Consider the following 51,835-nt stretch of genomic DNA (forward strand, 5'->3'; position numbering starts at 1 on the left):
TGTGATGGAAATCAGCTTACAAGAGTAAGGGGATTTCTTCATCTTAACTTTTTATGATGGAAAGGTGTCTTTTTATGATGGAAATCAGCTTACAAGAGTAAGGGGATTTCTTCATCTTAACTTTTTATGATGGAAAGGTGTCTTTTTTAAGACAGCACTGGAATATATAAAGGAACATTCATGCTAAATAACAAAAACCTATGAATACATGTATATACTTGTTTAGGGCTGGACATAGTTGCCATTGAGTATATTTTATATAAGTTCGGCACTTTCTTCATCTTACCTTTTTGTGATGGAAGTGCTTATAAAAAGGCTCTTACCTTTTTTTTTATGAAAACATATCTTTTGTAAGATGGCATTGGAATATATAAAGTGGCCTTACTTTGCTAAATAGGGGAAGTCTACGACTTTGTGACCTTATTTTGAGAGGAACCATGAGGAGAAGATCTGAGGATGACCTTATTTTGACGAAAACCATGAGGAGAAGATCTAGCATGAGGATGACCTTATTTTAATGGAAACCATGAGGAGAAGATCTAGCACATATGAAGGAGATGTTGAGTTCAAAGTTTAAAATGACAGACCTTAGGCATTTTTATTTCAGGATAGAGGCCTGATAGATTGCATCATCATTTCTCAGTAAAAGTATACAGCATGAGAAAACTAAAGGAATTTGGTACGAGCAAGTGCAAATGAGTTGGGACCCGGTGTTAATAACCACTATGATTTTGCCCTTAAAAAATAAGGTGTTTTCTTCATCTTACCTTACAAAAGTATAACGCTTTCTTCATCTTATCTTTTTGTGATGGAAATCACCTTACAGGATTAAGGATATTTCTTTATCTTACCTTTTTATGATGGAAAAGTATCAAAACTATGTGAATCTAAAAATTTGAACCTCCCCAATAATTATTCACCCAACTCAAACATGTGTGAATCTAAAACCACTCAATGAGCTCAAAAAGTTGATTAGATCAAGCCAAACATTAAATGCAACTTCAAAACGGGAAAATCATTAAAAATAATAATCCAGTCAATTATAGTGCATTAAGCTATTCCTCCTCAAACCTACCAAGCCTTTAGTCCCATCAATTACCCCACACTCATCAAAGTGCTTCCTAGATTTAAAAAAGGTAAGCTTCCATTGAGTCTACCTTAAGAAAGGATTCTTGGGGGAAAGAAATAAGCCAAATGATCATAGAGTTGGGTGGAGGATTGGGTGAACACCTAGAAATGGGAGTTGCCACGGTCCAAGAAAGATCCAACTTCACCAATAGTGATGTAAACTTTGTGAAAAAGGCATTCAATCATCCTATCTTTGGATTGGAGCGAGAGAAGGGACCATCAAGGTCTTGGAGCTAGTGTTGGAGAGCGGGAGCTTTGGACTATCAATGGTCCTATCTTTGGATTGGAGTGAGAGAAGCGACTATCAAGGTCTTTGAAAGCCAGTGTTGGAGTGGAAGCTTTGGACTATTAAGGTCCGAAGCTCCACTTTTGGAGCTAGATTTGGACAAAGTAGACAACCCTTTATTTCATTAGCATGTGATTTAGTTATAGAGTGAAACTTCGTTAAAATCAACACTTGATGAAAAGAAGCTAAATTCTTTGATGTTTTGTGCTAGAATGACTATTTCTTTCTCAACTAAGAACTCAATCAAGTTTGTTAGGTTCAAGATACCTTCTACATTTTCCTTAAAGTAGACAATGTGTCTCCAAGACTTTGCCCTTGAAATTGACATGTTGTTTCATAAATCATGGCACTTAGACTTGCGAAAAAGGTCAAATACACAAATAAAGCACTACAAAAAGGGTCCTAGTCGTCTTATATATCTAACTCCTTATTTAGGAAGGACAGAATGTCTTGATGAACATGTGCCACATTCATTCTTCTTCTTTTTAAAGAGAAGCACTACACTTGTTTCTTGTTTTTTAAGCTACTTAGGAAGGATAGAGTGTATTGATGAATTTGTGCCACACTCGTTCTTCTTTTAAGAGAAGCACTACACTTGTTTCTTGTTTTTTTAAAACTACTTTCTTTCACAATTTTCGGTGCATGTCATAAATGCTGACAAATTCTTTTCAGGAGAGGATGTTTAGGTTAGTTCCATATGCATGGAAAAGTTATTCTTTTCAGGAGAGGATGTTTAGGTTAGGTCCATATGCATGGAAAAGTTATTTTCTTAAAGAAGTGATAGCAAACTAAGTGGACCATGTGTGAGAATGATCAAGAAAAAGGTTGGTCTTGTGGGGATGGAGGAAGAAGATGGAATGTGACATTAAATGTTTTTTTGAAGCCATGATTCAAACCAATAATACCCATTTTTGGAGATGTCACACCTAAGAAGCAGATGAAGAATGAAAAAGGCTAGCATATTATGCTCTACATAATATGTGAAAGGATAGAGTATTTCGCTCTTAAATATACTAACTTTAAAAATATCAAGGTCTTGTTGTTGGTAAACTTTTTCTTCTTCTCTTCACAAGCAGAAGTGTAAGTATGATAGGTTTCTAATCACACAAGAATGCTTGAGTTGAACTAAGGCATTCCTTCGAGAAGTAGTCACATGAGAGACAAAGTTATGTGTTGGAAAGAGAGGAGATCTAGTGTAGTGCACTCTTATCTTTCTACTTTACTTTTTCCACACTCTTAACATGGGAGTGGTTTTCAATTTTGAGACAAGTAACATTTAGGCATAATGTAAAAGCCTTTTGGCATTTGCTCCTTTGAAAGGGATGCTAAAGTCACCTTAACATGGGAGTGGTTTTCAATTTTGAGACAAGTAACATTTAGGCATATAATTGAAAAGCCTTTTGGCATTTGCTCCTTTGAAAGGGATGCTAAAGTCACCTTTGTCTCAATGACACTCCATCATCCAACATTCTACTGTTTTACATACATTCAACAGTCCTACCACAACCATAACATTATCTATAGTAAGCAACAACTAGTACCTACTACTACTTTCTGCTCAACTAGGCCTTGCATTGAGGCTTTGTTGTTTTGCTATGGCTGATGCTCGTGCTTTAATGTCTCGCGCCCTCATCTCCCATGTCCTTTTTCTCAATTTCATTATATGCTTAATTGTTATTGGGATTGCAAGCTGGGCTTTGAATGGCTTGATGGATGGAATGGGTAAGCTTTTTGTGAATTTTGCTGTGCTATGAAGAGTTGGATGAGTTGGAGGTGGATAGCAATGGTAAAGTTTGTTATGAGAAAATGAAAGAAGAAGGGGAGTGAAGGCAACAAGGCAATGAAGAAATGAAATCATGGTTGAGATGGGTGGCAAGCATGGTAATACTGCAGCATTTTGATTGTGTGTGTGTGTGTGTGTGTGTGTGTGTGTGTGTGTGCAGATATCTATAGCAATGCAGCAACGCCCAACTTTGCAATCTTCTCTCTGTTGGCTGGAGCGGTGGGCGTTGCGTCCATTCTGAGTGGCCTTCACCTCGTGAGGTGGTATGAGAGAGAGAGTGTTGCAGCCAGCAGATCATCTGCATTCATCGCTTGGTTTTTGCTGCTAATCGCTTTTGGGTAAGAAGCATTCAAACATCCCCCTTTTCTTTATGAACTCCCATTGACATCCAAATACTCAGTAGTCTGTTCATGTCTCTCTCTCTCTCTCTCTCTCACACACACACACACAGGTTGGCTTGCAAGGAGATCAGCTTCAATGATAGTGGCACTAAGCTGGTGGGTCCTCTCACGCCTCAATCTCTTTTTTATAAATAGAGCTTTGCTTATCAACAAACGCTGGGCTTAAATCTGTGTACCTAATTCAGAGGAGTCTCCTATGTGGCTACCCAGTTGATTCATGCCTTTCTGAGCACTTTAGCCAAAAATGTTTGAAACATGGAATCACTTTTCTGCTTAAAACATCTTAATGTATGTAAGAAACATCGGTCAAAGAATGACCTTAGAGTGAGTCCATCTAATGGCATTTTTCCTCGATATATATTCAAACACACACATACCCACGTTGAGTAGCGGTATATTTGAACACACACACATACCCATGTTGAGTAGCCGTATATTTGAACACACACACATACCCACGCGTAGTTCTTATGGCATCGAACCCGGGTCCAATCGCTGGAACCCAACGGTTCTACCAACTCAACTACACATCCGTGAGCTTGTTCTTTTTTTTTTTTTAACTTCTACCTATGCATATATAACGTGTGTAACCATCGTGTTCTCAAGCTAGACACACATAAATGCTTGTTTTGGGATGAGCTTTAAGCCTTACAAACACTCATGAGTCATGATGAGTCTCTCCTATCATTATGGCTATGTATGTTCTAAGGCTAGATTCTTTTAAATTCTCACCAATGGAGCCAAGCCACGGCAAGATTGCATGTCCAAGCAATGCTCCAAAAAAACTATTTTCTCAAAAATTGGAAAACTTTCATATATAAAATTAACAAATTATCAATGAAGAGTTTTTTTTTATTTTTTAGGTATTTGTACTATATTCCCTCAAATTTTGCAAATCTTGGCACCTTCAAGCTATAAATTTGCAAGTATTTTTTAAAATATGAATGTGATATTACACTAAACCCGATTTTTTTCAAGCACTTCGTCCAAGCCTTTCAAGGAATTGTGATGGCTCCCCCCACAAGTATGCCCCTTTCAAGGAATTATAATGTCCAAGCCTTTCAAGGAATTATGATGGCTCCCCCTACAAGCTTGCCCCTCCCCACACGTGTGCATGTAACATATTATAGAGTTTATGTATATTGTCTCCACAATGTAGCCCAACTAGTTAAAATGTTGTAGTTGCAACTGGGTTTAACTCATGATGCCTGCTAAAAAGAAAAACATTTAAAAAAAGTTTGTTAAAGATCTGCATTTATTGTGGAATTTTGTTTGCTCTGTACATAATACAATTTGTTTCATTAATGGATTATAATGTAATTTTCTCTGTGTGATGCAGAAATTTTTGGAGGCCTTTGTGATGATTCTCACTGCTACACAAGCATATTACTTGCTATTGCTACACATGGCAGAGGACTAGACTATTACACAAACACAAATAATACAATGACTACCCACCATTGCCACTCATGGATGCCTAAATGCCTTGCATATTTACGTTTATTGCTCATTAGCCTTTCATTACTTATAATCCTTCCATTTTTTCTTTAGCTCTCTTGTGAGATTTCAAAACTTTATAGCCTCTTATTTATGAAATATGCTCTTTGGGAAAAAGCTTTCATGTGTTGAACTCAAAATTAGTTTTCTCTCCTCCCATTTACGACTTTCTCTTGACAAGGTGTTCACTCAAAGTGTCAAAAGTCAAGCAGTCAAAGTACAGAGTCAATAGTCCAAGAGGAAGGATAACAAGTTTCCAACCCATCATCAAGTTTAGCAAGAGGTAATGTCGCATGCACACAAGTGGACATGGCTAATCCCATAGCTAATCCCTAATTAGTGGGCAGTTGAGAAAACATAACAAGTCCCAACAGGTACGATAGGAGTCCCCAAAGGTACCCTTGAATCGGCCAAGTCAAAAGCATCAAACAGACAAAGTCAACAGCATTTAGTGATATTTAATGATTTTAGTACTCATTTCTGCTGGGCCACAGCGGCCAGTTTGCTACAAGGGCTGCCTAGGAGCTATAAACAGCAAGTCCTAGCAAGTCATTAGTACCTCTAATCCCCACCTAAGGGGCAGGTCATAGTCAATCTTGATAGGGTGTCTTTGTTTACCATTTTCAGAAGGCCAAAGGCCACACAACAGTTGTCCAACCATATACATCTTTTTTGTACCACAGTAATATACTGAAAATACAGTTCATCTCTTTTCTCTCTCTATCTACTCATTGCATGTTCCTAATCAATAGGCTTCTGGCTGGGTCAAGTACGGCAAGGCTTACGCACGTGCAACAAGCCTTCTACCCCTGCTATGTGGCAAATAGCACAAGGGTGTGAAGAATAATAACATGAAAGAGAATGGGCTTTTAAACACAATCCAAGATGGTGTGATGAAGTTTATGCCAATCTAGGGTAGAGCTTCAAATAACTTAAGGCAAACACGAGCTAGCTTTTTCACCATTTCTTGCATGCCCCATAACCTCCACCATAGAACCTTAAAACCTCTACTTTCCAGAGTCATGCATGACCCGCACCCACCATCTACTGAGACAGACCCTTCTATGGCAGTTCCACTCTTGACCATGCCTTCGCTACACATGTACACACAAACATAAAAGCTATGCTGCAAGTTAAATAATCTATACTCACCATAGAACCTTAAAACCTCTATTTCCAGAGTCATGCATGCCCCACACCCACCATCTACTCAGACACACCCTTCTATTATATGGCAGTTCCACTCTTGACCATGCCTTCTCTACACATGTACAAACAAACATAGAAGCTATGCTGCAAGTCAAATAATCTGTACTCACCCAATAAAGGGCATCAAATTGAAAAAGTACCAAACACACAATAAAAGGATCGTGTACAAGTTTCCCCACCCAAACACAGTCAACAGATGATCCTCTTGAGTATAATACACACTAGTGGAGGGAAAAGTTGCATTAGTCACACATTGCTGTAACCTCATGGAATAGGTAGCTTTTTCTGCACCATTCCATCACTAGGACAACCTTACATCAAAACCACCTCTTTAAGACTTCACCCATAGAAACTTCAGAAAAGCATATTTGCAACACTATGCAGGGAAACCTATGAAAGCACATGGACACATTCTTCAAGCTTTTAACGCTACCAAGGGTAGGTAAGACACCTCAGCATGTACTTTACATCCCAACAGCTTGGGCAAATTAATCCACCACCCAAATAAATCAAATAAGTGCAAGACAATTAATTCCTCCAAAAGCATGTTTAGGCGAAACAACTAATCTTCATGGACTTGAATATATCAATGAGGTTTCGAGTCACAAAATCTCAATTCTACATCAATTAAAACCTACAGCCTCAAAGTAGGAAATTTTCAGTTGACACGCACACCAGATAGAGATGCATTATTGACTTTTCAAGTACTCCTGGACAACATTCAATCCCTCGGTTTCTTCTCCATAATCCTGAGACATAATTACAAACAAAAAAGGCATTTTCTTAAGCCATATCACAATAGGACTAGGAAAATTAAGGCACATGAGACTTCACAAATCTCCAGAAGTCATGCAAAGTGTACACCACAGGAGGTATGAGATAAATTTAACCAAACATTCATCAAAGGGCAGGCCAAATCCCCCTGTGTCAATAAAGGCAGCTAGAAACAGAGTATATACCTTAACAACGACACAAGAGCAGCCGACAACCTTGCGTGCCTTTCCTTCAGAATCTATTTTGCAGAGCTGCATACAAATAGAGGTGTTAGTACACTCGACTCTTGTTAGCATATCCTTAAAAAAAACATACTCATTAGAGAGAAAAACTCACCCCAGCCCATTCACCAAGCTTCTTAGCACTTGGCACAGAGATCAAGTTGACATTGTGCTCAGAGCACAAGGCTTGCACAAGTTTACTATAATCCGGCTGATTGCAGTCTTCCGCCAAGACACATAGCTGCGCTGCATGCTTCTCGATGGCTTTGGCAGCCTCGTGGAGTCCTCTGGCCAAGCCATCATGAGCAAGAGCCTTTTTAAGCACGAGTTGCAAGCCAGTCAGGATGTCCATGGGTTCGCCAAGTGCTGGCCCCGAGGAAGACGGCTTCTCAGCAAGAACATCTTCCTCTCTGATAAATCATACTCTACAATTAGGTTTCTACACTCATACTCTACAATTAGGTTTCTTCTTACCATCATTAATACTTATAAGTCTACTACACTCATACTCTACCAGTGGGTTTCTTCTAACCATCATGATTAATACTTGTAAGTCCACTACACAGGGCCATGTCTACGACCACTTGTCCTCATTGATCAAGAGAGGGTCCTCGCTGTGGCATGAAACCAGTAGTAGCGATAATGGGTCGATAGCTTTGTCTTGAGAATCATGGAACATCTAGATCTCGTGATCACACTTACTAATTTTCTTTTTTCACTTGTGATTAGTTCAATTATATCAAACATGCTATTCAGTCTATAGGTAAAATGCATAAAACATACTACTAAGCCTGTCTCTCTCTGTTCTTATGATCATCATTGAATTAACGAATTACTGTATCGAACGCATACCACATAATCTAATAGCTCATGAACATACCCGTCAGCCATTTCTTTCGAGAAGGAGAAGAACACTCCGCACAGCAGGGGACAAAAGAGCTACCTTTGCTCAGGCGAAAGATGTAAATACACGGCCCATTAGGGTTTATGGTGTTTGTGTACACACTTGGACGTCGGTTAAGACGTCGACACGATAACTCAGGCCCATTAGGGTTTATAGTGCTTGTGTACACACTTGGACGTGGTTTTTGAGGTACCACGGTGGGCGCATGTTGGAAGCACAAGTATTCAACTTTGGGTCATGGATGAGGACAATAGCCGAGTGGTTAAGACGGCACCCTTCTCCTCCCAAGAAGGGGATTCGATTCTAGCCTGTCCGCCCCGCTTCGCCCTCGCACTCCGCCCTCGCACTCCCCTAAGGGGTGAGAGTGTGTGTGTTTCTCCTTCAAGGTTTGGGTCATGGTACAAGACTAGCTTTAGTCAGTATAGCCTCCTTTTGTATGGTCAAGCTACAAGCCTCCTAGAGCCTAAATGAAATCAATGGGCATAACATTCCTTCAATAGCAATGGGAGATCACCCTTGGCGAAGGGGCATTACTTAAGTAACCTTGTTCCAACTTGTCCCTCGTGTAAGAAGCATGCAAACACAAAGAGCCGAAACTCATGAAGTGCCTATACAATGCACCCACCTAATGATAAATTACCTTGCTTGAACCCTTGTACTTGCTACCCTCGATAATTCCACAAGACCAATTCACTAGATGTGAGGGCATTGCACTCAAGTTAACACTACAATTGTTGGCACCCTTGTAAGTGAAGGGTTACAAAGGAAGTCAGTAATGGAGGGGCAAAATCAAAGGTATGTACACAATGGTTAGCACCCTTGTAAGTGAAGGGTTACAAAGGAAGTCAGTAATGGAGGGGCAAAATCAAAGGTATGTACACAAGTAAAGATGAAGATTTGAAGTTCTAATCTTCTCCAGCTCACCAAGGTTCTCAAAGTTTCAAGAATGCAATATGCTAATGCATGTTTCAAGCACACACATATGCTTATGATGTTTAGTTCCTTCATATAATAAGAGAAAACATGTTTTATTGATGGGTTGGTGTTCTAGTTATATTAATGCAAATATGAGTTACGAATCCTCTTCTCACAGATCTCTCTTTAGTTCCTTCATATAATATGTTATATTGATGGGGTGTTGTTATAGTCGTATTCATGAAAATATGAGTGACCAATCCTCTTCTCATCTCACAAGTCTCTCTTTAGCCACTTCTTAGTTCTTGTTCAAGAACTTAAAGTTCTTGAAAAATGACAAGGCACAAAGGTTGGGTGGAATCCTTAGAGTAGTTAAGAGGAAAGAAATAATGACATTTCAAATTGAATAAAGTTTCATTATTGTTGTTATTTGATATTTAATGGAGCCTTATTGATGCAATGTTCTCTCATGTGCTCATGCATTACTAAGTGATACATAGTTTGACATACATTCACTAAATCCCACTACCATATGCATGTGCTATCTTGTCTTCTTCTTCTTCTTCTTAGAACCTAAAAAACATTTTGGTAGCATTTTGGCAATACTTGGGCAAAGTGAGTGTACTCTTAAGGAGTTGATTATCTCAATAATGAAGTGATTGATCCTCTTTGATATATCATATTGAATTGGATGCCTTTTAAGGAACTTAAATGCCTTCAACCCTCACTTCCCAAGTGACCCATGACCATGCATGCATGCATATTTGAACCAAGAACAAGGTACACATCAAAACTATCTCTAACATGCCTTTTAAGGAACTTAAATGCCTTCAACCCTCACTTCCCAAGTGACCCATGACCACGCATGCATATTTGAACCAAGAACAAGGTACACATCAAAACTATCTCTAGCATGTGTTGAATGATTAGATTTTATATATTTTATCCTCTTATTAAGACAAACATTTTACTCAAGATGTTGGTATTTGGTCTTTGAGATCTTGACAAGTAGAAATAGTAGCAAGGGGTTATTATATGTTGGCAAGTTTGTGCCAAGGTAATATGTGGTTATGACATAGTGAAAAGGGGGGATTACCATGGTGGCATTATTGATATGACAAGGAAGAAAAATTATGCTACGGTGGCATAGTTAACTTGCCACACATGCACATTTTTGTAAATTGGGTTATTCCTAACACTCTTCCTTGATTGAGGCCTTGATTGAGGAAGAGAGGCACACATGAACAAAATGGTTAAAAACATGCTCATATTGTATAAAGCATGCTATACATGTGTTGATTTAGGGGAGGCAAGATGTTATGTCATGTGCTTGGGCATAATGAGTCTAGTGTTTAAAGGCCAATCAGACATTTCTTATTATAGCAATCTGGTCATTAGGCTATATAGTTGGGTTTGTGCCTCATTTGTGAGTGACTTCATTTGTGAGTGACTACCTTGAGAGAGTTTCTTCATATAATGAGAGAAAACATGTTTTATTTTGCTGGGGTGTTGTTATATTTGTATTAATGCAAATATGAGTGGCTAGTCCTCTTCTCACATCTCTCTCTTTAGTTCCTTCATATAATATGGTTGTATTGATGGGGTGTTATTATAGTTGTATTAATGAAAATATGAGTGACCAATGTTGGAATTAGGGTTTGGGTTGTAACAATGCACACACACAAGATAGAGAAGCTTGAGAGCACACAAACTCAATAGATTAGAATGAACAAATGTGTGCCAGATACAAAAGATAAGTACACACCCCAAAATGAGTAGATAAGAGAGTGTACATATGCACGGGAAAAAAACCTCCTAGTAGTGAGGGAACAAGTGCCCCGGTGGTCCTAAGTGTGTTCACACACATCACTACCATATAATGCTACAATCCCCCCTGGAGTGATGATGTGAACATGTATAGGATATGGCCGATCAATCCTGAAAAGGCAGTCAGCCCAAAGCTTTACGAAAAGCTTCGAACTTTTCACAAGGAAGAGCCTTCATGAATAAATATGCCATGTTGTCATATGTAGGCACATAGACTAAGCTGATTTCTGCTGCTGCAGAGAGTCTTTCCCTGACATAGTGGTAATGCACCTCAATGTGCTTAGTGCGAGCATGAAACACTGGGTTTCTCGCAACTGCTAATGTGCTATGGCTGTCAGTGAAAATTGTAGTGCTCGACGACTATCCAACACCCAAATCACCCATAAGACGTCTGAGCCACACACACTCAACCGTCTGAGCCCTGTACTCAGCTTCACAGCTGGATGTGGCCACTGTAGGCTGCTTCTTGCTAAGCCATGATGTACTGAATCACCAAGGCGAGAGCAAAACCCACTAGTGGACACTCATGTGTCATAACATCCAGCCCAATCTGAATCACTAAAAGCATGCAGCTGTGACTCACCCCCTTTTGGATAAAACAATTCAAAATACTGAGTGCCCTAAATAGCGAAAAACCCACTTAACAGCTGCCAATGCTTCGTACCTGGGCTATGCATAAATATGCTCAACTGTGAGACCGCATACTGTATATATGGCCTCGTGTTGCTACATAAAGAAGGGATCCAACAGCTTGGTGATACAAACTAGCATCAAAAGAGTCTCCTGTATCTTGAAGACTTAGTCGAGTACCTGTCTCCATAGGTGTAGCCACACAGGTTTACAGTCTTCAAGATTAAACCTCTTCAATAGCTTCTATATATATTTAGACTGCAGCATAACAATGCCATCATTGCTTTGCATAAACTGAATCCCCAAATAGTAATGCAACGGTCCCAAATATGACATTGCAAATCAGCTTATTGGGTCCCGTGAGCAACATGTTATCAACGTATAGAACGATGACCCAAAATGTGTCCTTACTCCTCTTCACATAGAGGGTACTCTCTGTTGGACTATTGCAAAAATCATTTGCAACCAAGTATGTATGAATCTTCTCATACCATGCTCTAGGAGCCTGCTTAAGGCCATAAAGAGCCTTTTTCAACCTGCATACTTTAGACACTTCTCCTTTCACAACAAAACCAGCAGGCTGCGATACATACACCTCCTCGTGTAAATCACCATTCAAGAATGCAGTCTTAATGTCTAACTGATGTACATTCCACCCATGATGTGCTGCCAAAGCAATGAGACACCTAATGGTAGTCATATGAGATGTGGGTGCAAAGGTCTCACCATAATCAATGCCCTTTTGCTGGGCATACCCCTTTGCAACAAGTCTGGCCTTGTAGCGATCAATGCTACCATCTGCTTTGCGTTTTAACTTGTAAACCCACTTAGTACCAATAGCCTTCTTGCCATGAGGTAGATCTGTCAAGTACCAGGTGTCATTCTTGAGTATAGAGTTATACTCATCCTGCATAGCATGCATCCAATGATCATCATCATCATGTGCTTCCTCAAAGGAAACAGGTTCCTCCTCATTACATAAAGTAGAAATGAGAACATGATCCACATGAGAATAATCTGCATAATGAGAACCTGCACGAGTTTTGCTAGGTAAAGGAGCTGCCAACTTGCTATCCCTCAATGTCTACACAAGCCATTTTGGCATACGCCTAGATTCTTCTATGGCTGCTCTCTCCTCATCCACTACATCCTCAATAATTGCCTCATCAAAAGGCTGATTTTGCACCTACAAAGGCTGAATTTCAGCACTTGGTTGAGCATTCAATTGCTCTACATATGGTTGCCCTCCATTAAACAAAGGTAGGAGCGAATCAAACATGTCCTGTGAGCATACATTCTGTTGTTTTTTTGCATGAAAGCATGGGCTGAACTGAGTTTTAGACAAAAACAACATCTCTACTTACCAAAACCGCTTTGAGGCCGGATGGTAGAGTCTATATCCCTTGCTTTTTGAACTGTATCCCACAAATATGCATTTAATTGCCTTATCATCAAGCTTACTGCATTGTTGCTCAGGCACAAGAGCATAAGCAAGACAACCAAAAACACACAAATGAGCCCTAGAAGGCTTCCTGCCATGCCAAGCTTCATAAGGAGTTTTAGACTACAAGGCCTTGGTAGGGCATTTGTTTAACACATAGTTTGTGCATATAATTGCCTCTAACCAAAAACCATGAGGTAAATCTTGGGCTTTCACCATACATCGTGCCATCTCCATGAGAGACATGTTCTTCCTCTCAGCCACACCATTTTGCTGAGGTGTGTATGGCACTGTTCATTGATGTCTTATGTCTTTTTCAGCCATATATATGCACTGTTCATTGATGTCTTATGTCTTTTTCAGCCATATATGCATGAAATTCCTTGGACATATACTCCCCCCCTTGATCTAAACGAAGGGTGCTAGCTTTACATTCACATACATTTTCAGCCATGGATACAAAGTGCCTAAAGCACATAAAAACCTCTGATTCTTTCTTTAATGGATACACCCAGCTATATCTAGAGTAATCATCAATAAAAGTGACAAAGGAGAGATATCCCCCAATAGATGGTGTCCTCATAGGACCACATACACTGTAACTTCTTAGCAGCTCTCACAGATCCATCCTTTGGAAATGATGCTTGATGCATTTTACCAAGAATACACCCCTCACATACATCTCTAGTAGGGGTCTCAAGAGTTGGCAACTCAGACACCATATCATGCCTTTGAAGGCGTAACAAACTGCCATAATTCAGATGTCCAAATCATGCATGCCATAATTCTGCATCACTCATAGCATGACTCATAGAGACTGAGCAAGCATCATGCTGCAACTTCTCAAATACATCCATATTGTATAGGCCATGAAACAAGGTATGATAGAATAACCATCATTTCTATCCTGAACTGTACATCTATCCTAAACTGTACATCTATCATCCACAAATTTCACCGTCAAGCCTGACAAGGCTAAGGCTAAAATTGACAGCAAGCTATTCTTAATGCCTGGCACATATAAAACTTTAGAGAGAGTAAATGCACCCCCATTTGCAGCAGTGATCACAACTCTACCAACTCTTTTGACAAGATATGAGGAACCATTTGCACATGTGACGGTTCCTACACTTGGGACAGATTCTAGAGATGAGAACAATTTGTTTGGTGAAGTTATGTGCTTACTAGCACCACTATCAAAGTACCAAGCATCTGATTCTACCACTGACATGCATACACCATGAACAAAAGGGTCATAGCTGCAATGTACTGTCCATATGCCAAATCATCTTGAGCAAAACTTGCACATTCCTTCTTCTCTGCACTTGGTGCAGATGCATCAACCACCACAGCCATGCTCGATTCTTTCTTTTTCTCATTCTTTAGCCTTTTCTTGCACTCATTTATGTAGTGCCTTGGTTTCCTGCAATAGTGACACTTGCCCTTCTTTTTAGGCTTATCGCCTTCTTTCTCTACATCCTTACCTGAGGATTCTGATTTTGGCTTATAGCCACCATGCAAAGAAGCTTTACCTTTGCCTTTCTGATTGGCAACAAAAGCTTGGTCACCAACTCGCATAACAGATCTATTTTGCCTAGACTACTCTTCTTGCAAGAGTAATGAAACCAACTCATCAAATGTAACCTTCATCATGAGTCTAAGGGTAAAGGCAAAACTCTGATAAGAATCCAGCAATACATTGAAAACTGTGGGCACCAATGTACTATCAGGATATATCTCATCCATACTAGCAAGCTGCTCCTTAAAATCTTTGATCTTGGTCAAGAAGCTGTCCATTAAGTCTCCCTCATTCATGTGCTCAGACTCTAATTGTTTGCGCAGATATGCAACACGTGCTTCATTGCGCACCTGGTATAATGCAGCAAGTGCATCCCATGCCTGTTTTGAAGTCTTGATTGACCGAATATGAGGAATAATGCTTTGCTTCACAGAAAGTGCAAGCAATGCATGTGCTTGTGCATCTCTTCCATCCCATCTTGTTTGAGCACCAGTGGGAGGTACTGTTGGTGCATGTAGAGGAGCCACATCTGTATAAGATTCTACTTTAGATGTACCTGTAGTACTTGATTGCACTGGTAGTTTGTGAAACAGGACGAGTTTCACTACCACTGACCACATTCCAAAGGCCTTTAGCAACCAATACATGCCTCATCATATAGGACCACAATGAGTAGTTAGTACCATCAAGTTTGTCCTCAGAAGACAAAATGTTGAATACATCACTACTGCCAACGATGAATTTCTACCAAATGCAAAATCTTTCAACACACTACAAGTACTAAATGCAACCCTAGATGGCTGCCAGCTGACTCAATCACCTGCAAAGTGTATGAAAAATAACACAGAGTAGAGAATAGAGTGTTACTGGATGAAAGTATGATGGTCGATGTTGTTGAAGACATTGTAGATGTTGTTGCACACCAAATCTTTGCCGCTACACAGCCCAAACACCCAAAATCAAGCAGAACCGATCCGAATGACACCTCTCCATAACGTCTGCCGAAACCTTGCGGTGCCCAAAACACGCCCGAATCGCATCGCAGACCCCGAAAATGTTGTATACCTTGTATTCAGCATATTATAATATATACCTTCTTCTCCTAAGAGGATATCTCAATCGGAGACATAAAAATAGGGTCGTGAAGAGGGAGGCAGACTACTAGATCGTGTCAAGGACGCTAGCTCTGATACCAATTGTTGGAATTAGGGTTGTAACAATGCACACACACAAGATAGAGAAGCTTGAGAGCACACAAACTCACTAGATTAGAATGAACAAATGAGTGCCAGATACAAAAGATAAGTACACACCCTAAAATGAGTAGATAAGAGGGTGTACATATGCACGAGGGGAAAAAACCTCATAGTAAGGGAAAAAGTGCCCCAGCGGTCCTAAGTGTGTTCACACACATCACTACCATATAATACTACAACCAATCCTATACTCAATGGATCTCTATTTAGCCACTTCCTAGTTCTTGTTCAAGAGCTTAAAGTTCTTAGAGGATGACAAGGAATAGAGGTTGGGTGGAACCCTTAGAGAAGTTAAGAGGAAAGATATAATGATAATTCAAAATGAATAAAGTTTCATTGTAGTTGTTATTTGATACATCCTATGCTTGCAATTATTTAATGGAGCCTTGTTGATGCAATGTTCTCTCATGTGCTCATGCTTTACTAAAAATACATAGCTTGGCATACATTCATTACATCCCACTGCCATATGCATGTGCTATAGCTTGTCTTCCTCTTAGAATGTAGAAAATATTTTGGTAGCATTTTGGCAATACTTGGGCAAAGTGAGTGTACTATTAAGGAGTTGGTTACATACATACATACATATGTATGTATGTATATATGTATACCCATATAGATAACACACACACACACATACATACATTGCACCGACCTAATGATAAATTAGCTTGATTGACAACTTGTACTTGTTGCTACCATCAATAATTCCACAAAACTGATTCAATATATGTGAGGGCATTGCACTCAAGTTAATAGTATGATGGTTACAAGTTAGCACCCTTGTAAGTGAAGGGTTACTAAGAAGTCAATAATGGAGGGGCAAAGTCAAAGGTATGTGCACGAGTAAAGATGAAGGTTTGAAGTTCTAATCTTCTATAGCACACTAGGATTTTTAGAGCTTCGACAATGTAACATGCTAATGCATGTTACAAGCACACTAGGGTTTTTAGAGCTTTGACAATGTAACATGCTAATGCATGTTACAAGCACACTAGGGTTTTCAGAGCTTTGAGAATGCATGTTGCAAGTACACACATATGCGTACAATGTTAGTTCCTTCATATAATAAGAGAAAGCATGTTTTATTGATGATGGAGTGTTGTTATAGTTGTATTAATGCAAATATGAGTGATCAATCCTCTTCTTACACATCTCTCTTTTTCGTGTCTTCATATAATATGTTTTATTGATGGGGTGTTGCTATAGTAAAATATGAGTGACCAATTGTCTTCTCACAGATCTCTCTTTAGCCACTTCCGAGTTCTTGTTCAAGAGCTTAAAGTTCTTGAAGGATGATAAGGCATAGAGGTTGGGTGGAACCCTTGGAACTGTTAAGATGAAAGAAATAATGACATTTCAAAATGAATAAAGTTTCATTGTTCTTGTTATTTGATACATCCTAGCCTTGCAATTATTTAATGGAGCCTTATTTAATGCAATGTTCTCTCATGTGCTCATGCATTACTAAAAATACATAGCTTGACATACATTCATTACATCCAGTGGCATATGCATGTGCTATCTTGTCTTCTTCTTAGAATCTAGAAAACATTTTGGTACCATTTTTGGCAATACTTGGGCAAAGCAAGTGTTCTATTAAGGAGTTGGTTATCTTAATAATGAAGTGATTCATCCTCTTTGATATATCATCTTGAATTTAATGTCTTTTAAGGCTCCTAAATGCCTTCAACCCTCACTTCCCAAGTGACCCCTGAGCATGCATGCGTGCATATTGAACCATCAATATGCATGCATGCATATTGAACCATCAATATGCATGCATGCATATTGAACCATCAACAAGGTACATATCAAAACTATCTCTAACATGTGTTGACTAATTATATTTTATATACTCTATCCTCTTATTAAGCCAAAAACATTTTGCTCAAGTTGCTACTAAGGAGTGTCCACTGAGTTATGTCAAGTGAGGATCCAAATTTTTTATTTGGATTCTCACTTAACATAAGAAGAGTAGTTATGGAAGGTACTTCTAGCTTTCATCCAAATGGAACATTGTTCAATTTGGATTTTATCAAAGATAAGAATGTGCTCCTAAGGAGTGTCCACTATGTTGTGGCATGCTTTAGTGGCCCTCTGTGTCTTGCTTAAAGGAAGGTGCTTCTAGGTGTCCTCTCCTCAAATAGAAAGCGATTGATGAGGAGTGGTAGATTCCTCCCACTGTGAGTGGTGATAACCTATAGTGGCCCTCTATCTTGCATGATCGAAAGTGATTTTAGTTCTCAGCTAAATTGAACAATGTTCAATTTGCATCCTCACATGAGATAAGGATTAGCTCTAAAAGGTTCTTCTAGATTTCACCCAAATCGAATGATGCTCAATTTAGATCCTCCCTTGAGACGAGAAGCAACTTCATCGGAGTGTCCCACTGAGTTTTCATAAGGTCTATGTGTGCGTGCATACAAAGTGGAGATTGGGAGAGAATCCATGACTACCCAAATCGAACAACGTTTTATTCCAGTCCTCTTTTGAAAGAAGAAGAGGAGATTCATGTTGAAGATTCACTTAACCTGCATAGGTGGGCTTGGGGGAGAATCCTTGATTGCCCAAATAGAACAATGTTCAATTTCAATCCTCTTGTAAAAATAAGAGATTCTATTTGAAGATTCACATAAATTGTAGAGGGGGATTTGGGGGAGAATTCTTAACTACCCAAATCAAACAATCTTCCATTTGACTTCTCTCTTAACATAAGATCAGATGCGTATATATAAATGAATCTTTACATTGTGTGTGTGTGTGTACATATATATATATATATACAAACACACACATAAATATACATACATGTATGTATGTATATATATTTATGTGTGTGTGTATACACACACACACATATATAATGCATATGTAGATATAGAGGGGGCTTTAGAGGAGAATGCTTAACTACTCAAATCGAATAATCTTTGATTTGACTTCTCGCTTGAGACAAGCCAAGATATAATTTAAAGATATATATATATATATATGTATGTATGTATGTATGTTAAGGCTCACCCTAACCCCCCTTGAAACACATCCAACAAGAGATTACCTGCTGGTGGTGAACCGTAACTATCGTGAGGATCTTTCTAATGGCCGAGCTCATAACCCTTGAGGTCTCCAAGCTCTAAAACTCCTTGAGAAGCAATTCCACCACGCCTCCCGTGCGACGAGCGTTGTCACACCATCACGTTGCACTACAGGTACTCGTCCCTCCTCTCAGCTCACTTCACTCACACTCACTAGAATGCATTAGGGAGAAATATTAGCAAGAGATTAGAAAGAGCAAGACTCAATTGCACAATGGGAGAGTATGTTATATTATGAGAGATATTCACTTATATACATGGCCATAATTGTTCACACTCACTTAAACTATGGTCAGGCGGGCACTTTAGGCTCATAAGAGGCCTAATGCTATTACAATGACTACTCTCATAATATATCCATGAAGTACATCACTCAAGACTTCATCCTAACTTGCTACCACATGCTCTTCAAGTAGGAATCATCATAATTACTCTGTCACACCATTACGGGCGCCCGTCCAAGTTGTAGCTTTGGACACTATTGCTTCATATCTTGAATGTATAACCCTTTGGTGTATCTGTCACGACTCCTTGATGTTAGATAATGGCGGTAGATCTTGTTAACCCTAGGAATGGGTTAACATCCCTCCCTTCCTGATGGCGACCGTGTCCTCGTGATCACGTTAAAGACCTTTATGTGGGGAGAATGGACAAGCTTTGTCAATGGCTTTGATGTTGAGTGACGCTCAATGTTTTTTGTCCCTCCGAAAGGCATGAGAAAGGTTAGTTAGTGAATGAAAAGGTTAGTGGTTTATTGGGAATTCCTAACGAGGTGGGGGATGGGGTTTTTTGCAAATGATTGCAAAAAATGATTGCATTTTTATATTTGTGTGAGCATTTTTTAAAAAGGTTTTGTTGCTCACATTGTTTTGGGCAATCATAATAAGCAATGTTACATGTGATTTGTGACCCCGTGAAGTTGTAGGTTTTGACCCGTGAGATAGCAAGGTTTTGACCACGATGGTTTTGCTATTTGAAATTATTCTATGGGTCAGCTAGGGCATGACATGCGAGCAACAGGTTCTTGTGCACTTATGCTTCGCATCTAGAGGGGTGACAAGAGTATTGTTATTTTGTCCTTGATGCGCTCATAAGTCTCCGTTTTGCAGATGTGGGTATTGATTCTTGAATGTGTTGCTTAAATGTTATCGAGGTGGTAGGTAAGACTACTGGTTGGTTGTTTGAACACACAAGCTCTTGTATAGGTGCTGAATGCACGAGAGTGGTTGAGTGACTTGCTTGGTGTTGCTTGGGCCTCCATTCTTGTCGAACTTTAGGTGAAGTTGTTGGGGTTGAAGTCGGTTGTGAGGTTTTCTTTATGTTGTTCGATTTTGGCAACCATATGATGGAATTACCATCATAGTATCCTTGATATTGATGCACATGCATAGGCACCCATCTTTGATGAACATTATAAATTGGTAGGCTGATGCGTTTGGTGCTGAGGTTTCCTTCTATGTGCAAGATTAGGGGGCTTTGTGAAGCACTTAGGAATCCAAGATTTGGTATTATCTTGGTAGTAACATTGTGCTTGCAGTAATCCTTTTGGTACCCACACTTGTTGACTTGGTGGAGTTCTTTGAGGAACTTGGATAGGCTTTTATGGACGGGGTTGTGCTTGTTGTCATCTATGTAGATGACCTGATCATTATGGGGGATCATGATGCAGAGATCTTTGATGTAAAGATCTTGCTTAGACAAAAGTTTGAGATAAAGGATCTGGGGGAGCTCAAATATTTCTTGGGAATTAAGGTGATTAGGTCACCACAGGGTATTGGATTACTGCAGAGATAGTATGGCTTGGACATGTTGTCCAAGTATGGTATGACAGGCTGTAAGCCTATCTCAGTGCCATTGGATCAGAATGGCAAGTTGAGTGCAGATTCAGGAGAGATTTTGGAGGATCCTACTATGTATAGGTGCATAGTAGGAAGCTTGATCTACATGACGATCACCAGGCCAGATTTGAGCTATGCTGTTGGGTTGGTGAGTCAGTTTATGCAGGTTCCTCGGAAGCCGCATTTGGATGCATTGAGACACATACTGAGGTATGTGAGGTCTACTTTGTATTGTGGACTATTTTATGAAACTGGGATAGAGATATGTGTACATGGGTACACAGATGCTGATTGGGCTAGTAGTATCTCAGATAGAAGATCTACTAGTGGCTTCATGTTTTCTTTAGGGAGTACTGTTGTGACTTGGAGCAGCAAGAAGTAGCCTACGGTTGCTCTATCCACCAGTACACAGAGGCTGAGTAAAGAGGTGCTGTTATGGCAGCATGTGAGGTAGCTTGGTTGAGAAAGCTACTTGCAGATTTGGGTCTATCAGTGGATAGACAAGTTGTCATTTTCTGTGACAACATTAGCAGTATACAGTTGGCCCCCAGAAACCCAATTTTTCATGCTCGCATAAAGCATATAGAGGTCCACTACCATTTTGTCAGAGAGGAGACGTTGACCTTGTTTATGTCAGCACACAGGATCAGGTCGCTGACATCTTCACCAAAGCATTGGGTACAGAGAAGCTCCGCAGATTCAGGGCTTCCCTTGGTGTACATGAGATGGAGTTGAGCTCGAGGGGGAGTGTTGAGATATTGAGCTCATCTAGTGAGGCGGTGGACACTGATGACCCGCCGCCTGGGGGATAGGCCCCACACTTACACCACTGGCATGGTTGGTGAGATCATGGGTGATATGTGGCCAGTGGGATGACAGGCTGTGTGACATCCATTTCTAGAGACTGCTGGCATAGTTATAGTGCCAGCTCATTTAGTTGGGTTCACACTATAGAGAACCCTAGTATGTATTTGATTGAGTACCTTTCCATATTGTGTGTACTCTTATCTTTGTATATGGTGTGTTGAGTGTTGTGTGTTGTGTGAAGAAGAAGATGATTTTTAGCCTCTCACCTTGTGTGTTCTCTTTTAGGGTTTTGTGAGTGTGTGTGTGCTTGCAAGAGCTCAAGCTCTCTTCTCCCCTACATCTTTTCAGTTTTGAGTCAATTGTGGATGAATTGGGACACTTTGTAGTATCATGATAAAAGGATTTACAATATATGCAGTACCGAAAAATAAGTGCCTTGTATACACAATGGAGATTGGGATGGTCATAGTGATTGCACTGAACATAAGGCATTTTGTTCCTCACTTGTAGAGGCATGAAGGATGATTGGTTTTGAAGGATTTCATCTTCTCTTAGAGATATCGATTGAAAGCTTTTAAGCAAGGCTGCATAGAATTCAGGGAATGACAATTTTGAGATCGATCTTTCTTTTGCTATTGCTTCACTTGGTTTAGATGAGAAACACCTCGTAGCATGATCATCTTCTTCCATCATGCTATTATCTAAACGCATTGCTTCTTTACAACATTGATCGAATGTTTTCAGATTGGATACCATGATCAAGTTATGTAAGTTATTTTTCCTTAAGCCCATCATGAAACATCGCTTCAATTAAGAATCGTTTAATTTTTCCCATGACTCACATTGTGAGTCCAAGAGTTTTATTTGAAGGATAAAGTCTCTAATGGTTTCATTTAGGTTACACTCAATTGAATAGAGTTCTTTTGTTACACTCCACCGATCACCTTATCTTGAAAAACCGTGGATAAAGGCTATTTTCAAGGATGGTTTTGAATATCGATTGAAAGCTTTTAAGCAAGGCTACATAGAATTCAGGGAATGACAATTTCGAGATTGATCTTTGTTTTGCCATTGCTTCACTTGATTTAGATGAGAAACACCTCGTAGCATGATCATCTTCTAGCATGCTATTATCTAAATGTACTGCTTCTTTACAACATTGATCGAATGTTTTGGGATTGGATACAGTGATCAAGTTGTGTAAGATATTTTTCCTTAAGCCCATAATGAAACATCACTTCAATTGAGAATCATTTAATTTTTCCCATGACTCACATCATGAGTCCAAGTGTTTATCCGAAGGATAAAGTCTCTAATGGTTTCATTTAGGTTACACTCAATTGAATAGAGTTCTTTTGTTGCACTCCACCGATCACCTTATCTTGAAAAATCGTGGATAAAGGCTATTTTTAAGGTTCTGAAGTTGGTCTTGATAGCTGGCATCAATGTGATAAACCATCGACTAGCTTTTCCCTCTAAGCATAAGTTTAACGCATGTACCTTGGTGGGGCAGTTTAGGTTTCTAAAGGCTTCACATCTCTGTTCAAACATTTGTATAAATTGAACAAGATCAGTTGTGCCATCGTATCTGCCCATAATTTTAGAAATTTGTATGGCTGTATTTCTGTATGAGTCACTGAGGCCGTATGTGAGTGCTCTTGTTGGGAGAGACTCACTGAGTCCTTGGGCTACCCCCCTTCCTAAATAAGGCAGAAACGGGTTGGTACCTATAGGATTTGTGGAGATGTTAGGTAAGGGACTAAAGCCTGGTGGGATCGAAGAAGTGACAGGGGATGTAAAACCCGATGACACGCTTGTTTTATAGGCATGGCTAATGGCATTGGGAGGTTCATTTGGGGCATAGGTCTCAATAGCTAAAAGATGTCAGCCAATTGGGTTCAGTCCTTATGTGATCCCTGGCAATCCCTCTATCATTGCCATGTCTGATTTGTAAATGCTCCTTAATGAGCAAGCACACATTTTTTTTTTGCTTTTTATATTTTCTCATAGCCCGTTTTACAGCCTCAAGAGACTTGGTGTTCTCTTTGTTGGGTCAAACGAGTCTCTGTTCGCCCTTATTAGCTTAGGCGCTATATGCACGTGAACCTGAGATAATTTTTTTGGAAAAAGTGCATGCTAGTAACTTCCCAAATGGAAGAGGAGGTCCTAAAACCTATTTTCCATCATTGTCTCAAGGGGGATTTTTTTTTTGCGAGCTTTTTTTGCTGAGCTTTTTGGAGCAATGAACAAGTAGTAGTTCGAGCTTTGCAAAGGACCAAGAACTTACTATGAGCTTTGTAAAGGACCAAGAACTTACTTACATATAAATAACAAGCTTTGAAAGATCAACAATATAAATTTCAGTCTTTTAAAGATCTAGTCCATAAAAATATTAATTACAAAGTCTTTTGATCCACATCATACTTATTGATATAATTACATATATACATATACCTATCTAAATTCATGCACCTCATACATATACACATATAAAATATACATATATATACATACATGCAAGAGCTACCTACATACTAACATATATACATACATACATACATACATACTTTCTTACTTACTTAAATATAAAAAACAATCCTTTAAAGAGATAAAAAATGTATATACCGATCTTTAAAGTTCCAAACCATGAAAATCTCGATTACAAAGTCTTTTGATCCACATCATACTTATTGATATAATTATATATATACATATATCTACCTAAATTCATACACCTCATACATATACATATACATATACATACATACATACAAGAGCTACCTACGCACTAATATATATACATACATACATAATTTCTTACTTACTTAAATATAAAACACAATCTTTTAAAGATCAAAAATGTATATACCGATCTTTAAAGTTCCAAACCATGACAATCTCGATTACAAAGTTCCAAACCATGACAATCTCAATTACAAAGTCTTTTGATCCACAAATTATAGCATTCTTCTACGTGTCATCTCGACCTATCCTCTAATGAGAAATCTCCCAGACATGCTTTGGCTACCTCCATGTCATTCTCTATCCCCATATAGTGCCTTTTTAACTCTTGGCATGCACGTCCCAAGCCTCCACATCCCACAAAGATGTCCAAGACACCATCTCCTTCACTTGAGAAGGTCTCCACTAGCCACCTACAATGAAATGCAATCATAAACGTGCATCTAAGTATTTTGAAAAAGTAGCTATGAAAATGAACAGAATGAAAATTCTCACCTAAAGAACATAGGAGATCTTTCTGCACCACCTCGAATGTAGCGCTCCAAGACCATCGTGCATTGGAATGAATGCTTCTTATTCTTCTCAAAAATGAAATTTCGTTGAGCGTTGAATAACGTCTTTGAAACATTTTGCCCAGCCTCGCGATCAATAATAGGGACATGGCAATTTACTCGATAGAACATACTAAGCGCCAATGTATCCACCTACCATAACGAGAAAACATTATGTTTGGATATCCATACCACATAACATGTATACATAAAGGGAAATATTTGAGAGATTATGACTTACCCGTTCTCCATTCTCATACAAATAACTTGAATCCACATGAACATACATTGTTTGATGCATGACCAATCCAACTTTCTTTCCCATGGAATATATTTTAGGAAGTTGATCCATTAGACTCAAACACACAAACCAACCCTCATCAGCCACACAAACAAACCAACAAAACTGAGTGTGGCACGTATCAATGATGAAGAAACTTGATTCCATGAGGGACACCCATCCATATCTACATCAACAACCTGTAAACCTGTAGGAAAGTCAGTCCATACGAGGCAAGCCACTGTATCTGAGGGAGCACCTCTATGAGATAGAGCCTTGGGAATCTTCATCAAGAATTCTTCCACACTACATAAAAGATTTATGATGTTTGGTTTTGGTAAGTATAACTTGGAAAACTAATTATATGGTGAAATTATTATTTTTACCTATCTGAGCCCTCCGAAAGAGTGTGGACGTCTACCAGCAATATGTGTGAAAAACACTCTCACCTGCAAGTAAACAAGACAAAAATTCAGATGCATTTTGAAAGCACACACTTCTCAAAATAAATTTGCGATGGAAAGTACTCTTACTAGTCATGTCCATGATGTCACATTGTCCTGACACCTCCCCCTCGTGAAGATGCTCTGGAGGGTCTCTCTCTTGATCTTCATTTGTGGGGTCTCCCTCTTGAACATCATGCATAATGTCAAGATGTCTCTTTGTTTGCCTCTCACGTTGCACTTGAGACAATGTAGATGTATGCTCTTGGTGTGATTGTGGCACTCGTGACAGTGGTGTGGATGGTTTTGGGGCCACGCACGAGGATCCAACTACTGGAGACTGGGTAAAGTTTGTTGGCTGTGGGGAAGGTATTCTAGAGTCTTCTTGAGTTGGGGGCTCTCTTTCAAGCTCAGATTGGTAATTCTTAAATTCTTCAAGAAATAGATCAAGATCATTTAGTAAAAAGGTGAAAATCCCCAGACCTTTTTGTATATGTATATGTATGTAGGTTTATATGCATGTATATATATATGTATGTATATGTGTATATGTATGTATATATATATATATATATGTATGTATATGTGTATATATGTATGTATGTATGTATATATATATATATATAACATATGTATATGTATCTATGTATATGTATATGTATATGTATGTGTATATGCATATGTATATGTATATATATATGTATATTTATATATATATGTATGTGTATGTATATATCTGTGTATATTTATATGTATATGTATGTGTCAATATACATATATATATAAATATACATACACATACATATACATATAAATATACATATAAATATACATATACATATGCATATACACATACATATACATGTACATATACATATACATATACATAGATACATATACATATAAATATACATATGTATATATCTATGTATGTGTATGTATATCTATGTATATTTATCTATGTATATTTATACATATACATATAAATATACATAGATATATACATACACATACATAGATATATACATATGTATATTTATATGTATATGTATCTATGTATATGTATATGTATATGTACATGTATATGTATGTGTATATGCATATGTATATGTATATATATATGTATATTTATATGTATATGTATGTGTATGTATATATCTATGTATATTTATATGTATATGTATGTGTCAATATACATATATATATAAATATACATACACATACATATACATATAAATATACATAGATATATACATACACATACACATACATATAAATATACATAGATATATACATACACATACATATACATATAAATATACATATATATATACATATACATATGCATATACACATACATATACATGTACATATACATATACATAGCTACATATACATATGTTATATATATATATATATATACATATGTTATATATATATATATATATATATATATATATATAACATATGTATATGTATCTATGTATATGTATATGTATGTGTATGTGTATATGCATATGTATATGTATATATATATGTATATTTATATGTATATGTATGTGTATGTATATATCTATGTATATTTATATGTATATGTATGTGTATGTATATTTATATATATATGTATATTTATATGTATATGTATGTGTATGTATATGTATGTAGGTATGTATATATCAAAACTTAACAACGTTTCTTTAAAATCTGATATGCCAAACCTTAAATGTAACATGAACTATGTATGTACGTATGTATGTATATATGTATAAATTTGTAAAAAATTTAGACAGCATCTCCTTGGCATTTTCTAAAAAATCCCAAAATAAACTTCAAAACTTAACAATGTTTCTTTAAAATCTAACATGCCAAATCTTAAATGTAACATGAACTTTGTATGTATGTAGGAATTTAGTATATAATTTAGTGTATGTATGTAGGTATGTATTTATGTATGCATATGTATATATACATATATGTTTACATATGTATTTGTATATGTATATATATGTATGTATATGTATCTAATATGTATATGCATATGGATAGTTTATATATATATTTATATGTATGTATAGGTATGTATTTGTATAGGTAGGAAGGTTTACATATACATAATATACATTTACATGCATATAATTCAGTAGAAAGCAAAAAAGTACCTTTTTCTAGGAGCTCCTCACTTGGAGGCACATGATTTAGAGGATAGTCCAACCACCAAGGACATCTCTTATATTCCCAATCAGAAACCCCTCTAACCCATTCCTTCGGGTACATTGTTTTCGAGGAATTTGGATTTGCCCATTCTTTGATTGCTTCCGTCTCTTTGTCCATTAGACCTTGGCCAATGAGTAGCTGGACCCACCTACATATCCAAAATCATCGCTCATTATGACATGGAGGGCAATAAAAACTACCTTGTAGATATTACTCGAAGTAAAACATATATGCTACAATGTAGTCCTCTCTATGCTGCTGATAGTCTTGATTCTAGTGCTAATGACATTGCCCAAGATGTCCGACATTTGGAGACCTTAGTGGAGAAAGAATTAGGGACACAAAACACCCATGTTCATATCTCGAGCTCCTCCTCTGAGAGTGACTTGAATGGCTCAGCAACTGTTTTGCAACCAGGTGAAGGCACAAGCAATCCAAAAGGTTCTAAGCACAATATCTCTGAAGATGAATGTATTGCTTCAGAGAGTATACTTTCAGTTCTTCGTAAGAAGGAGCAACCTTCTCTTCTACGTTCATTGCTAGAAAAAGTTACTCGAGTCATCCAAGTCCAGGAGGTGCCAAGACATTATGATGGTGATTCCATCCTAGAGTTTCCACCAACATATGGCAAAATAGGAAATATGGATGGAATGGAGCAAAAATATGAGTCACCTATGGACACGTCTAGTAACATCAAACATGTCTGTAAGTTATACCGTGCGTATTAGCTATTGTGTTGGTGCTTTGGAGTGCCATAGGCTCAGCTGTCCTTTTTACTTGAACAATAAAAGGTAGAACAACACCTTCTTTCATGGACATCTAACAAAAAAGATTGCAGTTGGACTTCTGACAGAGGATGAGAAAACTAAAATAGTTTGTCACTTTTGTCGCAAAACTGCACACTGTGTGTAAGTGTGTGGATGTGTTGTGTATTACGTAATGCCTCGTGACACAACTATTACAAGAATGATGCTCCACACTGGGCTGCATGAACATCCAGTTCAGCCAAGAACTTCAAGGTCAATGTTGGAGCGCGTGAAAATGTTTGTTTCTCAAGTGTTGAAAGCCCAGAGAAGTGCAGGTCCTCGAAAAATATAGATGGATATTGTGAAGGATATGCTGTTTTCCTCCATGATGAATCAAAATGATAAGCTACCTACTACAAGTATTGGGGATCATGAGCTCTGCAATTTTTTGGAGGAGTTGAGTCCTCTTGTGGAAAACCAGAGGTGAGTATTCATTCTGTAACTTAATTATATTTGAGTATTCATTCTGTAACTTAATTATATTATATTTGGATGTATTTTTCTACATTCGGTCCTCTCTTTATTATGAAATTATGTTTTTTAGGTTTAGATGCATTGTATCCCAGGAGAAAAGAAAATTGATGCTGCCGGCAGGAGAGGGCTTCGATAGCATCCTTCTTATACAGAGAAGATCTCGCTATTCATTTATACAAGGTAGCCGTTTCCCAGGACAAGGTGGCCCTGATGATAAATGTTATGTCTTTAAGATTGCGAGGACCAGCATCAGTTGGTGAATCGCATGCAGTGTGATAGTGGAGGTGACTTGGCAAAGTCCTGGGTTTTGTTTGATCACACTCATCGAGTTTTTGGTTGGTCAACAATGGCTTGTCATGTTTACGACCCAAGGTGAGACTACGTACTTCTATTTTTTCCTTTCTTTCATTTACCTTGAATGATTGCTGATTGAAAATGCTGATTGAAAAAAAATCTCTCCAAAATCCTATAGTGTTCAAGAGCTATTGACAATTGCCACATGCGAAATGAAGGAGGAGGATACAAAAAGCCAAGTACTATTTTGGGAAATGCTGAATAGCACAATGGAGCAATGTGGTTATGCACTCGCACACTTCTATGGATTTATGGTTGGCTGATGACGTAGGGTCAAATTGGTGTGTAGTTAGGACCGTTTTCAATGGGGGTCCGCACAACATTATGGAGGACAGGGAGCGAACGTGCTTATTCCATTGGAAACAAAGTTTGCTAAAGCATGCTAAACAATGCGTGAAGGCAGAAAGTCGATAACACCATATTAACTTGTGTGAAGAATGGAGATTGGCAACCAATAAGGAGTCAGCTTTCTTAAAAAGTAAAGAGATTCATGAGTGGTGGAGAAATGGACATGTTCATGAGGGAAAACTATCAGTAATGGATACGTGGATGAGTTGGTGGAAAGTACGAATAGCACATTGGGGCAACCTCATGTCAAGGGTGAGAAATTTTATGGAGAAATGATATGTTGTATGGATGTATTTGCATTGGAGTCAATTTTGTGAATTCATGTATGAAACCTCTTGTGTGCAGGTGGTCTTAAGCTCGGTGGATTTAGCACAAACCCCTCGAACAAACTTATCTGAAAGTGTATATGGGAGTTGGCTTGCTGGTGAAGGATATAAGGAAAAGGTTAGCTTGTATGATGCGTGCATTTCAGATATGGCAAACGCTTTACTACAAAGTGCAAAGCAATATGCATATCAGATGGGGAAGCACAAAGGTGAGGGACCAAGCTTGAGCAAGTTGCTGGACAGGGTGGCAGCAAGGTCAAGACCGACACCACCACAAGTGGCTCGCATGGTCCATGAAACAGTAGCTAATACTCCTATGTATGAGGAATCAAGGCCTCTACATGGAGATAAGGAGACTATTCAACGAAAGAGGGTGAGAACAACGGAAGTAGACCAATGCTCACATCGTCCAGGTTATGTCATGCAGAGCAGACATCGTCAAAACCAGGGAACAACAAGAAGAGTAAGTTTTGGAGATAGATCTAGAACAAACAGTGCAGCAAGTCATGCTTCAAGGGGAGGACCAAAAAGTCCAATGACTGGAGGAAACAAAGATGTAGGACATGAAGAGCCTAAACAACATTATGGCACAATGAGCAGAGGACAAATGCATGTAAAGGAAGAGGCCGTTGGATGCACAATGTGGGCCATTAGACGAACCCCATTGAACTCAAAAGTCAAATGTTTGGGAGGTATTGATGGAAGACTTAAGTGCAACTCATACATACAGGGAAGCTCTATTGGAGTTGTTGCCCCTAGCTTCTACTCAGAGCGACGACATCTTGGTCTGGGAGGGCAAAGGCTCAAATGATGTGGTTTTGTCCTTCAGATGTTTCACACACATGGCATGTAGATCCAAACATAATATACAAGCCATCATACCCAGATATGTGGAAAGTGGATGTTGGGACCAACATAACCAGCCAAGAGGTAGAGAAATCAGTAAAGGCAGGGTTCAAGTTAGATGTTACTCATGAAGAACCTTTTGTGTTAGGGGTGGGAGAAACGTCCACACAAGCAGAGCGGGCAACAAAGAAAGTGACAAGAGGCCACATGATGCTACACAGAATACAAAGAGATCAACCAAGTGGCGGCATTGGATTTCCAAAGAGGCAGAAAAGAGGATTGGTAGTGCCAAGGCCATGACAGCAGCGAGACAGTCTTTAATGAGAGTGCAATACAGCCGTCCCCCTACTCTATTTTTCATTTGGCATGTGAGAGTGGAGAGGACTATTTTATACACATCAAGGTACAACCTTGGTGTACATGTCCTGATTTCATGCAAAGAGAATCTAGAGGAAAGTCTTACGTTGCATGTAAGCATATCTATTTTGTCTTCTTGCGAGTTTTGGGATTACATAAGAATGAGGATATGGTAATGCATCAACCGACACTATCACCAGAGGATGTGGACAATATACTATCACGTCCTCGAAGCAAGGATGTTTGTGCCTATACTTAAGCTTTAATCAAGCCTCTCATGTTTGTGCCTACTTAAGCTTGTAAGGAAATGTGAACTCAATCTTTTTATAAGAAAATATGAATCGGGTATACTTGTCTTTACTTGTGTTGAAATAAATATTGGTCTTTGAGTATGCATGAAAAGTTGAAGTATCCTTATCATAAATTGTATATATTGGAAGAAAGGTACATAGATAGGTATGTGTGTGCCTATATTTAAGTTTCTTTGACATAAAATGTGTGTTTATATGTAGGAAGGTAGGTAGGTAGGTATGTATGTATGCATGCATGTATATGTTTGGGAGTATGCATGCATGTATGTATGTATGTATTGTACACATGTGTGTATATATGTATGTATGTATATATGTATGTATATATGTAGGAAGGTATGTATATATGTATGTATGTATATATGTAGGAAGGTAGGTAGGTAGGTAGGTAGGAAGGTAGGTATATATGTAGGAAGGTAGGTAGGTATGTTTGAGAATATGCATGTATATATGTATGTATGTATGTATGTATGTATGTGAATGTATTTATTTCTCTTTCATAAATACTTACAATATAAAAGCTCACCAAAATGTATCATTTTTCTTACAAGCTCGCATAAAACTATCTTATCTCCAAAAAGCTCGCCAAATAAAGCTCACAAAAAAATCAAACTCTTGTCTCAAGACAAAAAAAATTTCTTAAAATTTTTTCCCTGTTTTGCAGCACATTTTTGAGTGTTTCAAAAGGAATTTTGAAAAACTCTGTATGAGAGAGTTGTAGTATTTTTGGAGTACTACAATCGAGATTTTGTCCTTTATATCCTCAAAAAGGAGCCCGAATATGGTTTGACATCGTTTTTGCGTTGTTTTTTGTGATTTTTTGTGCTTTTCGAACTCACCCTAACCCCCCTTGAAACACATACCAACAAGAGATTACCTGGTGAACCATAACTATCATGAGGATCTTTCCAATGGCTGAGTTCGTAACCCTTGAGATCTCCAAGCTCTACAACTCCTCGAGAAGCAATTCCACCACGCCTCCCGTGAGCGTTGTCACACCGCTGCGTTGCACTACGGGTACTCATCCCTCCTCTGAGCTCACTTCACTCATACACACTCACTAGCATGCATTAGGGAGAGAGATTAGCAAGAGGATTAGCAAGAGCAAGACTCAATTGCACAATGGGAGAGTATGTTGTATTATGAGAGATATTCACTTATATACATGGCCATAAGTGTTCACACTCACTTAAACTGTGGCCGGGCAGGCACTTTAGGCTTATAAGAGGCCTAATGCTATTATAATGACTACTCTTATAATATATCCATGAAGTACATCACTTAGGACTTTATCCTAACTTGCTACCACATGCTCTTGAAGCGAGAATCGCCATACTCCATCACACCATTTAACGGGCGCCCGTCCAAGTTGTAGCTTTGGACACTATTGCTTCATATCTTAAATGTATGACCCTTTGGTGTATCTATCGTGACTCCTTGATGTTAGATAATGGCGGTAGATCTTGTTAACCCTAGAAATGGGTTAAAAATGTATGTATGTATACATACATACGTACATATATATGTATGTATATAAATATATTTGTTATAAAGTAATTTTTGGATACACGTGAACATGGGGCATGGGCTTAGGCACATGGAGCTTAGGGATATTCACACATGTGGGGGTGGTTTCAAGATGAGGTTATCTAGTTTTATTTAGTGGGCACACCCTTGGGTTTAACCTGAAAATTACAATTTTTCAACAAGAATAGCCAATCTCTCCTAGTTAGCCAACGAGTTTCACTTCAAACATTACATGTAAAGTTGGTAACTAAAAGTATAATCCGATCAAATATCCAATAATTGCAAAGCCTCTTTTGTTTGGTCATAAAAATTATATACAGGACCTGGTCACATTTTGGACAGGTACACTAAATGTGAGTAAATTGCCTATAACTTTTACATTATTACTCAAATGATTTTCTCACTTTGCATATCATAAATTCACATAACATAGAGCTTAACTTGATTTATCGAGTAATTTTTGATGTGTTTTACTATTTTTTATATTATTTAAAAAGAATTAGAAATATTAAAAAATATACTATTTTGTCCTCCCACCACATCTACCATTTAAAATGCGTAATTTATATGGATCTAGTGATGATTGGATTGGGAAAGATTAGTAGAATCTAGATCTAAGGTAAAATTATAAATCTAACAATTGGATTTTTGTTTGATATAATTTGTAAAATTTGTTATAATTGTAAGTGGCTCATTAAATCAATTGTAATTTATATCTAGAAAATTAAATATTGAACCTTTTGATCTAAAAACTCTAGGGATCAATATACTTGTTACCATAAATTTATTAAAAAAAATTTGGCTTAATTTGAGTACGGCATGGTCCATTTTCAATCCTCCCAAGTGAAAATTCCCATATTGTGTCCAATCTCCCCTTTTCAAGTCTAAAACCAATACTAGTTAGGTTTGGAAATCTAGGCTTGGTAACATTCAAAGCCTAGAGATCATGCCATGTGTGAGCCTTAGGTGGACACAAATCTTATATGTACATGCCACTTTATGTCCACATCAGCTTAGACAGGATCCACATATGCATCATGCCACCTCACCTTGTTACCTCCACCCTCCATGTCAACATGGTCAACCTAGTTGACTTCCCACTTCATTATCCTAGTAATCATTAATGTCACATCTTCTTGTTACCTTTGCGTGCCACCTCACACTTGGTGACATGGCATACCACATCATGAAATGCCATGTCATGCTTCATTCCACATCATCCCTCCATATGTCAACCCATGTAGACATGGGGAGTATAGCCACATTAGCCACACATCTCTAGTACTTTCCCACACATACCTATAATATTATCCTATCATTGAGCCATCATAATTTTCTCTCTCTTAACTTTCTTGATAATGGGTTCTCAAAGTTGTATAGGAGTTGAAAATGTGATAGCACTAGACTTCCTCCCATCCACCAAGCTCAAGAGAAGGAGAGGAAAAGGGTAGCTTGTGAGAGAAAGAGAGAGTGGAGAGCACGTCAACGAGCAACACCTTCCGTTTGGCGATGATCCAAGCCTTTCCTCTTCTCTTTCACTCCCTCTGCCCTCTTCTCCACCACTATCCCTTAGTTTAAATAATCCACATGAACCAGCCCTTCCTTCTTCTCAAGAACCCCCTTCTCTTCCACAAGAACCCACCCCCCCCCTTTGGGCACCCATAGTGTGGATAAGAAAGAATTATCAAAGTCGGGGGTGCATTGTCGTGCCCATGCAATCTTCCAATCCTAATTCAAAGAGCTCACACCTTCATCACACGTATGCATGCTTGATTCTTTGATCGATTAGTCCAACATGGCCGAGTGCAGGGTGCTTTCTGACATTGGAGGTCGAAGAGAGAGGAGAGCTGGCATGGCGGTGCTACAAAGTGTTCATCATTCCTATGCAGCTAACAAGAGGAGGAACTCTGTGAACTCTTTGGTTGCTCGATAGGCTATTGTAGCAACCAGAAGTAGCTCCCAAATTAAGGGTAAGGTGAATGCCGCATCTTGCATCCTTTCCATAGCACCACATGCTTGATTCTTTGATCGATTAGTCCAACATGGCCGAGTGCAGGGTGCTTTCTGACATTGGAGGTCGAAGAGAGAGGAGAGCTGGCATGGCGGTGCTACAAAGTGTTCATCATTCCTATGCAGCTAACAAGAGGAGGAACTCTGTGAACTCTTTGGTTGCTCGATAGGCTATTGTAGCAACCAGAAGTAGCTCCCAAATTAAGGGTAAGGTGAATGCCACATCTTGCATCCTTTCCATAGCACCACATGCTCTTAGAGTTGGCTCTAGTAGACAACAAAGTTTAGATGCCAATGAGGTTGGTGCTTTGTGGGAAAGTAGTGATCGTGTGGTTAGGCATGATCGAACTCTTTTTGAAGGGAAAAGTAAAAAGGTCAACATTTGACCAACTAATAAGATGTGAAAACAGTTGAGTTTGAAAGGCTCATTATCAAGCATCTCTACAAACTATATGGCCTGCCCGCGTAGATGTAGTGTTGGGTAGAGATAGAAAGTTTGATAGTCATCTTGAAGGAAAATCTTCAAAGGTTAAATATCACTCTAAGTAAGAGTGAGGTCAACCACCCATAGATTGATGGTGGTCAAACTAAAAACCCAATGAGGTTCTAGATCATATGCTTGTGCATAGATGAATAATCTAATAGAGAGGAGTACCTCTCTCAACCTTGAAATCTATTTTTTATTGTTCATGGTTAGATTTGCTCCATTTACGTTGTTTTATGGAATCTAGTCTAGATATCTTATGGTGGCCATAGAGCTATGCAAGGAGAAGAGTCAACAAGTTGGTAGCATAGTCTATAAATATTTAGTAGCATAGTCTACAAATGCTTGGTAGCATAGTCTACAAACTTGAGTTGCTGGGGAGCTCTTGAGTATACCTAGTTTTTTATGTCAATGGCATGTGAAAACAACGTATCACCAAAACAAGGTAGTTTGTCTTAAAGTTGTTATTGAGTCCTTGGAATTACCGCACTTCCACATAAACCAAGGAGAATTCTTAGGTTCAAAGACCGAAACACGAGGTGTATTGTGTACCGATGAGAAATTGTTAAGTGGAAGGATAGGTTAGAAAAGGTCTCAAGTGAGAACAACTATATATGCTTACCAACAACTTTCCCCAGTTTGTTCGCGGATGAAAACTCTTTAGAAGGGGGGATAATGTCACGTAGCTTGTAACAACACGTGGGAGCTCAACCGAATGTTGAGGCTGAACGCCCGAGTGCGGACGGCGAGTGCATTCGGGGTCTAAGGGTGAGGGCACCCAAGTCAAAGCACTTGGGTAGCTGGGCAGGCTTATGGGTGGGCAGGCCCTTATAAGTGCCTGCGAGTGTGGTGTTTTCCACATTCTCCTCTATGGTTGGGTGGTGACTAGAGCTCCTTGCCCTCTTGCGCTATGGTGGTGATTACGACAACCTCAAGTTCCATTTTCTTCATAACCCTTTCTGTAATTATTGAAGCTGACAAAGTGAGAGCATTGTCTATTCTCTTTGCTAGTATTTGTGACATTCCTGTCATTGAGGAAGCCAACGCTATCCTCTCCAATTAAAATGGTAACCCACTGATCTCGCCCAGGAACTCCTGAGCCTGTCACACTGGCAGCAAAAGTTGCTCACTAACAGAAATACAAACTCCTCCGTGCGTCCCCGAAGGGCCAAAGGATGGAGACAGAAAGTGTGACTCTCCTACCTGGTAAAATCTTCCCGCATTGGCAGGTGCCCCCCTCAAAAAGGTGATGCTCCTCGAGGAAGAGAATGTCGATCGGCTCCCCAACTATAGCTCTGTGAAGCTCTCCTCTAAGAACGCCTCATCTCTGAAAGTGTTGAGGCCTCGCTAAACCCTGAATGTTCCATGAGACTATCTACATATCAATCTCTATGTGAGGCAAAACTAGTGGAACTTCCCTCCACTCGAAGAGTCTTAGGTGAGGGTTTAGATGGGAAATAATCACAATCCTGGGACAAAGGCATGCCAAGTGGGCGTGGATCTTGTCCTCCATGTGATGCCACTATGTCCGAGCGCAAAAGTATGCATACTCCGAACTCCATCAATCACAATGGAGGTATCTATAAGAAGGGGGGAAAGGTACTCCGACTAAAATATGCATGAACATAAAAAGTAGCTCCTCTAGGATAGTGGTCACCATCTCATGCAAAGATCGTGAAGATGATCGGGAGAGGTCAACTGCCTGTCCTTGGATAGTGGCAGCCACCAACTCTGAGTCCCACTTTGTCCCCGGGGATACAGTCAAAGGGAAAGAGAAGATCATCGTGTCATTCTCTGGCATAGAGGGTCTCGAGTGGTGAAAAACCACACATATCTAAACAGGGGCTACTGTCTCTTCAAACATATATGTCCTTTTGTCGAAAGACATCGAACGAAACTATAATCCATAGGTTGCCCCAAGATCCTGGGGGGGCCCACTTGGAGACTCTAGTGGAAGAGCCCTCACCGAGGAAGCGGCAATGGTCATCTCGACCAGCTTAGAGAAATGGGTGAATTAAGCGGCAAATGGAACTCGTCGGGTCTGCCTCCACTCCGAGTCGAGGTTTACTGGGGGTCAATATACAGGAGTGCTCTAGAGAGGCGGAGGGAGGGGGGAGGGTGGGCAGGACGGGGTTGAAGAAAGTGTTACAGGTAGAGACGGGGGCGAGGAGGGAGGAGGAGGTAGAGGGGGCAGGGGGCGGAGAGGGGCACTAATGGGAGACATCCATCAGAGAGGAAGGCTACTGGGAGAGACTCATCGAGGGCTTAGTGGGGTCTACCGACCCCACTGGGCACTTAGAGACAAGGGAGGAATCTCGACGAGGAATCATCTACCAAATCGGGGGGCTAAAGGGGCTCTCTCCATGACTGGAGGGCACCCGCCATGCCAACGGGTGGGTGCTGTGATAAATGCTCAAAATAGTTCTTTGACAGAACCAAGTCCTCCTGTACTCTGCCAGCTTAGCGTGCACGACGACGGTGCTCAGCCTTGGTGGTGGTCGACTGATGGCCTAGGCACATGCAGCCATCACTCTTTAGCAGTTGGGTCGTCTGCTCTGTAGGTTAGGACCTGGTGCTCCGCTGCCCAAGAACCTGCCTCTCTCTATCCCCTGCTGAGTATCTAGATGGGAACCGGGGGGAACCACTAGGGGTGGTCTCCTTGATTGACGCCAATTGCTAAGCTCTAGCTAGATGTCCCATCTACCTGCAAATGAAACATTTTCCTGGAAATAATTAATACTCCACTCGCTAAAGGATAGGGTCTCCCCGGAGGCATGGAGTAGATATAACATGATGCACTGAATCCCGCGAGGCAACACAAATGCGAAGGGATGGAGCGAGGGCTGAGGCAGTAGTGAGGGGGATTCCATTACTCTCCCAATGGCACTACCAATCACCGGGAGAAGAGGAAGGTATTCCTTCCTAAGGCCTTAGGAAGGTATTCCTTCCTAAGGCCTAGGAAGCAAACTGTCACTAGGAAGCCTGACACACCATCCATAGGGTTAGATGTAGTGTCAAACCCCTGCTCAGTCGGGGTTGACGAGCGGCATCAGTCGGGGTTGACGAGCGGCTATCATGGAGTCCTCCTGAGGGTGAAGACCAAAAAGTGCCAAGACTTGTCGAGAAGGAAACACCATGAAGAACCTGCAAAATCTACATGTGGGAAGAGGGAGCGAAAAGTGAAACGAGGAAGAAACGGAGGAGGAAAGGTGGGGAAACAGGGGGAAAAACAAAGAGGGAAGGGGGCGGGGCAAGCACGCAGAGGAAGGGGGGTGGCGCACAAAACAAATCAAAGGGGGGAGGGGGAAAACCGGGCTAAGTAGGAAAAGGGGGGGAGAAGAGGTAAGGGGGCGCAGCTAACAAACGAAGGGGGGACGGGGTAGGCACAAAGGAAGGGGGAGGCAGGGCGGCACACACAGTAAAGGAGGGAGGGTAAAATAAGTAGGCGAAGGGGCGGACAAGAAACACAAATAGAGGCGAAGGGGGGAGGCAGGCGAAGAAGAAGGAAGGGGCTAGCAAAGAGAACAAGGGGGGGCATAGACCAGCATGAGGGGGGGCAGAGAAGAAAGCAAGGGGTGTAAAGAAACACAATGGAGGGGGGGAGCTCAAAGATCGCCGTGCTTTTTCATTCTTGTAGGTGTTTGATGCACAATCTAACATCGGAACACAGCCTTACAATGGTATAAGCATTGATACACATGAATTTTTACTTTATTTAGTGCACAATCTTACTTTGATGCAAGTGTGAATGCACAATGTTACATTGATGCACAATTTGACATCTTATACATTATCGCATTGATGCACATCTTACATATTGTCACATTAGTACTACCACACACACTCTTACATCACCTTACATTGCTAGACTCCCTGTAGTAGCTATAATGGTACTATCTCATCATGGTGAAGATGTTTTAGCCTAGCTAGCTAGAGACCACGTAGCTCTAATTGTATTGTCTCTCATCGTAGTAGTGAAGATGCTAATTATTGTAGCTTCCCCTAGTTTCCTTTGGATATTCCTTCCTCCAAGTTCTGAAGCTATTACATACCAAGGTTGTAACTATGCAAATCTCAAGCATTTCATAAAGAGTTGCATCTTGCAAGGAGGACCAATCTTCACTTACTCTTTACTATGGATATTTGGGTTCATCAAGATTGATAAACTCATCTAGATTCATCATTGGGGCTCTCATTAGCTATGCCAACTTTGTAGGGATTTGGCCTTCAAGCATAGACAATGGACTAGTGTGTACACACCACCATTATTATCTTTTTGAGTACCTTCAATATTGATTGTGGGTTAAATAAAGGATTACCAATCTTGAAGTAGGGATCAAATGCTTTATGCATCTTTGTGCATCCTTTTCACAATACCTATTGTTCTTGCACTTGAAAAGACTATGAGATATCATCATCTAATCCCAAAATGAGTACACATCAAAGTGCTCCAAAGATTTAAGAGGTTAGTGCTTTGAATTAGGGTACTTGTTGGGAATTGCTCTTCCATGCCTTAGTTCTCTTGATGGACCTAGTCCTTCCTCACCTTTGTCTTTATGGTCTTTAGGTTTGACACTTTAAAGCAGTTCATTGGCATCTTCAAAGTTGGCATTTTTTAACAAGTTAAGGTGTTCATCGATTTGGCTAATGCTCCTGCCACACATGACAATCCTTCAAAGCATGGTCGAATCTGCAGTTGTAACATATGCCTCTATATGGAATGATATTGGGATTTAGCACTAGATTCAAAGATGGAGGTGGGGTATTTGGGTGCAATAGCTCTATGATGAGGACACTCATGGCATCAAGTGGACCCTTATAATGGAAACGTTGGAGAGAGGTGGCATGCGCAACATGTGATTTGAAGTCTCATGCTCTTTGTTGCACCATAGCTTCAAACAAAGTGGTTGGGGGTTGTTTTAGATATCCATATGAATCATATTTCTCATATGACTCATAGCTTTCCTACTCTAGACTCTCAGAGTCCACTAGAAAAGTCACCATTGAGAGTATTATTATAGCGGTGCAGTTTGAGGAGGAAAGTGGTAAAACATGAGGTGGGTATGTCATTGGTGGTGGTCTGTACATACTTCTTGATAAAGGGTTTTAACAAATGAGCATTAGAATATGTGTCAATTGAGGAGCATTTGTTATGGGCAGTCGAACTAAAGCTATTTTGGCACCGAGAGCATAGCTTCTAGTGATGAGTGTCAATGATACTAACAATGGATATATCATGATTCTTGTGACACTGGCAATGAGCACAATACTATTGTTGTCTAGGCCTTAACATTGGATAGACTGTGCTTCTTTAGGCCTTAGCATTCGACACTCTGTGCTTGTATGATTTCACCAGTAAATTGCACACAAACCATATCTCTCTGTGGAAATAAATATGGGTGTCCTACTTTACGAATTGGCTAGGGTTTCCCTTGAGGTTACCCTTTGAGGTTTCCTGGCTAGGGTTACCCTTGACCCTTATCACTTTAGGAACTAGCTGGGGTTTTGGCTCGTCAGCCTCTTCCCCTTTCCCGTGAAAAAATTACTTGATCGCTTGCTAGGAAATCCGTATCTTTTATTTATCAAAATTCTTCTCTATCGGGGAACGCCGCATGCAAGAGAATGACAGCGACGGGGAACCTGCATCGGCCCTAAGGACTTGGAGAACCATGTAACGGATTTCCAGGATATCCCGGGTTTTTGCTTCACCCTCTCTCATCGGTGAAGACGATGCCGTTCGCCCGGAAAACCCTTTGGTCTGACCCTACCACTGTTGGCCCTAATCGTAGAATTTTTGCCAACTCATCTATGATAATGTCCTTGACTAGGACTCGTAGATAATTTCTTGCTAACCAAGGTCATAGTTAGGCAACTCCCTATTGGCTAGTCACATCTGGTGGTCTTATCTATTCAACCCACTCTTTCCAACTTGGATCTTAAATCTATTAGAAGAGGGTGAATAACAAAGGATTGATGTCAAAATTATGGAGAGTATGCACAACGTATATGAGAGAGAACACAAGATGTATAGAAAGCTTCTATATTACCTTCTATTTCAGCCACTCCAAAGTTGGCTTGACCTTCTCCTTGTGAATGTCTTGATTGTGTTACAAAAAGTGAGGCCTCCTGCCCTTTACCAAGGGCTAGGGTGGTTGGGCCAACCCTAGATCCCTTTTCCACCCACATGCCCGCTTTATTTGGGGTGTGTTCACACCTACATGACCTCTTTCTCTCACCCTTTATCACTTGTACATCATATATTTCATGACAAGGTAGGTAGCCTTTATAAATTAGGCTTTTACAAAAGTGACGAGTTATAGAGAAACGTGGTTCACACCCAATTCTAGCAAACATACTTCTACTTGTCGATTAGAAGAGTTTCTTATCTAGAACATTTGAGGAATTTACATAATTCCCCTAAACCTTAGTAACATCTTTGGTGTCATCCCTTCCATAGTGGCTTCGTGTACCACCCTTGTTGCTCCTTTACTTTGATGAAACCATCTTCTTACAAAAGACAATCTTCAAGTAGGATTTGGATGTACCATTCTTCATTACATTGGCTTCATTGGTTGCATCTTCATGCTTCTCTAATCCTTTCTCGTGGTATACACGCTTCATACGTACATGTCTCTTTCCAATCATGCTAGCTTCCTTAGTCTAGCTGCCACATAGACCAACACATGGTTGCCACTCATGTTTTAATAGCTTATGCATGTTCTTCTTAATATGCTTCTTGCTTCCACCTTTCCACTTCATCATGGATGAAAAAATACATACACCAATGTGAACATTGATTTAGGAGAGGTTTTACCACTTGTTTATCAACACCACAAGAGTAGTGTCTAACTCCATTACAATATGGTAGACGATTTTCATGCACACGAGTTCATTTAAAAAAAAGGGGTTGGATTTCATGAAAAATTTACCATGCCCTTGGATGAGCAAGGATGAGTGACATCCTTTGGATGAGCAAGGGTTGAAAACCTTTGATAGAAAGGTTTAAAACAAACCTTAGAAAGAAGGGTGGTTTTTTTTAACTTTGATTAAAAAAAAATGCAAGGTTTTTAAAACCTTAGAGAATAGCGTTTTTTTCTCACAGAAAAAAACACGAAAGTGTTTCACTACCCAATGTATGCCATGATGTGCCATTTGCAAAGCCCGTTTGCTGAGGCTGATGAAGGCTTGCCAATTGTTGCTTTAAGCAATAGAGAGGCAGCAATGCTTACAATGCACAAAACACAAAGGTTCCAGTCGATGCAGCCACTGGACGGTGAAAAAAAGAATAACAGTTGGCAATGGTGGAAAGTGCTTGTGATGACGGCGACCACCAAAAAAACACAAGAATGGACGAAAGAAATCGACGAGGAAGAAACTAGATTGACAGAAAAAACCAAAATTTTACCAATTTTGCTTGCATTTTTTTTCCATTCTTCTCTTTCTGCTTTCTCGATTTGCTGGCTTCCTTCACTTGCTGAAGATCTTTGAATTTGATGACGGAATATCCTCTTTAATGAAACTCTTTTGTTGCCTTCCTTCTTGACGCCTTTTTTTCTCGTTTGCTTTTCACCTTCTTCTACCATTGTCCTTCTTGATGAGGATGTGAATGGCTTATGATAGTGAGAGAGAAATAAAAGGGGATTGAGGAGGAACTTGGCCTTTTCAAGGCTCTGACACCATATCAAAATTATGGGGAGTGTGCACAATGGAAGCAATAGTTGATGGCAAGATAGAGCAACATATATGAGAGAGAGCAAGAACACAAGATGTATAGAAAGCTCCTATATTACCTTCTATTTCAACCACTTCAAAGTTCGCTTGACCTTCTCCTTGTGAATGTCTTGATTGTGTTAAAAGTGAGGCCTCCTACCCTTTATATAGGGTCCACCAAGGGCTAGGGTTGGGCCAACCCTAGATCCCTTTTCCACCCACATGCCCACTTTATTTAGGTGTGTTCACACCTACATGACCTCTTTCTCTCACCCTTTATCACATGTACATCATATATTTCAACAATTGACTCACTTGGGGGATCTATGGGATGAACCTTTGCTTAGGTGGAAAGACATGAACATTGATTGGGCAATATTGCGCTTGCATTTGAGTTAACTCACTTAAGGGATATATGGGATGGACCTTTGCTTTAGGTGGAGAGAGATAAACATCAATTAGTAGTAATTTGTATAGGTTATCTAGATTAGACTTAATAGGTCTTATCCTAGCTAAAACTCAAAACATCTCCTAGTTTCAATAGTTGTAAATGATGTGTCCAGGGTAAATGACTAGACTTGGATGGGAAACACACCATTTCTGAGGCCTTAAACTAAATCTCTATACCTCTGACCATGGTAAAATTTGATTTAAATGCTAGGCATACATAGAGTCGAAGCTCAACTTGGATCCTAAAACTTGGTGCAAAAGATGGAAAAGCATCTAGGAGATGCTTTTGCCTTTGAAAGACAAAAAATTTATATGGAAAGTGATGATGAGTGCCCTACCAATTAGGCATAAGCTTTAATAAAGAAATATCTCATTTGGGAAATGTTACAGATTCAAGTTAAAGAAAAATCTTGGCATGTATTCTTGTATTATCCTGCCTTGGTGGGCTATATCTATACTAGATATCCTAGTCACTTAGTCTTAGCAACTATTTGGAAAACCTCTGTAGGTCTACCTAAGGAGAGGAGAACAATATATTGTTAGGTATGCTTAGGTTCATTGTTCCATGGGAAATATGGTGTTTGTTATATAAATTTTGTTTGTTATATATTATCCATGGACATTGTTGCAAGTCAAGGCCAAATGCAAAGATGAATTGTGAGCTACTACTTATACAAATAAACAATCTTCATTATTCTAGTTCTATTATGTTAATGGACAAGTTCATAATATACAACGAGAAATTGTCACATGTACTTATTAGCTAATGCTAGCTTATTTTTCTCTTCTCTCCAAGTTGGACCAGCCAATCACTTCTTTTAGAGTTTCCATGTGGAGGTCTTTCATAACCCAGATCTTCACATCAAAGGGTGAAATATGCAAAGATATTATCCCAAATTTCCAATTGGTGGCTTACCTTTAAATACTCTTTGTGTTGAGGGTCTTGGGGTTCTCTATAAATGACTCGAAAGCCCAAGTATTTGTATAAATGAATTTTGTATATGGTGATATATATAGGACTGGCTAGTAGGCCTTGAGTTATTGTTGTGTCTAACGACATCTTCTTATCTATAATGTGCTCTTTTATTTTATCTTAATGCATATATATCTACATATCCCCCCCCCAAAAAAAAACCTTTTACGCTAGAAGATAAGAAGATTCTCTAGTTGAGTTGTTTGGCTCTCTTCTTTAGGGTTTCTAAGTAGGTCTTAAATAGACAAGCATACACACAAGAGATGTTGCTTGTAATACACCCATTGGTGAGCCATTAGATTACAAGCAAGGATGTGTATGCATGTGAAGGAATGTCAAAATACAAGGAGGAGCTTGATGTGTGTGTGTGTGTGTGTGTGTGAAGGAATGGAGAAATACAAGGAGGAGCTTGATGGTAGAAAAGGTAAGACAAAGCATGAGCATATGAAAGTGATTCACATGGGATAAGGTAGCAAAGGAGGGGGTAAATAGTGTTTATAGGATGTGTGTTGTGTGTGTGTGTGTCACAGTTAAAAATCAATATTATTCTTTTAGTTTTTATAATGTTTTAAAACAAATATGTAATAATATCATGAAGTGACATAATTTAAAACACTTGGAATGGCATGTTGCTTAAACTTAGTGACAAGAACAAGGATTTACAAGTATCTTAAGACTTATCTTATAACATGTTGTCATCGAGGATAAATAGATTAAATGTTAATTAATAATCAATCACCAAAAACGAGCTCCTAATGTGGAATTTGTAGTGTGATTACTTACTCTTTAAAAAAATCGCTTGAAAATGGTTAAATAAAAACATTGCACATATATTCTTGCTTTATCTTGATTGAACCAAAGGTATCATGATTTGTAGTTTGATTCCTTACTCTTTAAAAATATCACTTGAAAATATTTAATAAGAACATTGCACACACATGCTTGCTTAATTTGTCTCGGTTGAACCAAAGGTATCATTATGCCTAGTGCACATGGTTCTTTATAGATCATGTTATCTATTTTGTGTATCCTAGGCATACTTAACTATTCTTGCGAAGGATGATGAAATCATGAATGTTTGAGCCCTATCTAGTATATAAGATGACAAAGTATGTGAATAAAAAAGAATTGAAGGTTGGCTATAAGGAGCTTAGTGGATAAGTGGAAGAAACTATTACAAGAATTTAGAAGGTTGGCTATATGGACCTAGGAGGGTAAGTGAAAGAAATTATTGTAAGAATTTATGAGCTAAGTGGGTAAAAATGAACACAAAGAGGATATCTATTTGGACAAATATCTAAGTGATTTCTCTTTCAAAAAGATATGTGCACGTACATAACAATGCGGGGATCCCCTTGTATCATACCAACAATGACCGAAATCTATGTTGTGTATCCTAGGAATTAATTACTATTCTTGAGAAGGATGATGAAATCATGAATGTTTGAGTGTTTGAGCCCTATCTAGTACACGAGGATGATGAAACCATCAATATTTGAGCCTTGTCTAGTACACAAGATGTAAATTTAAAGTTTTAGAAGGTTGGCTATAGAGAGCTAAGTGGGTAAAGTTTTAGAAGGTTGGCTATAAAGAGCTAAGTGGAAAAAATGAACACAAAGAGGATATCTATTTGGACTTGGAATTATAATTTTAAAAAACACCCCTCTGATAAAGATCTAAGTGAAGATTACTCTTGCAAAAAGAATTGAGTGAATGTAAAAAATGGGCTTCTCTTTTTTAAGCAATTGAAATGGTTGGTTATAATTGTAAAGAAAGATGTTTTACCACAAACTAGCTTGGACATATCTTATACTTTATATCTTGATATCTCATGCTAGGCACATTTGGTCCATAGTTTTTGGCCCATGATATGAACCTTCATCCAATATGAAAAATCATTTCATATTTCTTCCTTGCTATCTTTGTGCATACTATATTGTCAAATCACAAAGTAGATTTTTTTTAATATAAACATGAAATCTACACTATCAATGAGGTAAGGATGACATATAGTCAAATTGTATTTTTCATCTTTGTTTTATTTGAAAGTGCATTGATTAACATTTTTTGCCTATATCTACATGCACAATGATGTTAGTGTGAGGACACCACAAGTTGATTGTACTACCACAAATCAAAATGGCTAAATGGGGATTAATGAATGTGACTTATGACCCTCCAATTAGTTAAGCAAGGTAATGTCTTAGCTCCTATGTTAGGTGAAGCGACTACCCCTTTCAAAGGAATAATTGATCCATTTGACACTTGTTCCCATGAAAAACCGTCCAGTATCCCAAACTAATTAATACCTATGTTTGTGAAAACCCACCATGAAAACCATCTTATATCCCAAACTAATTAATGCTAATGTTCGTGAAAAACTATCTAGTATCCCAAACTAACTAATGCCAACATTTGTGAATTTTTATAATAATGCCTTTTCATTCTGACTTGCACATCTAGCAAGAGCACAAGGTGGGGGTATTGATTAGATTTATCATTAGTAGCTTTTGTAATTGTATTAATTATTACACTTATTACAGATTTTTTCTTCACCTCTTCATTTTCATGTGTTCATTATCTTTCTTGTTACACTTGAGAGGAACTTGTGCTAGGGTAGAGAATGCCTTTGTTAAATTCATGCATATCCCCACATCTAAAACATTGGTACGAAACCTCGTCTCGTGCTCAACCATCTACATGTACGTCAAAATAGGGGGGGGGAAATGAAATCCCCTTGTCCCATGCGAACAATAACCAAAGAAGTTAGAGAGCTACATCTTTTATTAACTACACCTATAGGTGAAAACTACTATTGTAACTATAGATAAGTACCTTCAAGAGGCAAGAAGTTAAGAAGCCTTAAAACATCATTATCACAACTCTAGGAATTTAAGTTCATCTCTTTAGTACAAATGGTTTTAAACGAGTTACAAAGAAAAACATAATGTCAAGTTGTGTCATGAACCTAGGTCTTTGTATGCAACTAAATTAGCTATGCATTTGACAAGAAACCATAGATGTTTTCTTAAATTACTTAAAATAATTCCATACCTTTATGCTAATAATTGAAGGGTATAAGGAATCATGCCTTGTTTTGAAAGCTAAAATTTGATTGTGTAACATGTATCTCATCTAAAAAGTAGTATAACCTTCAAAATAAAATTGTGCACGTAAATACCTTAATTTGTTAATCTCTTTGTTATTACTTAGTTAAGAGCATCCAAGGTTTTAAAAATTTGGTGCAAGTGTATGATTTACATTACCTCAACTTTGTAAGAAAGTGTCTTACATCTTCAATCAAAATAGGCCATGGTTGTAAAGGTTAACTCTATTATAGAGCACACGATGGGCTAAAAGTTAACCCATCTTAGAGTAAGTGAGACTTTTATAAGTAGCCTATTCTCATGATGATGGAGAGAGAAGTGGGGCAAGCAAGCAAAGTGGAAGGAGATAGAAAAACAAATATACATGTGGAAAATGGCCGCCACATGTCTATGGTTTCATGCCCAAGGGGGTTTGGCCCATTGGTGTGACATTCACATGCGACAATCTCTAGAGAGCATATATATTATATACTGGCCACATGTTTAGAGGTGGCATGCGTAAGTGTCTTTAGGAGAATAAAGTCTTACTTAACCATGAGGATATGGTCCCCAATTATGAGGGCTCCTTATTATCAAGTATTTTAGGTGACTGAGAAAGAGATCCAAAAAGATATTAAAATAGAATTTATTCTTTGAAACTAAGAGATCTAGGTCAATGTAGCTATGGAGGGACTCGATAGGAATGGAAAAGGTGTTTGGCATTAGCAAGGAGGACTAGGATGTCATAAGAAAGACCAAGTAAAATAGCAAGATAGTCATTAAAAGTAGTACTATCATTGGTTTCAATGCCATCAAAGTTTTTGGAGCCCTTTTGAGTTTATTAATGCCATCAAGCTTTCAAGAAGTAAATTTTTACTAGCCTAGGATGCCTTGGTGTCATGAAGTAAAGGCAAGGTCCTTAATGTATGACAGCATAGCATGAGAGGCACAAGAAGGCTTGGAGGTGGTGAGGGCAAAGGGAGTTCTCATGGGAATCCAAAAAAAGATTTATAAGTGAAAATGAAGTGAATACTGAGTATGATGAGTAAAATGATAATAAATGTAATGTGCCATGACCAATTATATCGGGGATGATACAAGTGTGTGTGTGTGTGTGCATTTTACTAAACATGACCCCCATAAAGATATGATGTATGTATGTTACTAAAAATGGGTCCCACAATGAAATCCGATGCAATTACAAGTGAATTAACATAACACTATAGCCAAATTAAGGCACAATAAAATTTTCTTTTCTATTATAGGAATACAAATGACTAATGCATAGGCCTGTACATCATTACAGCTCACAAGATTACATGTCACTATTATGGGACTCCTAGACCTAGATGGTACACCTACATAAATAAGAATGATTGAGGTGTGTGTGTGTGTGTGTGTGTGTGTGTGTATGAGAGAGAGAGAGAGAGAGAGAGAGAGAGAGAGAGAGAGAGAGAGAGAGAGAGAGAGAGAAGGGAAAGCTAGTACGTCACATGGCGGCCATGTGGCCATTTGTAAAGTAGTTTTGGTAATATATCTTCTATTACGAAGAGAGAGAGAGAGAGAGAGAGAGAGAGAGAGAGAGAGAGAGAGAGAGATCATCTCTTTGATTGGAAGGTGTGGAAAAGGCTTGCATATTCAATTTGTACATATGTTAAATTTGTACGAAGTCATTTTGTACATAGGTTATCTAAATTGTAGTACTATTGTTCTAAACATTAAACTTTGTGTGTTGGGCCCTTTTGGGCTATACATTAACTTTGTCATCTCTATATATAATTTTTTAATGAGGATTACTTTTGTGGCATCACCACGAGATTCATACTAGTCCTATACAAGGGCAAGTGTGGAGTTTAACCACAACTTTCAATCCTATTTTGAGACACTTGAAACCTAGTAACAAACCAAAAAGCTATAACTTTTTTAATTACTAGATGCAAAATTTGATTAAAGAATCTACATATTTATTTTAAATCGATGCAAAAAAGAAGAAGAAAATCCCATATTGATGAACCCTACAAATCAAGGTAGTTGCATCAACATGACACAAAGAATTGAGTATGCTATCAAAAGTGTAAAACATCAAATCCACTTGGAAGACATCATGTTAAGTAAATGGAAGCTTGTGGTCTCATTTTTGTCCACGCCTTTCTTTCCACTAAACTGTCATAACATGGTGCATGATGGGAGTAAAAGGATTAGATTAGATGCCTTATTTGTATTGTAATAATGAGAGTAGTAACCCATTAAAAATGGTGATTGATTTAGATAGCATTGATTCTATATACAATTCTTAATAGGCATAGTTCCTCATCATTTGATTTCATTTATACATTGGACCTATTATTTATGATATTAATGCACGTGGTGTTGTTTACACAAACTTACACATTGTAACATGTTACTCACATTGGGGATGAAAGTTAATTGAGGAAAATTTTATACCTTGAGTATTTTTTATTTTCAATTACAACAAATACAATAGTCAGACATTTAAGGCGACCAAATAATATGTAATAAGTTAGCCCAATGGCCAAAGATGATGCTCACATGCCTAGGATTTTTACTAGAGTTAAAAGTTAAGGATGTCTTAATATTACAAACAATGCCATAATCTATAAAGTATTTTATAAGCTAAATAAAAACTCAACCATTTTGTGATAAAACCATTAATATTAATTCTTTAATAACTAATAAAAAGTAATATAACTCTTTTTACAATGTTTTAAATTGAATATGTAATGACATCATGAAGTGAAATAATTTAAAAGACCTTGAATAACATGTTGCTTGAACTGAGTACAAAAGGATTTATAAGTATTTTAATACTTATCTTTAAACCTATCACCATTTAGGATAAACAGATTAAATGTTAACGACAATCAATCACCAAATGAGTTTCATATGTGGAATTTGTAGTGTGATTCCTTACTCTTTTTTTTAAAGTCACTTAAAATGGTATAATAAGTAATTGCACATATATGCTTGCTTAATTTGTGTGGATTGAACCAAAGGTATCATTACGCCTAATGTACGTGGTTTTTTTAATAAATTATGTCTATATGTTTTATGTATCTTAGGCATACTTAACTATTCTTAAGAGGGATGATGAAATCATTGATGTTGTTTGAGCACTATTGAGTATAAGAGAAATTATTATAAAGTTTTAGAAAGTTGACTATAAAGAGCTTAGCAGGTGACTAGAAAAAGAGCCAAGTGGGTGACTATAAAGAGCTTAGCGGGTGACTGGAAAAAGACCTAAGTGGCTGACTGGAAAAAGTTTTAGAAAGTTTACTATAAAGTGCTAAGTGGGTGACTGGAAAAAAGCGAACACAGAGAGGATATCTATTTGGAATTAGAATTAAAATTTGAAAAAACTGTTGAAATATACAAGTGAATAGGGTGTGTGTGGGAACAAGTTCTTGGATAGAGGCTGTAAAAGAGGAGATGTAATTGTGAAAGAACCTGTGAAAAGGTTAGGAGAATCTACTGGGAGAGAATAATGGGTAGCATGAGGGAATTTAGGAGTGTGGAGTTATTCTGGGAGATAATCAGGGAAAAGAGAAGAGGTGGAGAGAATCAGGCAAAAGGTGGAGATATTCTGGGAGTGAATCATGGAGAAATCAATGGGATTAGATGCTTGATGTAAACTCTATAAATTGAGGCATAGCCCTAATGAGAATTTGCTGGTTTTTGAGTATCCATGCCTACATTAATCTGTGCTAATTATTCACTAATTACGTCTTAATCACTTGCTAATCACTTTGTTAATTATGTTGATTCTAGTGTTTGATCCACCATAGCTCATCATTTAGCTCAAATTTCAACATGGTATTAGAGCCATGCCTAGAATCAACCAGATTTATGAGCCCATTAGTGAATTAATCAGGATTAGTAGGTAATTAGCAAAAAATCAAGTTTTTTAGTGAGTTTTCACTCTTCCCCTTCACCCCCAGCCAGTGGAGGGTCTCTAGCACTTAGCACACATCACATTAGGTCACAAGCTTCTAGC

At 38.6% G+C, this 51,835-nt stretch overlaps 2 protein-coding genes across 2 annotated transcripts; one reads left to right on the top strand and one right to left on the bottom strand.

Annotated features, from left to right (window-relative positions):
• The first annotated feature begins 2,947 nt into the window (after positions 1-2,947).
• LOC147629845 (membrane protein PM19L-like) lies at positions 2,948-6,593 on the top strand. The gene is made up of 3 exons (XM_086811381.1): positions 2,948-3,136; positions 3,358-3,535; positions 4,938-6,593. Exons 1-3 carry the CDS (start codon positions 3,010-3,012, stop codon positions 4,957-4,959), a joined length of 327 nt encoding a protein of 108 aa, XP_086667507.1. The 5' UTR covers positions 2,948-3,009; the 3' UTR covers positions 4,960-6,593.
• A 243-nt stretch (positions 6,594-6,836) lies between these two features.
• On the bottom strand, positions 6,837-8,337 carry LOC147629846 (small ribosomal subunit protein eS12-like). The gene is made up of 4 exons (XM_086811380.1): positions 8,180-8,337; positions 7,415-7,709; positions 7,264-7,329; positions 6,837-7,053 (listed from the first exon to the last, which is right to left on the bottom strand). Exons 1-4 carry the CDS (start codon positions 8,188-8,190, stop codon positions 6,994-6,996), a joined length of 432 nt encoding a protein of 143 aa, XP_086667506.1. The 5' UTR covers positions 8,191-8,337; the 3' UTR covers positions 6,837-6,993.
• Between the last annotated feature and the right edge of the window lie 43,498 nt (positions 8,338-51,835).

Source organism: Cibotium barometz, chromosome 17 (assembly GCF_041138505.1).
Source record: "Cibotium barometz isolate CiBa-2024 chromosome 17, ASM4113850v1, whole genome shotgun sequence".
Taxonomy (NCBI): Eukaryota; Viridiplantae; Streptophyta; class Polypodiopsida; order Cyatheales; family Cibotiaceae; genus Cibotium; species Cibotium barometz.

Coding starts and splice junctions, on each gene's coding strand:
- LOC147629845 (XM_086811381.1), top strand. CDS start 3,010: ATGGCTGATGCTCGTGCTTTAATGTCTCGCGCCCTCATCTCCCATGTC. Junction 3,137..3,357: donor TGGCTTGATGGATGGAATGG/GTAAGCTTTTTG, acceptor GTGTGTGTGCAG/ATATCTATAGCAATGCAGCA. Junction 3,536..4,937: donor TTGCTGCTAATCGCTTTTGG/GTAAGAAGCATT, acceptor TGTGTGATGCAG/AAATTTTTGGAGGCCTTTGT.
- LOC147629846 (XM_086811380.1), bottom strand. Junction 7,330..7,414: donor AGCTTGGTGAATGGGCTGGG/GTGAGTTTTTCT, acceptor ATTTGTATGCAG/CTCTGCAAAATAGATTCTGA. Junction 7,054..7,263: donor GCTCTTGTGTCGTTGTTAAG/GTATATACTCTG, acceptor ATTATGTCTCAG/GATTATGGAGAAGAAACCGA.